The sequence below is a fragment of the Asparagus officinalis genome, chromosome 4 (genome assembly GCF_001876935.1).
Source record: "Asparagus officinalis chromosome 4, Aspof.V1, whole genome shotgun sequence".
Lineage (NCBI taxonomy): Eukaryota > Viridiplantae > Streptophyta > Magnoliopsida > Asparagales > Asparagaceae > Asparagus > Asparagus officinalis.
In genome coordinates this window covers 63,150,336-63,222,424 of record NC_033797.1, presented here as the reverse complement: position 1 = coordinate 63,222,424, position 72,089 = coordinate 63,150,336, and the positions used below count along the sequence as shown (strand labels likewise).

Here is a 72,089-nt window from a genome sequence, read left to right as displayed (position 1 = left end):
TGAACTTCTGTGGAAAGTTTGATGTTTAACTCTGAATGAGTTTAAAAACTCTGAACGAGTTAGAACTCTGTGAATAGAGTTGTTAGAACCAAAAATTCGGTTAATGACAAAGCCGTTATTCTGTTGTTGAAGAATCCTCTCAGATTTGATCTTCTGAGCTTGATTCAAAAATCCTATCTCCAAGGATTTCGCTGCTGCTGTTGAATCGCCAAAACCTGAGTGGTTAAGATCTTCCAAATCTGATCTTTGCTCACTCTTCTGTTTTTTTGAACTGAAAATCTCCAACCGCCAGCCTCATGTGGTCGATCTGAGCCAAGAAAATCGAACCTTTAACTCAGTTGAGTTTGTTGAGTTTTTATAGGGGGGTAGGAGGTTATAACTGACCCCTATATCCGCTCCTACGTGGGCGAAAATCCCTCAGAACGTGGGATAAACGGTTCTGAAACCGTTCGACTCATGTTTGAACGAGTCAAACGCCCAATCTGGCGTTCAGAACCCAACTTCGCCTCTTAGAATTGAGACGCGAGGTTGGGTGTTAGCTGAATATCATTGAACGCGAGGGTCGCTCGCGTTTTGGCTTGTTGCCTGCTTGGAAACGCGGGGGTCGGCGTTGGTTGGACCCCTACGAACGCGAGGGTGACTTGGAAACGACGCGAGGGTCGCTCACGTTTGGCTTGTGCCTTGGAGACGCGGGGGTCGCCTGCCTTCCCATATTTGTAACGCGGGGATGACATCCGTGTTTCAGAAGGAGCTTTTTGACTTGTAACTTCTTCTGTGAAGCGTTGCGAGGACCGTTGTTTAGTAATCCTGGCTTTAGCTGTTGTAGGGTATGAAAGTCGTCAGATTGTAACTTTCACCGTAGATTGTGAAGACTGCTGAATAGAGTTTTCATCAGTCGTCGGAAGTGTCGTTGAATTGTAACTCTTCTCGATCTTATGTGAAAAGTCCACTATTTGCCGCTTTCGATTGTCGACCCGAAAGCTATTTGATTGTAGCTTTCATTATGAGAGCTTGACGGGAATCAACATCCATAGTGTTTTTTAAAGATGAATATTTGCCCACAGCTCTCTACCAAGCAACTCACCGACTTTCGATTATCGGCGCGAAAGCTATTTGATTGTAGCTTTCGTTGTAGGAACTTGACGGGAATCAACATCCATAGTGTCTTTAGATGGATATTTGCCCACAGCTCTCTACCAAGCAACTCACCAACTAAGTCTAACCTTTCATTTCTAAAATCATTACACTGCTCATTAGCATTTCCAATAATTGCTAATATAATATTAGTCGTGTTGTTGTCGCAGTCATCAAGATCAATCATCTCAGAAATGAGGTCGTGTTTGTGGCGATTGCGGAGTTGCGGATGCAGTGATTAGAAAGTCGTCTGACTGTGACTTCCCTTGTCGGAGCTTGATAGGGGTCAGCTATTCATTGTGATTTTTAGACAGCCTACAGAACCCCCTCCAAAGTTTTTGAAAGTTCGCGGTTGACTGGGACGAATTTTCGGAATACTTTGGATCCCAAAATTTTGTGGATTGATTGCTCATCCCGTCTGATCGAGCCAGATGATTTCACCGTTGTTAGTTGTAATCTATCTGTACTCCTCCAATAGACTCCCCAGTGGAGTCGTTGGTTTCTTCCCGGCTTTGGTCGCCTTGACGATTGCTGTTAGCTCTTCTTTTACTCACCTGGGGCTGTGTCGTAGCCTTGGTAGTCAAGAAGCTGCTATCATAGCGGTCCAAACACAGAGATAATTTCTGCCTTTGGGGATTGGAACGCGGGGGTGAGCCCAGCGTTGGGAAATTTGAACGTGAAGGTGGGCATCGCGTTTGGAAGCTCAAACAACTCGAACGCGAGGGTCGAGTTTGGGCGGGCTGATGGCCTCGAATCCTATCCGTTATGATTTGACAGCTCATAGTTGTCTATAAATAGACCGCTAGAGGTCAAATCAAGAGTCATTCGACTCTTCTTGAAATTTTAACGAAAAAATTTTCGTTCTCACCTCCGGCGAAACGCTGTACACCTCCTCCGATGAGATTCAATGGCACCCAAGAAATCAGTCGCTTCTAAGTCCGATGCCGCTGCGGCTCGAGGGTCGGCATCGTCAGCGTCGGCTGGCGGCGCTGCTGCTCAGGCGGATGTGCCGCCCCAGCTTCCTTTGATTGGTGGTGAGTATGACCTCCGTGGCCATTAAACTTGCTTCGGCAAGTTCTGATCTTGAGATCAACGAGGAAACTCGTTTCAATAACGCGGGGCTGGACTCCGTCGTTTGGTATTTCTGACGCGGGGTTCAACCTCCGCGTCTCAGATTTTTGACGCGGGGGTCGACCTGCGCGTCTGAACTTTTTGACGTGGGGTTCGACCTTCGCGTCTAAACTTATCTGACGCGGGGTTTGACCCTCGCGTCTGAGCTTATCTGACGCGGGGTTCGTCCTTCGTGTCTGAACTTATCTGACGCGGGGTTCGACCCTCGCGTCTGAGTCTTGCTTTTGAGTTATCTAACTTTCTTCTTCCTCTTGCAGTGCACCATACCAGTGAACCCCTTCTTTTTCGCCACCATTTTGGGCATGAAGGTGGTGCGGACATGAACATTGCTTTCAGCTCACGCCAAGAACTCCCCATTTTCCGAATTAGGGAGAAGAGTCGCGTAGAAATAATTACCCAAGCTTCTTCTGACACTCTTAGGACATTGGTTACGGACGCCCGACTTGAAAGCCCAAGCCGTAAGTCAATAGTCAAACCTGGATATCTTTTCGGGGACTTTGTTGACTTCGACGCAAGCACTGCTTATGATGGGGACTATAAGTGGTTGCGGAAAGTTGGGGACCGCAACCTTTTCTTGCCCAATATGGAGAGGATGTTCCCCATATCTTATTTCCAGTGTGCTTCTGTCCCAAGGCATATGGATTGGCCCCTGGTTAAGGATCAAGATGGGGTTGCTCTCGGGACTTTGACTTTTCACGGGGTCCGCACAGTTGGTTATAACCGGCAGGTGACAGCTTTGCGGCCGAGTTTATTTGCTAAGGAGTATCCCCTTGGCGAAGTGCCCAGCCCGGCGAAGACCTTTGTTAAGAGGTTTTTGGAAAAGAAAGGAGAATTCCCCGCACAAGGATTTAGAGCTCCTGGTTGGGTTCATTCTCCAGTGACAGGATGGTGGGCCCAGATGACCAAGTTCGTTTTGGATGAATTGGAAACCCCTCTTACCCAAGCTGGATTACTGGTTCCAGTACGGGCTACTAAGTTCGGGATTATTCAGAGCCACTTTCACTTCTTCTCTATATTGGAGAAGTATAGTCCCGAGACTTGCACTTTCTTCACCCCTGTGGGGGAGTTAGGCTTCGCTCTTCACGAGATGCACGAAGTCTCAGGTCTTATTCTCGGGGATTTACCCTATGAAGAATTTGTTCCGGGATCTGCGGAACTTAAACTTTTGAAGAAGACCAGCCCAGAAATTTACGCCACTCTCTGGGAAGTGATGTGTCACTTCCATATCTGCATGCAGCTGACGGGGGCTCGCGGAAGCGGCATCAAACAAGTGTCTTGGGCGGAATATTTATTCCGAAACTTGACCATTAAAGGAGGCTCTGTGACCCGATTGCCGGTCAGTACTTTGGAAGAGGTTCAGGCTCGTATTGACGACGCTACCTCCCATTACACCAATAAGGCCAAGGAGGATGTTTTCCCGGCACATACAGAGTTTGAAAGCTTCCATTATCAAACTCTGATTCCAATTTCCGACGCGGCGTTGCTGGCTGGATTCTTGATGCTGTGGCTCAAGCGTTGCGTCGTTCCTACCAGGCTGGTCGATGCCCTTGCTATTGAGGTGATCTACCCGGCTGTTCTCTTGGCACATGGGAGACCTGTGAGCCTCCTCAGCGCCATGGTGGGTTGTTTACAGTATGGACTGCGGGAGTTAGCCTCTGACTTCGTTGGTGTTACAGAGGTGGAGTCTGAGGGTCACAAGACTTTCAAAACTCCCAATCCCAGGGTACCAATGCCATATGCCTATTTGATGGCTTGGTACGTGCTTCACTGTCCTCCTTTGATGAGTGCAGCCTCTCCCCCGGAAGACTCATTCATCCTATTTGTGCAGCGACTAGAATCTGCGAAATGGGTGGGGGGTTACATGGTTAGAATTCGCCAAATCCTTGCGCGAGACACCAACTTCCATATCTACAGCTGTTTCCCTGATTTCGAAGGCGGTGTCTATGGAGCAGAATATCAGGATACGGTAGGTCCTAATGGATTCACTCAGCTGAGCGGGGGTGTTTTCCATTGGCTTCTATCCATCAGGCCAGGCTACCTGATCTTTCGGCAAGGCGTCAACTGTTTCGTCGAGCCTTACCAACCCTATAGGTTTGCTCGCCAATTTGGGTATGATCAGTTGTATATTGGGAACCCTCGCCCTCAACTCTCAGTTATAGCTAACTTATATGAAGGAGCTAGGGCCTGGTATTATTCTGTAGCAGGCTGTACCAAAGCCGTCTTCAAGCTTCCCCACAAAACTGCTAACTCCTATACCTCCATCAGCTTCTGTAATTGGTATTAGGCCGCTTCTCAGACTCCCAACTACAACTTGAATACATCTTGCCTTAAAGACATTAGGCATATATATAATTTAAGGAAGGGGTCCAAGACATCCCGCTTGAAAGGGATCGATGAGTTTCTGTCCATCGAGAATCAATCTGCTGGACAAGAAGAGGAACAGACAGCTGAGCCTGCTCCAGGGGAAGAGCAACGAATGGTTGATCTTCCCGTGACAAGAGCAGCGGGGAAAAGAAAACTTTCTGCTGATGAAGCCGGCCAGTATGATAAGCAGATCCGTCGGAAACTACTGGTGGATTCTCCCCCCAAAGGCCAACAAAAATCCAAATTGATGGCTGAGGCCATCAAAGCTGCTAAAGATGACGAACCACAGGAATCATCTGTGGCTGGTCTGCCACATAGAGCGGGACTTCGTTCTCATGGCCCAGCTCTGTCGGGCGAAGTTTCTTCTTATCATCCTCCTGAGGACGAAGAAGATGAATTAATGGCTGCAGATGCAGAGTCTGCTCCGGTGATGGATCTTCCTAGGTCTCCTGCATTGGAACCAGGGGGTCTTGAAGAGAATCCATTCCCTTCTCCTTCAGCCTTAATGTCACAGACTCATGATTCAATTCCTAGTCCTACAACGGGACTCATGAATAAACCAGCTACTGGAACAGATCTTCCGAAACCTTCCGCGGCTCAGGATGATGAGGAGCATGTTGATTATGACGACTCCCCAACTGGTGATGCAGCTGACGGAGATAGAGGCAATGAGGATGCTGATGTTGGCAACATGTCAGGTGGTGGTGAAGGTGACGAAGAGTATGATTCCATAGATGACGTCACCACTTTAGATGATGATGCTCCCAAGGTCCCGTCCGATAAAGCATCTGGTTATACTCCTTTCTATCTTACCGGTAAGCTTGGTTTGTTTCGACTTCTTCCACATGCTTTCTCCGCGTTCCGACCATTTTTTCGTGCAGGTTCACCTTCTCCAGGGACTACTGCTACTGCCGGGTTCACCTACTCCAGGGACCACTGCTGCTACTGCTTCGGGGCAAGAACCTGTAGCGTTACCTGAAACTACTACCGCAACTCCTCCACCGGAACAGCAGCTCGTGCAGGTGCCAGCTTCTATGCAAGAGCAACCCCTGCCTGACTCATCCACCGCAGCTACTTCATCTACAGCATTGATGAAGATCTCGCTTGCGCCCATAGAGGTCGGACCAAGCGAATCTCCGGCGAGGGCAATGATGGCTTTGACTTCAAGCCCTTCGCAATTGAATGTTTCAGTTGCCTCTGCGACTTCTACACCCAAATCACTTGTCAATCCATATTTTGGCGCGTCCACTTCTGGGGTCGTAGAGTCGTCTTCCATTGCTTTTTCTAGTCCAACGGACGCTCCTGACTTCCTCCATATGTCCTTGAGCTACTTAAACAGTCTCGTGCGGAAGGTGATTGAGGTTGTCACAGCTGGTCGAGGCCGCTTTGACTCCTTTAAGTCTCTTTTAGAAGCAGGCTTAAATGGGGTCAAAAGTGTGGGCAATGCTCATTGCTTTGAACGTTGTTCGGAAGCCATTTCCCACTTAGAAGCCCGGCTCAAACATTTGGAAGCCCTCAGCCATGAAGACATTCAGACACAGATCGTGTCTACTTTTGCTGACCTCCAAGTTGAAGAAGTGACTCGCCGTGATTTTTGATTTTAAATACAAGTCACGAGAAATGCCTGAGATGTATTCCTGACTTAGAATATACCTCCACAATGGTTCTGTTGCAGAGAACTCTCTTTATTATCATTTAAGACAACTCTAGAAAGTTTCAAACTGCTGAGGACGAATACTCCCATAATAGGGTTGACTAATAGAATTCTTCCTGTGTTATGTTTTGCTTTAAACACTGAAAGAAGTCTATAAATGCTAGAGGTGTAGTTTTAACTTAGCAAGAGAGATATTGCGATCGGAGCAATTTTGAAGACTTATCGTTCTATTGACGAGAAGCGATAAGTTGATTTTTGTCAGATGTGTGATTTTAACGTGACAACTGGAATATTGCGATCAGGGCAATTTTGAGGACTTATCGCTCTATTGACGAGAATCGATAAGTTGATTTTGTCAGAGGTGTGATTTTAACGTGACAACTGGAATATTGCGATCAGGGTAATTTTGAGGACTTATCGCTCTATTGACGAGAATCGATAAGTTGATTTTGTCAGAGGTGTAATTTTAACGTGACAACTAAAATATTGCGATCAGGGCAATTTTGAGGACTTATCGCTCTATTGACGAGAATCGATAAGTTGATTTTATCAGAGGTGTGATTTTAACGTGACAGTATTAACCCAATGAGAATTTAGATTCTGCTGAAGAGATACAGAGGTTTTGACTAACACTCTGTTGAGAGGGCTCATGACTTTGAGGAAAAAATGTCGTGTTTGAAGACACAAGTGTAAATTCTTTATTTAGAAGAATTGCAACGCTGAGGTGACCTTCGCGTTTGATGTTTGAAACGCGAGGTTCGGGCCTTCGTGGCGCTAGCCTGAGCTTTGCACTTGGGAAATTTGAACGCGGCTATGAACTTCGCGTTTTGGAGATGGTTGGGATTCACTCCTAGAATCCCGTGCCATCTTAACAGCTTGACGGCTGTTATAAATAGACCTGAATGGTCACGTCAAAAGTCAATTGGCTTTCAAGACTTTCGGCTATTTCCAAGAACGAGAACTCTCGTTTGAGTGAGCTTCGCGTTTTGAAAGATGGTTGGGATTCATTCCTAGAATCCTGTGCCATCTTAACAGCTTGGTGGCTGTTATAAATAGACCTGAATGGTCACGTCAAAAGTCAATTGGCTTTCAAGACTTTCGGCTATTTCCAAGAACGAGAACTCTCGTTTGACTACGGCGAGATCTCCGACGAGCTTCGTCTCCCTCGTTCAAGGGATCTTCCTCCGATCAACTGCATCAATGGCGCCTCGGAGAAGGGATTCAAACTCCAAGAAAGTCGCTGAGGCGACTTCCGACATGCCGTCGGCTGAGAACGCTGGCGGTGCTCTTGCTCGTGCGGGAACCTTGCCGTCAACATCGCCGTTGCAGGAGCCTCCTTGTCGTGGTGAGTGCTGACTGAAATAACTTGCCTTGGCAAGTTCTCTGAAAACCCTAAATGGGTTCTTGATAACGAGGAACGACATCGCCGCTGCAGGGGCCTCCCTGTCGTGGTGAGTGCTGACTGAAATAACTTGCCTTGGCAAGTTCTCTGAAAACCCTAGATGGGTTCTTGATAACGAGGAAGATGACTCGTTTTAACTCAATGAAAACGCGGGGTTGGGATCCCATGTGGGTCTCGACCCTCGCGTTCAAGTTTTTCAACACGAGGTTGACTCTCGCGTTTGAGGCTTCTGACGCGAGATTCGACCTTCGCGTTGGAGATTTCTGATTGGAAATTTGGGGACGAGACTTTAACCCTTTGTGTTTCTGACTATGTCTTTATGTCGATAGCTCGCTTCTAGCTGCTAACTTCTGCTTTTGATTGTGCAGTGTTTCTCCCAAACGTGCCGCTTTCACAAGAGCACCATTTCGGATATATTGGTGGACCTGACCCTAATGAATTATTCAGTCTTCAGAACAGGATTCCATTATGTACTTTTTCTGATTCGGAAAGAGCGGAAATGATTAAATTCCCTCAATGCTCTACTCTCAGAATTTTGATAACTGACTTGGACTTGGAGACCCCTGTTGGTCATGCCCAGTTTCCCAAACCAGCATTCATATTTGGAGATCGCGTACCAGTCGATGACCATCTCACATATGTGGAAGATTCGAAGCTGCTGTGGAGAGCTGATAATCGCTCTTTATTTCTCCCAAACATGAAGAGGATGTACCCTCTCTCCTACTTTTTGAATGTGAGCTGCCGTCGGGGTTTGACCTTCGACATAGTAAAGGAGAAGGAGAACGTGTCGCTTGGATTTGGTCGACGAGCTCGTACACAAATCGGAGGACAACTCAAGGGGTTAAGACCTGGTTTGTTTGAGAAGAAGGAGCTGGTTCAGGAGATGCCACGTCCAGCGAACATCTTTATTCGCCAATTCCTTGCAACTCAGGGTGAATTCTCTACCCAGACGTTCAGATCTCCTGGATGGATCTGTTCCGGAGAAGGAGGTTGGTGGACCCGTATGGTTGACTTTGTTCTTGAAGAGCTTAAGGACTCGCTCACTCAATCGGGTCTCACAATTCCGGTGTTAGCTACACGACAGGGAGTCGTGCAGAGTCTTCATAATTTCTTCGCTATGTTGGAGAAATATAACCCTGACAGCTGCACATTCTTTACGCCTGCTGGAGAGTTAGGTTTTGCTCTTCATGAGATGCAGGCAGTGTCGGGGCTGTCGCTTGGAAAAATGCCCTACGAGGAGTTCATTCCCACCACCGAGGAACTTTCTCTACTGAAGGTGGCGCACCCGGAAATTTATGCTACTTTCTGGGAGCTGATGTGCCACTTCCACATATGTGCCCAAGTCTTTGGGATGCGTGGAGGGGGCATTATGCATACCACGTGGGCAGACTACCTCTTTCAGAATTTAAACCGGAAAGATATAGCCGTATCTCGGGTTGCTGTGATCTCTCGTAAGGATGCCAAAGCTCGAATTACAGCTTCCAGTGCTACCTATAAGACAGAGCATGCAGAGGATGATTTTGAAGCTGGTGCCGAGTTTGAAAGTTTTCACTACCAAGCCACAGTTCCTATCTCTGACACGGCTCTGCTTGCAGGCTTCTTCATGATTTGGTTGAAGCGGTGTGTAGTACCGTCAAGACCGATAGAGGCAATATTAGCTGAGGTAGTGTACCCAGCTGTTTTGCTAGCGCATCCTCAACCACGTGTACCTATGCCATATACATATTTAGTGGCCTGGTTCGTGTTGCATTGCCCTTCCTTGATGACGGGAGTGCATGAAGGGGATGATGCTTATACTCCCTTCGTACAAAGATTGGAGTCGGCCACGTGGACTAGTTCTTATATATTCAGGGCTCGACAGCTTCTATCCCGGGAAGATAATTACCGGGTTTTTTGTTGTGCTCCTAGCTTTGACGGAGCTGATGTGGAGGATGCCCGTTTCATGGACTTGCTTTTTGAAGGCTCATCTTCTTTGGAAGAGGGTACATTCAGCTGGCTTCTTATGATCAGGTTGGGCTACCTGGTCTATCGCTCGCGGGAGAAGTGCATAATCGAGCCTTACATGCCTTCACGGTTCGCCAGACAGTTTGGATATGACCAACTCTATGTTGGTAATCCTAACCCGGCGTTAGCTCAGATTGGGAATTTGTATGAATGAGCTCGTGCATGATACTTCTTCTCCGCCGGGGGAACCCATGCGCAATTCACTTCACTCAACTCACCACCCGGCTGTTCTGCTGTTATGGATTTCCGCCAGTGGTTTGCCGAAGCTTCTCATATCTCGGAATATGACGTTTATACCTCATGTATAAACAAGATTCAGGAATTGTATCGTTCACGGAGCGGTTCTGCGAGTACTCGTCTACCAGGGATGGAAGAGTACCTATCTTGTGAACAGGAAGCGACCGAAGCTGTTGAAGCTCCTAAGGACTTGTCTACCGTAGAACCTTCTGAAGAAGAGGTTCCTATGGGAATTGAAGAGGGAAAGCCAATTGATGATTCTCCCGAAGAAAAGACAACTGAGGAGATTCCTGCAGAAGAGCCCGTTCCTACACCTCGTTCTCTAAGATCGGGTAAGAAAGCTCTTTCTGCTGCTGAGCAAGGTGAGTATGACAGGAGAATTCGCAAGCGGATACCTGTCATGGCCAAAAATTCCAAAAAGGCCAAATTAATGGGGGACTCGATGAAGTCTGCACTCGTTGAGCGTTTAGTTGACAAAGAGGACGAAATGCCCCAATCGATTCCTTCGATTCCAGGGGACGATAGAGCTGGAGAGGGCCCTTCTTCTGAAATTGCTCCAACACCTGTTCAGGACGAACATACGGGTTTAATCTATCCAACCCTTCCTCCTCCACGCTCGCGGGCTCTGAAGAAATCGATTGATGAACTGGAACGTTGGATGCAAACAATTATTAATATTGTCAGTGTTGAGGAGGCTTCTCTTGAAGACTGTGCGTCTATCTTGGGCCAATGTTTGGACGACATCAAGGCTAAAGGGGATGCATCCTGGACTGAGCACTGCCAAGGGGGAATCACTCTTTTGATGACAGAATTAGCAATTTTTAGGGAGCTACAGCGCACCAATCGAGATTCTGAAGTGGAGCCGGCTCTTTCCTTGGCGATAATCTCAAGGCCGCATCACCCAGGGAATCTTCGCAAGGAACTGTCTGATAAAAAGGCCTGCATATCAGCTTTAAGGAAGCGGCACTCTGCAACATATGCTAAAATCAAAGGTGTTGCTTCTGATATCCGTGGTATCGAAAAGACTATCGCTCGATTGGAGGCCGAGTTGGACCAGAAGAAAGCCCAATTGGCCCACTATGAGGATGTCAGAAAAGAGCTTGAGCATCAAAGTGGCCAAATTTATACGAAATTTTGCCGTACACTCCATGCGGCTGAGCGAACTCGTAAGGACATTGTTGCTACCCTTCCTATTGAAGCAGAACTCAGAAAGGAGATCGAGGGACAAGTCCAAGCGGCTCACCGGGAGAAACTTTCTGCCTTCAAGTCTAGGCTAAAAAACCTCAAGTTAATGAAGCCTGATGTTTAGCCCTTGACTTGTTCTTGGCTAAAGAATTTCGTATCATTTTCACTTTGTTTGTCATTATTTTGTGTTTAGATTAACAACATTAAATGAAAATGATATCATTTTGCCCTGTATTGTCTTCTTTTGCTGAAATCTGGCTCAAAACAATAGAGAATAATGCTAATACTATCGAAATTCTCTTTTACATTTATTAGAATAATTCTAGCAAATTACAGTCGTCAGAGGTGTAGTGTTAACATGACGAAATATAAAACAGAATTACACTATAAATGGGCCACCCCCAGCCTGATTTAACTGGGGTTTAGGGGGCCACATGATTTACGGGAAGTATCTTCTAAGGAACTTCCCATTAATTGGCATCATGAGCCTATCTCCTTCTTGGTTGATGAGGCGATATGCTCCGTTCGAATAGACTGATTCTATTACGAAGGGCCCCTCCCATTTAGGATTGAACTTCCCTTTGGTTTTGCTTGTCGTTACCATGGGTCGTCTGTTGGCTAAAACTAAATCGCCTTTCTTGAAAATCCGTTCCTTAACCTTTTTGTTGTAGGCTTTGGAAATCCGGGCTTGATACAACTCGATCTGTTGCTGAGCTTGAAGTCGTTTGTCGTCTAAGGCTTCAAGTTCTTGCAGACGTCGTTGATGCTTTTCTTCTTCTGTTAGTCCAGTTATGATAGCGACTCTCAGAGAAGGAATCTGGATTTCCAATGGCAATACAGCCTCGCAGTTAGAAACAAACTTTTTGAGAAGCTTCACTATGGTTTTGTTAAAAGCTTCTGCAAGACCATTTGCTGGTGGATAATATGTCGTGGATGCAACACTTTGGATTCTAAATTTGTCACAGAATCTCTGAAACCCAAAGCTGACGAATTGTGTCCCGTTGTCGTGAACTATTCGCCTCGGGACTCCAAAACGGTAGACGACGTGATGTTTGATAAACTTGATACGTGATGCTTGATAAACTTGATTACGTTTGAAGTCTTGACTTCTTTTAACGGGATTGCCTCCGCCCATTTGGAGAAATAGTCGGTTACGGCTAAAATGAACCGGTGTCCCTTGGACGTCGGGGGGGAAATCGGTCCGACGATATCCATACCCCACATTTCGAATGGCCAAGTCGCCGATGTGGGGTGTAAGTTTCCTGGTGCTTGGTGGATGAAATCCCCATGAATTTGGCACGCGTGACAACGTTTAGCATAGTCAACCGCGTCTGAAAACATCTTCGGCCAATAATAGCCGATGCGTCGGAGGCGATCTCCTAATTTAGCTCCAGGCTGATGAGCTCCGCACATTCCGCCATGAGCTTCCTTGAGGGCCTCTTTTGCTTCTTTCCGGGAGAGACATCGAAGCAAAATTCCATCATGCGATTTACGATACAGGACTTGAGAGACTGCATCATAATAAAATCGGAGGGCCTTTCGTTTGATAGAGGCCGCTTCTTTAGGGTCATCTGGCAGAATTCTATATACGGCATAGTCGATATACGGGAATCGCCAATCTCTAGATTCAAACTCCATAGAGGTTGTACAGACTTCTTCTGACGTCGTCTCGTCTGGGTTTTCCTTCATGGGGATCTTGGAAGAGCATAATTTTCGTCCCGCGACTGGAATCGTTGTTTCAACCCCCGGTGGCAATGCTAATGAAGTTGCCAAAGAGGCTAAAGCATCTGCATACGCATTCTGAGCTCGTGGTATATATTCGATAAAGAAACCTTCGAACTTTTGAGCTTACTTTAGCACCGCGAAGTAATCCGGGATTACATCCTCGTGACGTACTTCGTATTCCCCCCGGACTTGGTTAACAATGAGTTGAGAGTCACCGTAGGCCTCAAGATGCTGAATATTAAGTTCTTCAGCTAATTGCATTCCCATTAGCAGAGCATTATACTCGACTACATTGTTGGTGCAAGGTTCGATTAAGGAGAATCCTCTGGGAATTACATGGCCGTTCGGAGAGATTAATACTACTCCTACTCCCGCGGTGATTGCTCCATGAGGATTTGCTCTGGATGCACCGTCGAAGAATAACTTCCACACTTGCGTAGCTTCTTGAGTAGCGCAAGCTTCGGTGACTTCGTCAGGTAACTCTTCATACAACTTAGATGCTCCCGATACTGGATGATCAGCTAAGAAGTCGGCTAGTGCTTGACCCTTGACCGCCTTTTGGGGCATGAACTGCATGTCGTACTGCAACAAGAGAATGACACATTTTGCAAGCCGGCAATTCAGAGATGATGGTTTCGTCATCAGCACTCTCAAGGGATTCACCTTAGAGATGACCTGAATTGTCTGTCCAACTAGGTAATGTCGCATCTTTTGAATGGCGAATACCAAGGCGAGACATTCCTTTTCGACCGGATTGTACCGATGTTAGGCTCCCATCATAGTCCTGCTCAGGTAATAGATGGCTTGTTCTTGACCTTGATCATTGTTCTGGGCTAACAAAGCACCAAGAGAATGATCCATGGCCCTCACATATAACAGGAATGGTTTTCCTGATATCGGGGCCACGAGAACTGGCGGTTGAGTTAGATATCTCTTAATCTCCTCGAATGCTCTTTGACACTCTGCATCCCAAACAAAGGATATTCCTTTCTTCATGAGCTTAGAGAAAGGTTGGCAGCGCCCTGAAAGATTTGATATGAATCTTCGAATGTAGGCCAGTCTGCCTTGCAAACCTCTGAGCTCTTTAAGATTCTTCGGAGGTGGCATGTCTTGGATGGCGCGCACTTTCTCTGGATCAAGAGAGATTCCCCTGGAAGTAACGATAAATCCCAGGAATTTTCCACTTGAAACTCCGAGGAATGATTTTGTCGGGTTCATCTTCAGCTGATGTGCTCGCATGATCTCGAACATTGTCTTCAGATCTGTAAGATGATCACCTTTACATTGGCTCTTTACCGCTATATCATCAACGTAGCATTCGATCTTCTTTCGGAGGTGTTCGTGAAAGATCGTATTCATTGCACGTTGATAAGTTGCACCAGCATTCTTCAGGCCGAAGGGCATCACTGTGTAACAATATACCCCCAGCGGTGTTCTAAAAGCAGTATGCTTTTTGTCGTCCGGGTGCATCTTGATCTGATTGTACCCAGAGAATCCGTCCATGAAAGACATCCTTTCATACCCGCAAGTGTTGTCAATCATAACATCCGTGATGGGGAGTGGGAATTCATCTTTCGGACAGGCGGCATTGAGATCGCGGAAATCGATACATATCCGGACTTTACCGTTCTTCTTAGGAACTGGAACGATGTTGGCCACCCAGTCAGGGTGTTGTTCTTCCCTAACAAAACCTGAGTCTATAAGCTTTTTAACTTCTGACTCAATTGATTCCATGATCTCTGGACGAAACCTGCGTTGTTGTTGTTTAACGGGTTTTGCGTCCGGATCAATATTGAGACGGTGCATGGCAACCTTCGGGTCAATGCCAGACATATCTTCATAGTTCCAAGCGAAGACGTCTATATATTCTCGGATGAGAGATATAAGGTCCTCTTTCTCGGATGATGACAAGTCTTCAGCTATGAATATGGGCTTAGGATCATGTTCATCTTCCATGTTGACCTGGATCACTTTATCTTCAGTGGGTGGTTCGCGTTGTTCGAATCGCATATCCCACAAGATATTGAGACGTTTGATCCAAGGATCATTGGTCGATTCCATCAACTCCTCGTCATCCCCTGCGTCTTCATCTAGATGACTAGTTGAGACCATGTTCACAGTCAGGTTTTTGAAGAAAGGTCCAATACTGACATCGGACTCGTATGAAGATATTCCAGACGAATGATCGTGACGCAGGTAATTACTGATTTTGTTTTCCGAAGCGGGGGGAGGTGTAACGTAACCCATGCCTCTTCCGGTTTTTTGATAATAGTCCGGAGGTTTTCCTTCAGGAGTGAGAGACATTCGGATCGGCGTTCGCCTTCCTTTTCCGAAGTTAAGGCCCTGTTTCTCATTAAAATTATACCCCATTCGTTTCATTAAGTATATAGAATTGGGTTCATGGTAATGGAATTGGGGAACTCCGTCGTCTTCCTCTGAACTTGCTCGTTTGAGTTGTTCGGGTTTGACTTTACCAAAATAGATCGGCTTCTGCCCTTTCTTTTTGGATGGGACTTTGAAGAAAGCCTTCTGTGCGTCCTCCGCTTCTTCATCTGAAGTGAAGGATGACTGAATTGGCAAGGTGAGCGACGCCTCTGTGCACAGTATGTGCCATGGGTTGGTACCTGCACTAGAATCATTCTCTATTTGTTCATTTTTAGGAGAGACATCAGACAAGTACGCTAAAATGAAATCTTCATTAATGCACCACTCGCCCTCACTCGGTACATCATTATTACTCTCACCCTGACCCATTACATCAAAATTTAATTCCCAAGGACAATCTTCATCGGGATCTGGCTCGATGTCAGCCTCATTACCGCTGTCTACATCTTCTTTCTCTTGGGATTCCAAATAGAAGACGGAGTCGGTCTGGAAGTTTTCCACCCCTCGGAAGGGGTATTTTTCTGCAATCAATGTTCGGACTTCGCCCTTGTCATTGGCGTACTTCATAACCTGATGCAAAGTAGATGAGACAATGCGATTCGCATGTATCCATGGTCGTCCTAGCAAAAGATTGTAGGACGTGTCCGCATCTATGATGTAGCACGCTACTTCAGACTTAAGATCTCCGATCTGGCACCTGAGCTTGATCTTTCCCAGGGGTCGGGTGCTGTTTGCATTGAACCCGAAGATAGTAGTCTGGGTGGTGTGCAGTCGGTGCATAGGAATCCCTAAGACCTGCATGACCCTGTAGGGCATGATGCTGAGCGCTGAGCCTGGGTCAACCTGAACACGACTGATTTCAGAGGATCCAATATACCCTGTGTAGTATAGTGGTCGGTCATGTTCGTGTTTGACCTGCATGTCTTCCTGCGTGAATGATATGCATGGTAGACTTCGCGCTGCTTGTAGGCATTGCAGACAAAGTTGATCTTCAGAGGCTTCGGGAGTCGGAGTTACTTGAGTAATGAAGCTCTCCGTATTCTTCAAAGCTTCAATTAGATATTCCTTGGTGGATTTGGATAACCTTAGGAGCTCATATAGAGTAATTCTGGCCGGTATGTTGGCCAGCTGCGCCATGACGTTGAATTGGAAGGGAGCGATCGACTCTCCAGATTCTTGGTGGAGATTTCTGTTGAAACGGAGCTCCTTCTGTTTTCCTTTGTCCACTGGCTTTTTAGGGGTAGAACCCCCAGCGTCTTGGGGCTGCTCTTCAACTTCTGGAGCGTTCTGGCCGTAATCCCTCAAGTAAGTTTTTCCTGACCGAGTGCCAGGGTTGTCTCCTGGGTATGCTGCCAGGGCGATCCTCTCCTCTTCTGAATCAGTAAGAGGTTTGAGGTGGTCATCATTCTCAGTAATGGAGGGGCTAATCATGTTGGAAGACTTAGCCTTGCCTCCCTTCTTTTTGGACGAGGTGCTTGTCCATTGTTGATCTCTTAGCAGATCAGGATGGACCCACATGATTTCCCCTTTTTGGGTAGTGAGAGGCACTAACCCCCTGTCTTTCTGACTATGCGGGTCAACATTCTTTAGGTGCATTTCTCCCTTGTGAATGGAGATGACGCCGTTCGCTGTTACCACCAGGGGAAAGTCACCGAATTGGACCGCTATCATATTAGTTGATACGGTCTTCTGCTCTGGCTTCAAGGTGAGTACATTAGCATTCACCAAATTCTGCAAGATGTCTTTGAAGACATAGCACTTTTTGGTAGGATGTCCAAGGAATCTGTGATAACGATAATAGTTGGGGTCATCCACTTTCCCTGCTTCATCCGGCTTTCTGATCTCAGGTAATTGCAGCTTGTTGTTCTTTCGAAGCAATTAGAATAAGGTATCCACATGCTCCTCTTTGAACGAATACTGCTTGGGCGCTCTTTGCTGATTTGGCGCCTTGCCTTGCTTATTCGGCGGTGGTACTCGCGTGTAGTCGGCTGCCAAAGTCTCCTTTCCCTTAGACCGCTGGGCATTTTGCTGATTACGTTGCTGCAGTGGCTTGGGTTGTGGCACTTCTTCAGCTTTGACCCGCGCCACTATTTCTTCAGCTTGTTCTCCTTGTGAGACTAGTTGTCTCCAGGAGCGACATTCTGCCACCCCCATTTGAGCAAGGAGCTGGGTCTGCAGGTTGTGCCTGCAAGTTTCAACCAGAGTTGATTGGGTCATACCTGAGGGGCATCGCAATGCCATGCTGCGGAATCTCTCCACATAGGTTTTGATGGACTCTCCTTTCCTTTGCTTAGTGGCGAGAAGAGTCGGGACTGAGACCTCCGTATCGTCCTTAAAGAACCTGGCCAAGAATAGCCTTTCCAGGTCTACCCATTTCTGAATAGATCCGGCAGGCAATTTCATGAACCATTCGAAGACGACACCCTTAAGGGTACCAATAAACAGCCTGGTCAGGATGGCATCGTTTGCCACTACATCCCCGGTTTGGGATTTGAAGTAGTAAATGTGCTGATTAGGCGAGCTTCCAGTTCATCCACCTTGGTAGATTGAGGGTGCAGTTCTTTCTCCATCTCTCTCTCACCTTCGGAAGAGGATCCTAGGTGGTGAGTCTCACGATCCGAATGTTCGGTCGCTTTTTGTTTTCCCTTTGAAGTAGTCCTCCGGGAAGATTCAGGTTTTTGGCCTTTTTCGGCAAGGAGCTGGGCCAACATATCCTTTAACTGGAGAAGTGTCTCCTGCTGCGCCTGGAGCATGACATGATGTTCGTCTACTCTTTTGGCTATATCTTCATGGTTCCCTGTTGTGTAAACGGAGACCCCGCGTGCGACAACGGAACTTGAAGATTGGGATTCGGCGACTGCCGAATGTTCATCGTCGGAAACAACACCCTTGGCCAACTTTTGATAGTTAACCGGACGAATAGCTCCTGTCCGAGTCCGAGTATTCTGATATACACCTTCGAACTGGTCACAAATTTCTCGGACAGTCGGGGGATGACTCTCTTACGACTCATCGGAGTCAGTATGCGAAGCTTTCCCTCGGCCGATCATATTGATAGTGACCTGAGGGTATTCCGCTTCAGCTGTCTTCTTTCTACAGCGGCATTGTCGTTTGGCAGGCCTAACGACGTTCGTTAACCTGTCGAATACGGACTGTCGTGGTGTGGGTGCACAACAAGAGCATTCTGACAGGACTGCTGAAATCAGTCTCTCACATTGACATGAGTGAGCTGCTTGTATTGTTGGTTTTCCTCTTGACAACAATTCCCGCAGGTCGGAAACTTGGGAGGAAACTTTCCCCGGGCTTGGAGGCGGAGATGGAACCCCCTGCCCTTGGGTAGGTGAAATTGGTTCTCGTTAAACGTGGATTTTGAAACCACGCTGATTCTTCTGAACCTGGCGGACCTCTTGGAGATCGCGTTTTTGAAGGATAACGCGAGGGTCGCGCTTAGCTTTGAAAACATTAGGCCGAGGCCTACGTTTAAATGATGAAACTGACCCCTGAGGGTCATGTTTAGGTTGAACGCGCCCCTGAGCGTCGCGTTTAGGTTGAACGCTCCCCTGAGGGTCGCGTTTAGGTTGAACGCTCCCCTGAGGGTCGCGTTTAGGTTGAACGCTCCCCTGAAGGTCGCGTTTAATTGGTGAAACAGACTCCTGAGAGTCATGTTCTATTGGAACGCGCCCCTGGGGGTCGCGTTTGGTTTTGGCAGCTCCCCTCTGAGGGCTGCGTTTTGAAGAAACAACGCGCCATTCAGGGTCGCGTTTCAGCTGTATGAGACGAGGCTCATAGTTGGGCTCGTTGCCGCGAAGTGAGCGTTCTCCTTTGGGAATGCTAGGCTCGGTTGGATTTTCATAAACGCGATCTTCGCGTTGGGCCAACAGTCGGCTTTCACGTAGATGTGCTCGTCGTATGGATCTTCTCCGTCGGCGAGCGGCGTTCTTCTTGGCTTGTTTCAAAGCCTTAGCAGCAGCGTCGTTGACGCTTATGGAACTCGTTTCCTCCAGAGGCCGTTTGTGGCCCGAAGAACGTCTTGCTGACGCGGATGTGGGATCTTCCGCCAGCAGAGCCAGTTTGAGTTCTTGGCCGAAGGAGAGGGCTTTCTTCGGCACTTCGACAACAGAATTGACCTTCTTGGAGGTCTCGCGGACATCGTGCTTAGCCTTGGGGCTAAGCGATCCTGAGGATAAGGCTTCCTCGTACTTAGCTTGATCAAACTCTACGACAAGAGTTTCTACAGTCGTCCCCATGAGGTGAACATCAGACTACGCCACCACTTCCTCGTCGGAAAAGCTAGTCCCCAGCAGAGTCGCCATCTTTTGTGCTCGCATCGAATTTGCTCTCCGTTGACGATCCGACCGTCTCTTATCTCTTGGGAATAATGAACTTCTGTGGAAAGTTTGATGTTTAACTCTGAATGAGTTTAAGAACTCTGAACGAGTTAGAACTCTGTGAATAGAGTTGTTAGAACCGAAAATTCGGTTAATGATCAAGCCGTTATTCTGTTATTGAAGAATCCTCTCAGATTTGATCTTCTGAGCTTGATTCAAAAATCCTATCTCCAAGGATTTCGTTGCTGCTGTTGAATCGCCAAAACCTGAGTGGTTGAGATCTTCCAAATCCGATCTTTGCTCACTCTTCTATTTTTTTTGAACTGAAAATCTCCAACCGCCAGCCTCCTGTGGTCGATCTGAGCCAAGAAAATCGAACATTTAACTCAGTTGAGTTTGTTGAGTTTTTATAGGGGGATAGGAGGTTATAACTGACCCCTATATCCGCTCCTACGTGGGCGAAAATCCCTCAGAACGTGGGATAAACGGTTCTGAAACCGTTCGACTCATGTTTGAACGAGTCAAACGCCCAATCTGGCGTTCAGAACCCAACTTCGCCTCTTAGAATTGAGACGCGAGGTTGGGTGTTAGCTGAATATCATTGAACGTGAGGATCGCTCGCGTTTTGGCTTGATGCCTGCTTGGAAACGCGGGGGTCGGTGTTGGTTGGACCCCTACGAACGCGAGGGTCACTCACGTTTGGCTTGTATCTTAGAGACGCGGGGGTGGCTTGGAAACGCGGGGGTCGCCTGCACTTCCCAAGTTGTAACGCGGGGATGACATCCGCGTTTCAGAAGGAGCTTTTTGACTTGTAACTTCTTCTGTGAAGCGTTGCGAGGACCGTTGTTTAGTAATCCTGGCTTTAGCTGTTGTAGGGTATGAAAGTCATCAGATTGTAACTTTCACCGTAGATTGTGAAGACTGCTGAATAGAGTTTTCATCAGTCGTCGGAAGTGTCATTGAATTGTAACTCTTCTCGATCTTATGTGAAAAGTCCTCTATTTGCCGCTTTCGATTGTCGACCCGAAAGCTATTTGATTGTAGCTTTCATTGTGAGAGCTTGACGGGAATCAACATCCATAGTGTTTTTTGAAGATGAATATTTGCCCACAGCTCTCTACCAAGCAACTCACCGACTTTCGATTATCGGCGCGAAAGCTATTTGATTGTAGCTTTCGTTGTAGGAACTTGACGGGAATCAACATCCATAGTGTCTTTAGATGGATATTTGCCCACAGCTCTCTACCAAGCAACTCACCAACTAAGTCCAACCTTTCATTTCTAAAATCATTACACTGCTCATCAGCATTTCCAATAATTGCTAATATAATATTAGTCGTGTTGTTGTCGCAGCCATCAAGATCAATCATCTCAGAAATGAGGTCGTGTTTGTGGCGATTGCGGAGTTGCGGATGCAGTGATTAGAAAGTCGTCTGACTGTGACTTCCCTTGTCGGAGCTTGATAGGGGTCAGCTATTCATTGTGATTTTTAGATAGCCTACATGGGCCTAAAACGGGTTCCGGCGTTATGAGGATATATGCTACTTTGCCATAAGTTAGGGTAATTTTAACATTCCTCAATCAGTCTTTGTAATTAGGACCGGTTAACTTGATTTGTTCCAATATGAGTTTTAAGCTAGACATAATGGCCTGAAAGAGAGAGAGAAATATTTTAGCAGATGTTCGATACATAAAATAGATTTGGTTCATTTTATTAGACCCTAGAGGGGGGTGATTAGGGTCTTATGATAATCTAATCCCGATTAAATGCCAATTAAAATTATATTGATTAACTGGTTCTTGCAAGAACTATATGAGATGGATATGAACAAGAACGATATGAATAAGCACAAATAAAATGTACGCTAAGCAAAACACAAACAAACGATATGTTTATGAGGTTCGGTCACCACGACCTACGTCCCCGCTCCTCACCTCGAGGAAATCTCCACTATCACAATCCGGTTTGGAAGCCGGAACTTCTACACACTCGGTTTACAAGTTTACCGAAAACTTCCATACAATAAACACTATGCAATCACACTTTACACACTAAGTGTAGGAACCTAGCCCGTGTCCTCCTCCTCAAGTGCTCGGATGTAACCTCTCCCTAGGTTCGTCAACCAACGCCAATCCTATTGGATTCGACCCCGTCTCACGCCTCACACTTCTCTTGGTGTACAAGTGTATTACAAGTGATACTCACAATAAAGGTTAAATACAATGGTTTGTTCTCGATAACAAATGAGAACGCAATGAAGCTCACTCTCACTAAATCACACACCGCCACCCAGCAATATATAGTATGGAAATATTATAAGCTCAATACAGTGTGTGTGATATCAGTGAATAGAAAATATACAACTCAATAAATATAGCTAAGATATGAAAATGAAATAAAAAACTATATGTAAAATGAGTTAGGAAAACTTCTCAATAGACAAGAAGAACAGTAGATGATGGAATTGAAAGTTTCTTCTTGTTGTAGGAAACTTCTTTTGAAACAGACTCACAGAATCAGCTTAACAGCTCTTAAACAACTCTTAATCTTTTGTTAAAACTTATTGTAAAACAAACTTCTTAGTGGTTGAAAGAGGAAGGCAATGGGGTATTTATACCCACTCAAAATATCAGCCAAAACAAACTTAAAAAGACCAAAATAGCCCCAGAATATCAAATCAGAAAATAGCCGTTGGAAAGCAATTATGAGTTCGGTGGTCGACCGTGAGACATTGGCGGTCGACCGCGAAGCACAAAATACAGTACAAAGGTTTGGAACACAAAAGTCTCTGGATGAGCCACGGTCGATCGTTACGGTCGACCGCCATCCAATAAAAGGCAAAATATGAAAGTTAACTGCTGACGGTCGACCGTGACGGTCGACCGCAAACTGATACATGTCAATTGACAGTTTTTGGGCTGATTTCGAAAATACGTTAAAAATATCAAATTAATTCCAAAAATAGTAAAACTTTGAGGAAAGTTTCTAAATGATAAAATAAACATGTTTGAAAAGAAATTTTTGAAAATGCAATTTTCGATTGAGAAAACTCACTGTTTTTTAAAAGTGTTCATAAAAGCTGTTTTTTCCAGCCAAAATAAACTTGAAAAGACCAAAATAGCCCCAGAAAATCAAATCAAAAAATAGCCATTGGAAAGCAATTATGAGTTCGGCGATCGACCGTGAGAAAATGGCGATCGACCGCGAAGCACAAAAAGGCTGAGAGTGAAATTTAAAAGCTGGCGGCCGACCGTGGCGGTCGATCGTGAAAGTCTCTGGATGAGCCACGATCGACCATTATGGTCGATCGTGATCCAATAAAAGGTAGACTGAGAAGATTAACTACTGGCGGTTGATTGTGGCGGTCGACCGCAAACTGATACATGTCAATTGACAGGTTTTGGGTTGATTTTGAAAATACGTTAAAAATATCAAATTAATTCCAAAAATAGTAAAACTTTGGGGAAAGTTTCTAAATGATAAAATAAACATGTTTGAAAAGGAATTTTTGGAAATGCAATTTTCGTTTGAGAAAACTCACTGTTTTTGAAAAGTGTTCATAAAACCTGTTTTTCGCAAACATGAAAATTGAGATATGACTTGTATGCTCGTATATATATATATTATGCATACATTATATATATTATGAAATATTAAAGAGCTGTAAACATGAAATAAGAGCTATTGTAACAATGTTTAATGAAAAAACATTTATATGATAGAAAACGTCAAATTTGTGTTGTGTTTACATATTGAGCTTAAATATAATCATACGATATATGTAAGCAAACGAAACTTATACCTAGGTGAATGCACACACATGAACTTGAATCTTTAACTCTTGATTGCTGTGTGTTGAATTACTTGTAAAGAGAAAAAACCAAACAACAAAAACTAGAAAATAGATTAGCTATAAATTGTTTGACAAATCATCATCAAAACCAAATGGCCAACAATCTCCTCCTTTTTGATGATGGCAAATAATTTATTTAATGATGTGAAATCCATATGAATAAATCAAATAGATTATGTAGTTACATGTGAATAAACTACATACGACTACATAAATTAAACAACATCACATATCTTTCCATCAACATGAATAAACCAATAAATTAAACCAATAATTCTCCCCCTTTGACAACATCAAAAATGGAAAGAAAAAAATAAAATAGGAGCAACGCTCCCCCTGCATTCATGCACAGATTGAATAATCAATACTCCCCCTGTCAATTTGCATAAATAACGAACAAGAGGAATATATATGGGAGCTATACATCCATAACCATCCACAAACATTCATAAGCATCATAAACATCCATAATCATCATAAACATACATAAACATCCATATCAAGCTACTAAAAACATAAATATAAGAACCAAATTTTTTTTTGCATAACAAACATTCTTAACAGCCTGTTTTTACATTACATGGTGCAGAGGATCTAAAGAAAAACCATAAAACGATAGTCATAACCACAATAACCAGAAATAATTCCACAAAACACATAGTTTTCAAACACAAACCATAAAGTTATTATAACTCCAAAATAAAATATAAGTATCCAATTTTAGTTCAACAAAAACATAAACCCAATATCATCAGGAATCAATCACCACCATCATCAGATGCAGAGCCAGGGCCAGATCCATAACCAGAAGCAGATCCTTGTTCAGAGCCCTCTTCTGAACCAGAGTCAGAGCTGGAAGAGGGATCCGGAATCCCAAGAGACTGACGCTGATAGCTGAGAAGAGTCCTAACATCCTTCTGAATACTTGAGACCTGAGTCTCAAGACGATCCAGTCGGGCACAAACATCAGAAATAGAGATGGTGGAAGCTCTAGACCGAGAACGGGAAGATGATGGATTGGTAGGATCAGATAAGGAGTCTGAAATTTGCATTCGGGAGAGAGAGACCCGATCAAAGTATTCCTTACTAGGATCCACTTTGGGTTCATGAGATAGAGCAACACCGAAGTGTTGTAGAATGAGAGTGATGAAGCAACCAAAGGGTAGAAACTTATAATGCTTACATGCCATATTTTTAAGAAAAACATTTGCCCAATTCACTTTTATCTTGGTAAAAATAGCATATACAACATTGACTTTGTCAGGAGAAAAATGGTCAAAGCTACCGGTCTTAGGAATAAGATTCTGAGCAACAATACGAGCAATGATTTTGGCAGTGGGATTAAGTGATTTGTTGTTCATAGGGTAGGTGCAACCGGGCTTAAACATAGCATCGTTCACATCCTGATCGGTGTGATCAATAAACATAAGCTCAACGTCACTTGACGGGATCTTAAGGATTCCTGCAAGCTCCTCAGCAAAAAAAGACATCTGAATATTCTTGACAGAAGTATTGATGGTTTGGAGATCATCAGCTAAAGATATAACAGATAGGTTTGCATAAAACAGATAAACGAGAAATGGGTAATAAGGAACCTTACGTTCCACATCTAACAGTTTATCCAAACGACCAGCAGATAAAATCTCATGAATGTTATAGATAGCTAATTCCTCATATTTGATATACCTACTAGGCAGGATTTTCAACTTATAAAGTTCCCTATATTTCTTAACTAGGGGTTTGAACAGTAGAAAATCCTCATAGTTAGAGGCAATTGATGATGATGAGGAACCAATATCTGGCTTAGATCTCTTCCTAGGAGGCATTGTATCATATAGGATCAACTAGGGTTTGGCAGATAAAAATTAGACAGAAATTGAAAACCCTAGATAATGAATAATAGAAACCCTAGATAATGAACTCCTAGAACAGAAACAAGAACAAGATTGGAGAAGAGGATTACCCAACAAATTCAGGAGGAATCGATGAAGGAACGAGCCGCGGTCGAACGACGAGAAGGCGACGAGCGACCGTGGGGAAGAATAGGGAATTTGGGAAAAAAATTCAAAATGAGGAAAAAGAAGAGGATTGGATCTATTGAGATGAAGAGGGAATGGTTTGGACCAGCTCAACAATGAAATCTACGGTGACAGAGAAATCGGGTTTAGAAATGATATTAAAAAAAACCGAAACCCGATAAGGAATTAAACAGGAAACAGGGAAAAACTCTTGAAGTCGACCATGACGGTTGACCGCGACAATCTCAGAAACTTTTACGATCGACCGTGACGGTCGACCACGAGAAAAATAAAGGTAAAATCATTGTAAAATCTGGATTTTTGTGAAAATTTCATTTTAGACCTTAGTAAAAATTTGTTTTATGAGATATTATATAAAAAAACATATTAGCTAGTAGTACAAGAAAATATTTTATTTTAACTTAATAAAAACAAAATCAACATCAAAATTCAAAAAACAACTATAAAATAATAAAAAAACAAAACAATAGTTATAAAATAAAACTCATTTTGGTATCCAAACTATTTTGGTACCACTAAAATTTAGGACATGACCCCTATCATGTAAATCCAAGGCCCTAGGGTGATGAACCCGCTTGGGCGTATTTTGTGCACCGATACGGTCAAAACAAAATTCGTAAACATGACTCATACGATTGTAATTTGTGCAATGTAGGGGTTTGAATGGTTTGCGTTGACCAAAATAATTTGCACGTGGTTCATTTACAAAAATAGATTTTTCTTTGTAATTATTTTGCAAGCGAGAATTTCCTTTTAAGTCAAAACAAAACATGGCCAAATGACCAAAACGACCACAATAATTACATTTGTACACATGAGCATGTTTATGATTTACACTATGTGTGTGTACATGTGTATGTGATGAAGAAGCTTGATGGGATGCATAATCATGAATGGGCTTGTTAATTTTTTGTGCATTATGACAAAATTGAGCTAAATGTCCTTTAAGGCCACAAATAGAACATTTGTCAATTTTGTCATACATGTGTGCATAGTGAATAGGTTTCTTAGAAGAATTAATATTGTATTTTGCACATAAGTCCATAAGCTTTTTATTATTAGCAATACAAGTGTTTAGTGTTGAATCTAAGGTTGATATACGTTTTCTCATTTGATTCAACTCATCATTGTGCATACAAGCATTGCTACTAGAAGTAAGATAAACATGATTATTCATCATAGATTTTAATTTATCTACTTCTAACATGGCATCACATTTTTCATGAAGCAAACTAGCATTTTCTAATCTCAAATTTTTATTGCATTCTTTAAGAATTATATTTTCATTTGCAATGAAATTAAACTTAGTGGTTAGAGTTTCATGAGTGGATTTTATATTCACATACTTGCTCTTTACATCAATATAGCAATTGTGTAATTTTTTAAACTCAAGAGCAAGCTCATCAAAAGTAATAATATCATCGTTGTCAAGCTCGCATACCTCACTAGGGTTATCACCTAGTGGTAGTGTACATGAAGATGAGGCTTCTTTAGAACTCAAAGCGGGATTTTCCAACGCTTGTTGAATAGCCTCCAAGTCCCCTTGATGTGCTTCAATAAATTTTCATAGGGTGTAAGCACTATCAAAATGAGCAAATTTGTTAGAAAACGATGAGTGAAAGGCACTAAGCAAATATTCTAACAAAAGCTTGTTCATATTAAACATTCTTTTATCATCTTTATTCCACTTGGATTTTTCCGAAGTGGGAATAATATAAGCATCGTCAATAATTTCCCATAAATCGAATTGTTTAGATTGAACAAAAAGTTTGAATCTAACACGCCATTGAGCATAGGGGAAAATATCCAAATGAGGAGCAATATTAATAGCATAACCTAAACTAGATGCATCATACATATCCATAATGATTATATGCAAGAAGCAAAATGCAATCAGCACTAGATTAGCACAAAAACGATAACTTGGATCTTTAACTCAAGGTGATTAGTCCTCAAATCAAAGAGCACCAAGCTCTGATACCAATTGTTAGACCCTAGATGGGGGGTGATTAGGGTCTTATACTAATCTAATCCCGATTAAATGTCAATTAAAATTATATTGATTAAATGGTTCTTGTAAGAACTATATGAGATGGATGTGAACAAGAATGATATGAATAAGCACAAATAAAATGTACGCTAAGCAAAACACAAACAAACGATATGATTACGAGGTTCGGTCACCACGACCTACGTCCCCGCTCCTCACTTCGAGGAGATCTCCACTATCACAATCCGGTTTGGAAGCCGGAACTTCTACACACTCGGTTTACAAGTTTATCGAAAACTTCCATACAATAAACACTATGCAATCACACTTTACACACTAAGTGTAGGAACCTAGCCCGTGTCCTCCTCCTCAAGTGCTCGGATGCAACCTCTCCCTAGGTTCGTCAACCAACGCCAATCCTATTGGATTCGACCCTGTCTCACGCCTCACACTTCTCTCGGTGTACAAGTGTATTACAAGTGATACTCATAATAAAGGTTAAATACAATAGTTTGTTCTCGATAACAAATGAGAACGCAATGAAGCTCACTCTCACTAAATCACACACCACCAACCAGCAATATATAGTATGGAAATATTATAAGCTCAATACAATGTGTGTGATATCAGTGAATAGAAAATATACAACTCAATAAATATAACTAAGATATGAGAATGAAATAAAAGGCTATATGTAAATGAGTTAGGAAAACTTCTCAATAGACAAGAAGAACAGTAGATGATGGAATTGAAAGCCTGTTCTTGTTGTAGGAAACTTCTTTTGAAACAGACTCACAGAATCAGCTTAACAGCTCTTAAACAACTCTTAATCTTTTGTTAAAACTTATTGTAAAACAAACTCCTTGGTGGTTGAAAGAGGAAGGCAATGGGGTATTTATACCCACTCAAAATATCAGCCAAAACAAATTTGAAAAGACCAAAACAGCCCCAGAAAATTAAATCAAAAAATAACCGTTGGAAAGCAATTATGAGTTCGACGGTTGACCGTGAGAAACTGACGGTCGACCGCGAAGCACAAAAAAGCTGAGAAAAAAATTTAAAAGCTGGCGGTCGACCGCGAAAGTCTCTGGATAAGCCACGATCGATCGTTACGGTTGACCGTCATCCAATAAAAGGCAAAATATAAAAGTTAACTGCTGGCGGTCGACTGATACATGTCAATTGACAGGTTTTAGGCTGATTTTGAAAATACATTAAATGTATCAAATTAATTCTAAAAATAGTAAAACTTTGGAAAAAGTTTCTAAATGATAAAATAAACATGTTTGAAAAGGAATTTTTGAAAATGCAATTTTCGTTTGAGAAAACTCACTGTTTTTTAAAAGTGTTTATAAAACTTGTTTTTCGCGAACATGAAAATTGAGATATGACTTGTATCGTATATATATATCATGCATACATTATATATATATTATGAAATATGAAAGAGATGTAAAAATGAAATAAGAGCTATTGTAACAATGTTTAATGAAAAACATTTATATGATAGAAAACGTCAAATTTGTGTTGTGTTTACATATTAAGCTTAAATATAATCATACGATATATGTAAGCAAACTAAACTTATACCTAGGTGAATGCACATACATAAACTTGAATCTTTAACTCTTGATTGCCGTGTGTTGAATTACCTGTAAAGAGAAAAAACCAAACAACAAAAACTAGAAAATAGATTAGCTATAAATTATTTGACAAATCATCATCAATACCAAAGGGCCAACACATATTTATCTAAGTTATGCCTCCTACTATTTTTTGAGTCCCTCAAAACCTTTATAAGAGGTAATCGGAAAACACCCCCTTGTTTTCAAGTGGGATCAAGATCCAATTATCATTGAATGTATCAACCTTGACGATGACCAACAAATCCATATACTCAATAATTGGTAGATAATTTTTATTTTTTACATTCTTGTAATTCTTGATATGATTTTACCCTAATGTTTTATGATCTTGACGATAGCCAACAAACATAAAATGCTAGTCAATTTTAGACCCATCATTTCTTGACTAGCTTAAATTTAACTTATGCAAACTCTTGACGAAAGCCAACAAAGTCGCATAACCAATTTAAGCTATCATTATATCTTATATACATATGAATACTACTTAGCCATAGAATAGTTTTGCCTTGACGATAGCCAACAAATAAAGTATTTATAAGCTTAGTAGTATTCAACTAAAATGGTAGAGGGCTACGGACGATTTTATAAATCTTTTACTGTAATCAAACTTGATATAGTTTAAAGATGCTCTATATTTATACTTGCGATAATTAAACTAGCCAGGTAAGTACAAAATTGGTGGGAGGGTTCCGAGATATTCACCGGGAATATTCATCGGACCTTAATTAAGTAATCACCGCTCTTTAAGACTATAGCGTGAAAGATTGGGCATCACCCCTAATCTTAAGTTAGGCATCACCTCATTAGCTATATCTCATAATTACTTTCCTTGACACTAGTTAAAAGTTTGTTCTAAATACATTTCTTTTAACTGCTTTAGGTTTATTTATCTTTCACACTAACGCTATGTTAATGTCGGTCTCACCACTCTATGTCTCACAAAATTTAGAATAAGTTTTATAATAAAAAACTATTTCTCTAGTGAGATAGACATATAAACTTTACAGAATATAGCACCCAATTGTCTCACAAAGTTTAGAATAAGTTTTATAATAAAAAAACTATTTCTCTAGTTAGATAGAGATATAAACTTTACAGAATATAGCACTCAATTGTATTGACATCTACAATTGGGGCACAACTAGCATATCAATATATGTAAAAGCAATATGAATGGTAGTGGATAACTAAAGGAATAAAAATATAACTACACTAATTACATTTTAGTAAGCAATTTGCAACCCGTTGCAATGCTAGCTCCCTTGTAACTCCTATATTATTACAATCACATATACATAGGACGTGCAAACCTTATTTATAATGGAAAAAACCATCTCGTAAGATAGATAATAATATTGCATTGGATGTAAAATAAACACTATAAATAAAATAACTAAACTAAACAACCATACCCCCCCCCCCCCCCCACCCCCCCCACACCCGAACAATGGCCTATACCCGTAGGCATAGCCTATGATCGGTGAGCAAGTGCCTAAACCCGTAGGCGTAGCCCATGCTCGGGGAGGAAAGATGTCGTAAATAATATTATATTTCTAGCTATATTACATCAATACAATAAATTTAAGAGAATCGTTGTCCACTATCATCCATAAACATAACATCCACACAAGTTGATATAAAGCATATAGCTTAATCAACATTAAGAAATATGCATCTATCTAGTTATACAATAAATTGGAAAACTAAATAACATAGGGATTATCCTAACTCAAATAGGACTATCATGCTTCTAACATACAACTACACTAGTTGTAAATAAGAGTTTTGCAATTTATACAAGTGTTTTTACTCTTAAAAACTTATGAACCAAAAATAACATTTTTGAATCAACAACTAGTATAACTAATTACAAAACAACTTGTATTAATTAACTAGTTTCATCTATACTTATAATTAGAAGCAAGGAAAAAGTCCTCCATAAGTTAGATGTGCATGTTAAGATTTAATTAGATGGAACCATGACTCTGATACCATGTTGGAAATCCCATGCTTAATTTACATGCAATACACAACAAAAGACTGTATGTATAATAATACTAAGCATGTAGAGAGCATGAAATACAAACTAGGACCATCCTAATTAAAACTAACATGATCCCTATATATAAAGAGAGCAACCAAGAGCTTCGAATGCTTACTTTCGTAGTGTGATTCAATGGTAGATCGAACAACCTCTAGCTCGTTCTCCTTGTTGTTATAAACATCATTGTAGTGGATCTCCAAGTCTTCAAGTGAGCTTGATTAAATTAAAGTCTTCTTGAGACACAAGGCAAGATATCCACCCCGGGGTACTTTAAAGTTCTACTACTTTATCTTACTCAAAGATTACTAGAGTTTAGTAAGAGGTAGAACTCTATTTTATTCTCTTATGGAAAAAACCACTTAGCCAATTTTTCATTAATTTCTCCATAGGAGAGAGAGCTCATATATATATAGTGAGATATGTCATGACTCATCTCATGAGTCATGCCATGAGTCATCTAAATGTAATGATTACTTTCATGAGTCATGCAATGACTCATCTCATGAGTCATGCAAAGAGTCATAAAGAATCAAAAACCATGTGCTAAAACTATGTTCCCAAACCATAACACCTTAATGACTCATCTCATGACTCACTAATCAAGGTATAATGAAGTGTGTATTTTATAAATGAATATACCATATTAATACGATGTTTTATAAATACGGTATTTCATAATTTTCCAATCATTAACTGATAAGTCATCATATGACCAAAAAGTCAATGAGTTGACCAAAAATCAACTGTTGACCAAAAAATCAACCAGTTGACTAAAATTTAATTTTATAGGAAAAATACTAGAATTCTTTTCTTAAGCACATAGAATTCTGATTTTATCGATACATATATTCGTTTATGTGTATACGGTAAAAATCATATATGTGTATCAATCATACACATTAACTCTATAAATTGTATTTCATAGGATTCAATTACATGCTTTGTGTGATTCTAGGGCCCAACTTAAGACTCGGCAGTGGATTATATCCACAAGTACAACAGAGGTGCTAGCTACACATAAAGATCATCCGGGTATAAGTTATGATAAATGTCTGTAAAATGCTTACACAATTTTATCAGAACCACTCCGTGATAATATCGTATAGTCCGGTCTCTTCGTCAAACCATGTCAAACTATAGAGCCTAGGGTATGAAAAACTATCAAACCTTAGTAGCTCGATTAGTATTTGTTGATATTAAACTCATAACCTTTAAGATCAAACTGACACTCAATTTATCTTATTTACCTTGTCCAATAATTTCTAGGCTATAGTTATATCAAACAATCTTATGACATCAACCCCATATACTGGGAGAGACGAATCCTATATTGACATTTTAATATCTACTTATGTCTCGGGATGCACTTAACAAAAATCGTTATGCACAACTCAATGAGAACTGTGGTTAGGTAAAAATCTAAGTACACCATACTGACATGTAAGATATTGTACCATGCCTCAGGTCAAGAGACTACTATGTACTATATCACTTGAGAACTTCTATTTGACAGTGAAGTATAATTACTAACTAGACATTCTCGGTGAGTTGATCAGTCAACTCATTCACTAATAAGTCACCTGTATACTGTATCTTGATGTCTCAGCATCAATGATCTAAGAGATGGATCATCGTCCTTCTAAAGGACAAATAAAGTATACACTAGTGTTTACCAAAGTGATGATGTCCTATCTCAACATTTTATCGACTAGGAACATTTTAGAATATACGTTAGAGACTAATCAGATCTCTTCTTCATTACGATCACTATCGAAATTCTGATAATCTAGTATCATTCTAAGGATTTTATCTGTATTTAAAAAAAATACCAGATAAATACTAACCAAAATAGCATACTATCATTTTGAACAATGATGTTATATTCATATAGGTTATCTTACAATATATAATTATTGCTTGCAGGGCATCTATATCTAACACAAATAGCAACCAAAAACCCAACAACATAGAGCTAAACAAGCTCAAATCAGCATAGTAACATAAAACAACCATGTGAGCTCGACGACGAGCACAAATAGCAACCAAAAACCCAAAAACATAGAGCTAAACAAGCTCGAATCAGCATAGTAACAAAAACAACCACGGGAGCTCGACGACGAGCACAAATAACAACCAAAAATCCAACAACATAGAGCTAAACAAGCTCGAATCAGCATAGTAACAAAAAACAGTCACGGAAGCTCGAAGACGAGCACAAATAGCAACTAAAAACCCAACAATATAGAGCTAAACAAACTCGAATCAACATAGTAATAAAAAACAGCCACAGGAGCTCGATGACGAGTATAAATAGCATCAAAAAACCAAACAACATAGAGCTAAACAAGCTCGAATTGACATAGTAACAAAAAACAGCCACGAGGGCTCGATGTAGATATTTTCAAGAACCATAAATGTGCAGATGTAGACATTTTTAATCTCACAAACGTAAGATTGGTAGCCACTGCCAAATATTTTTCATAGGCCTTTCAGGACTTGAAATGACAATAACTACAAATAATTCTAATACACACTATAGCTTAATTCATATTTCCAAAGTTAGGATTGCTGTCATGATAAACACCATAGCATTTAAATAATTCTAAATCAAGCAAAAATCATGCAAAAATTAGAAAGGCAGTGAAAAAGAAACAAAGCGAATAACATGGCGAAATTATACCTGTAATTGCTGAAATTCAACAAATCAAGCAAAAATCTGACGAAATACCCTCAGAAAGGTAGTGATTTCCCCAAATCCGACAAAAAATCCGACGAAAATTCGACTAAATCCGGCAAAAAACCGACGAAATCCCCAGCTTTCGTAGATCCGATGCGCGAACAGGGAAGGAATGGCGGGACTTGGCGGTAACCCTAGCCAACCAATAAATTTCCCGAAAATATTACAGATCTGACAAAAGGACACAAGAGGAAGGTTTTCCTAGGTTTTCCGCTCGTTTTTAGAGGAAATCGTGACGAGCGATTTGACTGAGGTGGAGGAGTTTTCTGCCGCTGGAAACTTTAGTACCCACTGTGAACCAAACCCGCACAAAGAAACACAAGAAAATGAAATGTCCGAGGTGAACACGGTGTCAGGGGAGGAAAATGAGTTTCAGGGCTTTTTTTTTTACGAACCAAACAGCCCCTACAAAGAAAGCTACTCATGGCGTAACAAGACAAGATACAAAACAAGAAAAAATGCTGAAAGAAGAACTGGTGGAAACCAAGGATCAAAGCGTAAGCCTCCATGTCACACTCAGAGTCCTCCTGTGTTGGGAACTACAGCAGATCCATCAAACCATCTACGTTGCCTCCGTCAGTTCCTGAGATTACATCACACCATAATCTGATATTAGAAATTTACCCTTGAAATATTTGTGAAGATCGGGAGGTCGCACTGTTAAAAATTATGTTATTTCGTTCCTCTTCGCACTTGCATAGTGGGCACATACTAAGGGGCTGTTTGTTTTCTTTATTTTGAGATGGAAAGGGGGTGAAAACCCATCAGATTTTGGCAGGTTTTCACCCCCAAAAAAAAAACAATCAAACAGACCTAAAGACTTGCAGCTGCCGCTTCTGAAGCAATTTATTGAAACAGATTTGATTTTCCCCCCCCCCCCAAAGCTACCAGCAGAATGCTCTCATCTTGACAGGGTGCCCGTCAGTTTTCCAGATATATTTTGCCAAAGGGCATCGAATATTCTCCATAATTACTCCTTCGCCCTCAAAAGAGAACATATAACGAATGGAAAAAGGAGGGAGCACTGACTACTGATTTTAAGTCGCTTCGAGGCGTAAACTGTAATAAAATGTATCAGTAACAGCCCAAGAGGGCCCAGGTGCCGAAATTGCTCTCGGGTCGCTGCCTCTCGTTCTGTTCTCCTCTGCGCAAAACGACCCCAAATTTGTCGGCGCAAAACCACCAAAGCCAAGTACAGAGAGGGGAGAGGTTATTTTTCCTTTCTCTTTAATTAATCTTAGCTCATGGTGATCGGCCTCGTTTTCTGGTGAGCTTATTTCCCTCTCTCTCTCTCTCTCTCTCTCTCTCTCTCTCTCTCTCCCCCCTATGGAAAACTAGTAATCCACCACCTTTCCCCACTAAAATTAAAAAAAATTTATGATTTTTTTTTGAAGGAGTGATTTTGTTGTATCAAGATATGCCTATTTGAAAAATATTGAAAACCCATTTCGGATATTTTGTTAAAATTCTGAATCACTTATTGTAAGGGTTGATTAGTGGAAAGAAAAATGTTTACCTCTTTGATTTAATTTTTAGCATTTTGATCGTGTTGTCCATTTCTGTATTTCTAAGATAGGTAAAATTTTTTTTAGGGATATATCTTCAAATGGGATTCGAACAGAATGTGATGAGATTGAGATCTGATGTGGGTCATCATGGTCTTTGTTCTAGTTTTTCTCTTTGAGCCATGGTGGTTAAAAATTTGTGTTGATGATCTTCTTTTGTAATTCTGGAATTATGTTGGCAGCCTCTTCGCGGAGCCAATTTTGCGATAAAGAGGGGTTTTGTTGTTCAATCCCGGCTGGGATTAATGGGGGGATTCGACCTCCCTGCTATAGTCGAAGAATAAGTTCCGACAACTCTAGTATAAGGTGTGCTCCTTTCTCTCAGCAAACGAATATTCTATTTTTTCTTTTTTTGTTGATTGGCATTTGATCAATCCTCATAACAGTAGAATACTAAATTTAATAGACTCAATGGCAGGGTCGCCAAATTCTGCAAATGGATGGCAATGAAATTGATGCCCTTTCCTGATACTAACTTTCTTACCCTCCTCTAATCGTTTGTGTTATTTGTCATTGACGTTGATATCATATTGTTCCATGAGACTGAAGGAGAGATAAGTTGCAGGTAAGAATGTTATGGGAAGTTTTAGAAAGACTGAAAACTAGTCGGGCAGCTATTATGTATGAAAGGTAAGGTTGGTTATGTTGACAATGATGTCCAAGAAGTACCAAATGACAGTTTTCACTTATCATTGCTCTGAGTCAATCATGGTTCGCGATGCTGATGTTGATGTTTCTCATATTATCGGAGAAGGATGATTAAATTACGGACTATTTAAGTCCTAATTTACTGTTTGACCATAAACATTGGTATAACGGAACAAATGTCTTTTAAAAAATTATAAAACATATAATCATTGGTCTTTGTGTGCCAAAATGTTGCACAAATTCAAAACCGCAGTATTAAAAAAAAAGAAATACAAACAAAGCGTATCTAACTTGAGAATATTCTGATGAATGAATGGGTACATGAAGAAAGAATAAAAGATAATATCATAATGAAGTGCAGTTGAAGTTAGAGATATCTTCTATTACTTCCAATATTTTTTTATTATTTCCATTATTTTTTACGTATGATTGTTAGTTTTGCCTTTTTTTCGTCATGTGCCTGAAACACGACAAGTTAGATTTGAGGGTGCTAATTTAGGAGGTAAAGTGAACAATCTTCAATGGGTTTAGTGTGATAGAACAAGTTCAGGGCCTTCTTTGATAAACCCCTTAAAATTAAGGGGGCTGTGTATGTAATAAAACAGTTAAGGGGGTTTTGTGAAATATACCCTGTAGCTAATTCCATTTAGAAATAATTGATGTTCAACTTGGAGAGTAGGTTACTACACCAAGCAATTATTATCTCTCTCTGCAAGTATGGTATATAATGATTCCAATAAACAGAAGAATTAAACATAGCTAGTACCTCAGGGAGGTAGTGAATGTTGTATAGGAATGGCTTCTGATCCTCTACAATTAGGTGATAATTGGAGAGGGTCCGTTTACCCTTATCCTTAACGTCCACACCAATTTCAATGGAGAATATGATGCCAAGTAGGATTTCCACAATCATGAATAGTATTTTTCACAATAGTAGTTTTTAATCATCCCTTAAAATTGGAATAAACGGTAATGATTAGGGTAATTGGACCTCTCCAATTAACTTCTAATTGGAGAGGATCCAAATCCGGAATGGAAAGGAATATGATAAAGGCTTCTTCTAGAATCCAGCGGACTCTAAAGTCCTACATTTCCCTGTAGAAGTCAAGTTTAACTATCAGATATTAGATTATTTGGGTATTTCATATGGGATAGCAGATATCGGACAACATACTGGGAATGTAAACTTGACGTTCTAATTAATTCAATTAGCTCATTTAACTTGATAATACTTGGAGTTGCATAAATGAACTTGAGGCTATCCATTCAATTTGCAAGTAATCCCAAAGCAAAGTACCATGCGGGCATCAGCTATTAGTTATTTAATTCATCATGTTGTAGAACTAAGTAATCCAAGTAGGTTTGTCCAAGAATTCTGAAATTAGACTTCACAAAAAAGCAGCTGAAATCCTAAGCTAATATCACAATCTACAGTGGAACAACCGTAATATGTAAACGAGGCGGGCATGAATCTTCTTTGTAATAGTTGGTTTTGGTTGTGGTTTGTGTTTCTTTGATTTGTTACTTCTTTATCTTTTTCAGTTAGGGCTGCTTTCTTCTTATCAGCCTGATCTTGTTTCGTCACCAGTATCAATTTTGATTGTTGTCGGCAGTGAGCACAAGGAAGAGAATAGGGAAGAAGAGATAGAATTGGGGTATGGAACAATATGATTGCTGGCTATTGGGTACTTACTTGGGTTAAAATGCGATGATTAATGAATTTCAGGTTTGAGTTAAACTTAAACACAAAAGTAATTTATAAATCAAAACCCAAATGCCGAGCAATATGTAATATGATCCATGATTCCATATCTCGGCATTTTTCAATAGTATTTCAGTCCAGTGTATTGGCTAATATCTGAAATATTGGCCGATATGAAGTCAAGATGAGAGCACCAATTAATTTCATCAATAAATTGCTCCTTTCTCTCTCACACACACATGCATATTCTATTCACACATTAAAGTAACTCATATGTTCTTTAATTTTACTTTTGATGCAAGTAACCTCTCTTTCTCACACCTTTTATTAACACACTCAAGAATCCGTTTGTTTGTTTTAGCTTTCGATGTAGGAATCTCTTTTTTGGGGCTATGCGATCTCACTGGTCGCCCACAGGACAGGATATTCCTCTATCCAATGTTCAGGTCGCTGCTGATGATTATTCGGGATCAACATCTGACTCGTCTAACTTTATGGGGCATCATGGGTACCATCCTCTTGAAGATCTGAAAGGGCACGAAAGGAACATGGATATGCTGCTCACAGATGCTGAGATTGCCAGGACTACTGTTGAGGTATTTGACATATTGATGTGCTAGAAGATTTAATTTAGGGTTAATCGCACATAAAAAATCCCGTGGAATCTTTGTTTTCAACTTATTACCTCTGTAGTTTCATTGTTGCAGATAGACCCTTTAGATTAATTTTTTTCTCTTTTTTTAACTTTTTTTTTCTCTTTTTTTTAACTCTTTTTCCCTTGGTAAAACTTTGGCAGATATTGCCCCATGGTGAAATTAGCGAATCCATCTGAGGGTAAAAGAGAGAGAGAAAAAAAAAAGTTTAACCCAGTGGGTCTATCTGCAAAAATGAAACTAAAGGAAATGCAGGGGGTCTATGTGCCATTAACCTTTTAATTTAATATCTTGAATACTGATGATATCTTTTAATTTACGTGTCTGGTACTTGGTGTTTATGCTGACGTGGATATGTACCTCGTATTGTGCCCAGCCATTTTCATAAGATTGATTCTGTTAGCTTCTTGATTGGCGTACTTCATCTTGATGTTTTATCCATTTTTTCATCTGCAATATATCCTATTCACCACTAATGTGCATTATGGTTTTGTCCCTATGATTGAATGCTTCTACCTGATATGTAGGCCAATAGCAAGGCATTGCTTGTATTTCCTGGAAGTGTACACTGCGAACCTCATGAACATGTCTCATGGGCAGAGTATCAGTATGTCATTGATGATTTCGGAGGTACGAGTTCATAATGTGCTCTATACGACACATTTTCTGTCATTCACCTGATCACTGGTATTTTAATTTTTCAGATGTGTTTTTTGAAATTTTTGATGATGAAAACATCTTACAAGATCGCTACGCAAGTAGTCCTGTGGTTAGAATGTAATCCTAACTTCTCTGTTTACATTATATTTCATGGCTATTGTTAACTCATTGAATTCACTTGCAGGCAGTTCTTATTGGGAAGGATAATTCTCTTGGTGGAGAGAACAGAATGACAAGGAGCAATTATAGTGATAATTTGAGCAGTGACCCTAGTGTTGATATCTGGTTTGAGAATGAATATGATGAGGTTAGTGATTTTTTTCCCCTTCATATTTTCTTCATTTTTCTGCATTAATTGCTGCAACTAAACTGCGACCTGTGCAATCTGTAACCACAACAGATTGTTAACACAGAGGTAACTGATACTCTCATCAAATGGGGAATGCCAGAAACTATGCGCTATGTTCATCCTATGTACTTCTCAAAGTGCTTGACCAAGGTAAGTATTCTCAGCTTATTTACGTACCTGCTTATGTTGGGGGAGGATTTTCATATAATTTTTACATATATTCATAGGTTTACATTGTGCTAGATATTACTTTTTTTCATTATTATCAAATTTGTGAAAATGAAAGTTCTAAAAAGCATTCATCTTTTGGAAGCAGTATATTTAATATATATGTGTGATTGGGTTACATAATACAGGACAAGTTGATTGGTGACATATTTAATATACCATGTTTGTAACAATGCATTTTCCAGCTAGAATAGCATTTTGAGTTACTTGAGTCAAATACCAAATATCTTCAGTAAAGAAACTTTACGATCTTGATTTCAAGGATTTGGCTGTGGCAACAAACAACTTTTATTATTATTATTAAATATTTCTAGTTTCCTTGTGTATTCTAGTCTCCACTTTACTTACCCCCTAGTTATTGGTTGTAGACTTTTTAGGGTGTCAACGGAAGTACAAATTTGTTTGCCCGTTTGCGGAGACTATTTACATAATTTATGGCCATGATATTGACCTATTTAGAACTAATTGACCTTTGATCTTACGCATTGTAGACAAATATGAAAGTATAGGATAGATCCCTCTCAATTCATGAACTAAGTTCAATTAGAGCCAATTGTATCATGCTTCTACTGATGACAGAGTTTTTAAAGAAAACTTTTGACTCCAGTTTTTTAGGCCTCTGATGATACTTATCTATTTTCCTCCATTATGCAGTCAGTGGGTACGGACTATAGGGAAAAGATGGAATTCCCGTCAAATGGAATTTCTATTTTAGGATGCCTAAGACCTGCATTTGTAGATGAAGAATCTTATCTTCGAAGGTTATTTCAACATGAGGATGATGATGGCTATTCATCTGATTGGAGAGGTAATTCTTGTCAGTTGCTATATTGATGTTTTCTTATGGTAGATTACACTAAACCTCCAAGAACTTCCGTGTTTGCATCAAGCCCCCAATAACTTTCGAAATCGCACAAAAACCCCCAATAATTTTTGTGTTTTGCAGAAACTCCCAATAAGTTTTTGCATTTTGCAAATAACTCCCACCAATTAGAACCAAAAAACAACATAAAATGCATTTTGAAAGTGATTGGGCTTTTAGTGTAATTTACCAAAAGATATTGGGGGTTTTATGCTAAAGTTAGTGGGGGTTTAGTGAGATTTTGAAAGTTATTGGGTGTATTACAAAATGCTGAGATGAGGTTTAGCGTAATTTACCCTTAAATCTATTTATGCTTCTATTCTCATAATGATTTATGCTAAGCTTCACTGTCTTACTGAAAATGCAGATGAATCTGAGAAAGAAGAGGAACAGGTTGCTGGAACTTTTGACTTAATTGGTGACTAAATGTTTTTAAGTCTCCTTTCTTTTATCTCCTACTAATTATCTTTCTGTTTTAAGACTCGAATAACTTTATATGCTTATAATGTGTAGATGGAAAAATATTGAGATTTGGTAATAGAGGTTATGCTAGTTCAACTCTCTACAAATTGGAGATTATGTCAGTGGACCTGTTCTCAATCTATGGTGTTCAGGCAAGTGTATTTTCATCTGAAATCAGAATCTGCTTAATGAATGTGAATCAAATTAGTTATGTTTTGTTTATATGTAGTGGAGGGACTATTACTTTTTATCATAACTATTGATTATCTAGTGGGTAGTTATGGTTCATTCTAAATTTCATTCTAAATCTCATACCGCCATGAATTGCACTGCACTCATTCTTAATTTGCACTCAAAAGACTAATCATAGTTTCCACTATATAATCGATGATTGTGATGATGTAGTGGTTGTCATGGCCCGGGCCCGTGAACCCATTAGGGTGCTGGAAGCTGTGAGACCACTAAGTGTAACAGATTGTTTGGCTCAAGTCACTGCCAAAATTGACTAGTCAATGTTACGGTTAACTCTCACAACTTAGCTTATAAAGCCTCTCATTCTCTTCTCTGCACATTTCCTAGTGCGGGACTAAACTTGGGGTATCACAATCACCTCTCCTTTGAGTACACGACGTCTTCATCATGGCATGATAATTGCTCTATTCCACTATCATCACCAGGCGAGGACTCTAGAGGTGACTTCTATAAGCTCTAGGTGTGGCTCCCACCGCGCTCATGCGATGTAGCACTTAGTCGCCTCTTCTCTGCACATTTCCTAGTGCGGGACTAAACTTGGGGTATCACAATCACCTCTCCTTTGAGTACACGACGTCTTCATCATGGCATGATAATTGCTCTATTCCACTATCATCACCAGGCGAGGACTCTAGAGGTGACTTCTATAAGCTCTAGGTGTGGCTCCCACCGCGCACATTTCTTGATAGCTAACTACTCTGGTACCATTTGTCACATCCCGATTGGTGAGCTGGAAACCGTGAGATCCACTGAGTGTAACACATTATTTAGCTTAAGTCTACTAAAATTGACTAGTCAATGTTACACTTGACTCTCACAACTTAGCTTATAAAGCCTCCAACTCTCTACACATCTTCCAATGTGCGATTAAACTTGGGGTATCACAATGTTCCCTCCACTACATTTCTAGTAGGTGAGAGGATCAAAATCCCATGAAGTTTATGGTTAAAAGATAATCCTGTCCTTTTAAGTTATAAAGTTCCTTTGCATTGACTTTTTACTACATAAAAAGGTTCCTTTATTTAAATTTATGTAGTCTTTTAAATGATGCAGAGCACAATTAGTTCACAAGATTTTCAAGATGCTGAACCTGATTTACTTGCGCAATCTGCTTCAGCAATTATAAAACGTTTCAATGAGGGAATGCAATGCAGCACGGCTCTTAAAGCTCTTTGCCGAAGAAGGAAAGGACTAGTAATTGAGGTAAAATTTTCATGTGGTATTCTTAAGTTTTAATGCTGATTTATGCTATATATATTACTGTTTAACTATTTCAATGGAAAATATATTTTTTAAGTATTCAAACATAAATGAGATTTCCATCAATTTCTCTCCCTTCTGTTTTATTTTGTTGTACCAACTAGTAAGCTCCAACATCATTGACATTTAGCCAGTCATTTTGTATAGTGGTGTTCACTATGAAGTAGCTCTTGGAGTCATTTTGAGTACAGGTTATGTTTCTAGTAGATATCATTTAAAGACCTTTAATAAATGGCTATTTCCAATACCTTCATAGATAATTTGTGAAAGATAACTCACTTATAATAATCTATTGCCATTGCCAATGTCCATCCTCAATTGTTCTTAGACACCCACCTATTCGCGCATGGATTCCCATCAAAATTGAAAAATTGGTCAATCAGTTGCCTCTCAGTCTCCTTGGATGCAAAACAATATTTGGATGATTTGAGCTGTTTTCTTATGCATCAACTGTTAACAACATGGACATGTTGAAATTAGCATATTTGAATAAGGATATATTTACAAAGTGCAGAGTTAGGATCCAAATCATTAACCATGACTGGACAATTTGAAACATGCACCAAAAAATTTCTAGGGTTTAAGATATACTGGGACATAGATACTGATAACTTGCTATTGTGAAAACTGAAACTCATTCATTATTTGGTTTCTAGGTAATTTAAGTATTTGATCAACTTTGAACTGAGTAAATTCGAATGAGAATGGTCCATCATTAAATTCAAAGAGAAGGATTTAATTTCTACTGCTCCAAATTGGAGATTATGTCAGTGGACCTGTTCTCAATCTATGGTGTTCAGGCAAGTGTATTTTCATCTGAAATCAGAATCTGCTTAATGAATGTGAATCAAATTAGTTATGTTTTGTTTATATGTAGTGGAGGGACTATTACTTTTTATCATAACTATTGATTATCTAGTGGGTAGTTATGGTTCATTCTAAATTTCATTCTAAATCTCATACCGCCATGAATTGCACTGCACTCATTCTTAATTTGCACTCAAAAGACTAATCATAGTTTCCACTATATAATCGATGATTGTGATGATGTAGTGGTTGTCATGGCCCGGGCCCGTGAACCCATTAGGGTGCTGGAAGCTGTGAGACCACTAAGTGTAACAGATTGTTTGGCTCAAGTCACTGCCAAAATTGACTAGTCAATGTTACGGTTAACTCTCACAACTTAGCTTATAAAGCCTCTCATTCTCTTCTCTGCACATTTCCTAGTGCGGGACTAAACTTGGGGTATCACAATCACCTCTCCTTTGAGTACACGACGTCTTCATCATGGCATGATAATTGCTCTATTCCACTATCATCACCAGGCGAGGACTCTAGAGGTGACTTCTATAAGCTCTAGGTGTGGCTCCCACCGCGCTCATGCGATGTAGCACTTAGTCGCGTACATTTCTTGATAGCTAACTACTCTGGTACCATTTGTCACATCCCGATTGGTGAGCTGGAAACCGTGAGATCCACTGAGTGTAACACATTATTTAGCTTAAGTCTACTAAAATTGACTAGTCAATGTTACACTTGACTCTCACAACTTAGCTTATAAAGCCTCCAACTCTCTACACATCTTCCAATGTGCGATTAAACTTGGGGTATCACAATGTTCCCTCCACTACATTTCTAGTAGGTGAGAGGATCAAAATCCCATGAAGTTTATGGTTAAAAGATAATCCTGTCCTTTTAAGTTATAAAGTTCCTTTGCATTGACTTTTTACTACATAAAAAGGTTCCTTTATTTAAATTTATGTAGTCTTTTAAATGATGCAGAGCACAATTAGTTCACAAGATTTTCAAGATGCTGAACCTGATTTACTTGCGCAATCTGCTTCAGCAATTATAAAACGTTTCAATGAGGGAATGCAATGCAGCACGGCTCTTAAAGCTCTTTGCCGAAGAAGGAAAGGACTAGTAATTGAGGTAAAATTTTCATGTGGTATTCTTAAGTTTTAATGCTGATTTATGCTATATATATTACTGTTTAACTATTTCAATGGAAAATATATTTTTTAAGTATTCAAACATAAATGAGATTTCCATCAATTTCTCTCCCTTCTGTTTTATTTTGTTGTACCAACTAGTAAGCTCCAACATCATTGACATTTAGCCAGTCATTTTGTATAGTGGTGTTCACTATGAAGTAGCTCTTGGAGTCATTTTGAGTACAGGTTATGTTTCTAGTAGATATCATTTAAAGACCTTTAATAAATGGCTATTTCCAATACCTTCATAGATAATTTGTGAAAGATAACTCACTTATAATAATCTATTGCCATTGCCAATGTCCATCCTCAATTGTTCTTAGACACCCACCTATTCGCGCATGGATTCCCATCAAAATTGAAAAATTGGTCAATCAGTTGCCTCTCAGTCTCCTTGGATGCAAAACAATATTTGGATGATTTGAGCTGTTTTCTTATGCATCAACTGTTAACAACATGGACATGTTGAAATTAGCATATTTGAATAAGGATATATTTACAAAGTGCAGAGTTAGGATCCAAATCATTAACCATGACTGGACAATTTGAAACATGCACCAAAAAATTTCTAGGGTTTAAGATATACTGGGACATAGATACTGATAACTTGCTATTGTGAAAACTGAAACTCATTCATTATTTGGTTTCTAGGTAATTTAAGTATTTGATCAACTTTGAACTGAGTAAATTCGAATGAGAATGGTCCATCATTAAATTCAAAGAGAAGGATTTAATTTCTACTGCTCCAATACACAGAGAATAGCTACTTCTGAAGGAATTGGAAGTCAATCCTTCTGATTCAATTCCAGACAGGCCATTCAAATGGGCCCATTCCATTCAAATTTATTTGTATTGTTTAAGTGAATAAAAAACAAAAATCAAATGAATGTGAGTTTTTCATCTAGTGACGACACAAAATGTACACTTAGACTGGAGCCTATGAAAATTTTAATTCGAAACTTTTACCATGATTTAAACACTTGAGGAGCTTAGAAACCAACTTCTTTGGTTTCTTAGACCTAAGATCTGCAAAGTTGGTATTTTTGTTGCCTGTTTCTGTGCTTTCTTGATAAGTTTCCAAGAAAATTTAAAAGCATTTGATTTTTCATATTAATACATCTGATCATTAAACAGAGTGGCTCTTAATTATGGAAATATTTGTTTAACAAATCTGGTCTTTGCTTTTGCAGAGAGCAAATTTAATAGGTGTCGACAGTCTTGGCTTCGATGTAAGAGTTTCCTCCGGGATGGAAGTGCAGACTCTTCGTTTTTCATTTAATGCTCGGGTATGCATTAACTTCCTCTATCTCGGATTTCGGAGTGACACTTTTACTTAATTTTCCTTTGTATTCCAACTCTTTTGAAAATTTTGGTGATATAACAAGATATGAGTAGCTATTTTGACTGCTAAATTCTTTAACTTCTGATCCAATCTTGCTATGTTTTCCAAGGACATCTGTAACAGTAGGTCAACAGGAAATGTAAAACTCCATGCTAAGATGAAACTTTATGACTGAAAAATCTCTATTTTCATTTATTCACCACCCATGGCCATCATTCACTTGCTGAAATGAATTTCAATTCTCAAATTCATCCGAGTTTCCATGTCTGTGCTAAGTAGAGTTATTTATTATTATTAAATTTTGCAGGCTACGTCTGAAAGTGCGGCAGAAAAGAAAATCAAGCGGATGCTTTTTCCACGTCAGCAGCGGAAAAGTTTGAGAACTCATACGGATGGTGTTAAGGACTTGACTTCTCTTTAAGATGACACACTGTTCCCTTCAAATTTTATAATGTTCGTTGTTGAATAAGTGATATCCAAATAGTCACCCATTTCCGTTTTAGTTTGTATATAACTTACCCATGCATGCAAATTAGTGGATATATATATATGGAATACAATAAGAATGTATCACTGTATACCGAAAGGAGCTTCCATCAGTAATCCCTCAAGCGATTTTCTCCGAGCTACCACCCATTGTTCTGATTTATGAAAATTTTCTTTAATAAACACATGCAAGATCAGAAGATGGTTGCGTTATTGTACTGTTAATTTCTTTTAGAGTTTGAACTGGACTACAAATTTTCTACTTACTATTACTCAGCAATTTTTAGATGTATCAGGATTTAGCACTATTGGGTAGCCCTAATAAACCGACTGCCAGTGTTCTTGATCACACAGTTTATATGAATACAGTGAAAGTGAAGAAAAAAAAAGAAAGCGTGAAAGCAGGAATTACATGAACCAAAAATATTGGCAGCAATTATATATTTAGTCCATTGTCTAAAGTTACATAAATTCTGTATCATAAATCAAAATCGCTGAATTGCTAGCAATTACTATAATAGATATCAAACAGGCTATACTTCTTGTTACTGAGGCTGAAAACATTTCCCCATACTCTCTCTTCAAAAATTCTGCCACCGCCTCTGTCATCATTCACCATCAACAAAGCATTATCAAGGTCTTTTACATGATTGTATTCTGTATTTGTCGCGTCGTCTTTATTATTCGGTCCACCTATTTCTCTACTGTAATGGGATATTTACCATTCCCAGTACTTGAGTTTATGTTCTCGACTACCGTAGAGGATCCTCGGGCTGGATCCCTGATGGCTGCCTCCTCATCCATTTCCTTTTCTACTTCATGGCTAATCTCGGATACATGCAGGGTACTCTCACCTTGGTCTTTATCGCCTCTGCATTAAAAAGATGCACATTGTATGAGCAATGTTTCATTGCCATAGATATTGACAGAAATAAAGTAGATGAGTGATCATGAGTACCCAGAATAAACCACAAGCCCCACTGCAACAGCCCCAAAAGCGATGAAGTACATCCAGTCGACCTGGAAGGATGTAAACCAAATTGGCTCAAAGTTCATGATATTTTTGTAATAATATTGGCGATAATTAAGGATATAGAGGAAATCATTCAGGACCTTTTCGTGATATGCGAATATGCGAATTAGGACAGCCCACATGTCAGAAGTTAGAAGTGAAAGATTGAGCATGGTTGATCCACTTATCTGCACGATTGAGAAAAAAATAAAATTGATGAACAATTTATCTTGCAAAAAAAAATAGAAAAAAGAAAAAAGAATATACTAGTGTTAAAATGTGATTGATAAGAACAATATTATTGGCAATATACTCGACATTGTAAGTGCAGGATACTCAAATGGAAGTAAAGATATGCATATATCCATAAATCGCCATTGGCAATGTACTGAAACCTAAGGTGGAAAGGCTCTAAAGAAAGAAATGAAAGAGGAATATAAATATTTTCTTTAAAAAAAATATTTATCAAGATTCAAGAAGCAGGTACATGAATCAAATTTTGTTTGCTCACAGGACAAACATGTAGATCGGCTTCTTAAATGATTAAATTTCTTTCCCATCCTCTCCGGTATCCAAACAAATTTTAATATGTTATCATTAAGAAAGCTCTAAAGAAGACATCCAGCTGAACTTTGAAACCATTTGTCACAGAATTAAATCATGGAACTGTTAGAGGAACACACCTTTAGTATGACGGGAACCGTAGAGTAGAACAGAAACATTGCGAGTGCAAATCCAACAAATGGTAGCACCTGTTGAAAGTAACAAGATTATGAACCATAAGAAGAGCCACCACAAAATTATAGCGCATAAAAGAAAGAAGCGAAAGGAAAGACCAAGTGCAATAAAAAGAAAGATGTTGCGTAGCATGAGTGGCTTACCGCACCAGTTGTCCAGTGGACAGATCTAAGCTCATTTCTCTCAAGAAAGCTTCTGAGGACTAATTAAGGTTGCTATAATACAAATATTACAATGACGGGATGAGTTTATATGGGTTCACCTGGATAATCATGTCAAAGAGAATAATCACGAAGAATGGAATATTGCACTTTGAATCAGCAGTTGAAATTTCATCCACCAAATTGGATAACAATTTCACTTTGAAAAAGAGGCTTTGAGAATTAATTTACTTTATTTTACTGTAAGAGCCATGTTTTCCATTTATGACTGTTTATGAACCATAAGTTTATGTAAGAAGCTAAATATGAACGCTCAACAGGTAAGTTCTACCTTTAAAAAAATCACCTTATTAACAGCAGATGACAAGTTATCTAAGATTAGCCATATGTAAATGATATCAAGAAATATATAGACGCTCAAGACATATTCTACAATGGTAAAAATTATCAATGAAACATGGATTCTAATCATATATTTTTCATCGCATATTGGAATGTTCTACTTGATTATGAAATTCCGATTAAATGTCTCCTATAGAGTACTCAATCAGTAGGGCAATGCTGACCATTCAATAATTGTAATAGAAAAGGATACATTTGACAACCACTAACAACAGCTCCAAATATGCCAAGCATTGCCATTAACTCGACCCTATCCCCGTTCTTCACCAGGAATTCCTAAAGAAAATAGCACAAGTAGATTTGAGTTCTGCTAGCAGCATTAAAGACAAAATAGTAATACAGAGCAGCTTCATGTTATTATTAATGAATTAAGATCCCCTGAACATGTGCAGCGAAGACAGAAAAGCAAAAGTAAGAGAGTTTTGATTCCAAATGTGATAAGGATTACATATAAAACAAAGTTACCAGAATTTCTAGAAAACGACTATGCAAGCTTTTTAGTGATCTCTCATATATAAGTGGTAATTGTAATACCCAAGGGACATAAGGAATTTTAAATTCAACCCACTTGTCTGGAATGAGACTAAATAGTTCTGGTTTGTGATTTTTACATAGAAAGTGAAGAAAACGCAGGAGATCAAATTATAGCTCTTTAAAACGAAGCATACCTCACTAACATTACTAATTGCATAAAGCATCGATCCACCAATCACGAGCATATCTCCTTTCAAGGGCTTGGGACCTCCTGATCAGGAAAGCAACCAAAATATGAGGAAAAAAAACTCTTTTTATCTTTTTTATAACAAAAGTTTCTACTGAACATAGAATTGTTATCTTAGGTCAATAAATATCTGATCCGTATATTAGACATAACATTAAACCTGACAAAGATCGAGGCCACCAGATTCTAAAAAACATGTCCTATACCAAACTCCACTATTTCACTGAGGATTGAGAGATGTATTGTATTGTTTAATATAACATACAGTTAATTCAAATGACAAAAGGCCTTTAAATTAGCAGTTGCATGATAAAAGCATACACAACAAATTTTGAATAGCAAATATACAGTTGAAATAGGCAGAGTGAACAACTAAGAAAACTTGAATCAAGAGTGAGAAAGCGTTTAGCTACCTCCACGGTCATTTGAATGTACATCAGAAAATACAACTAAAACAAGTCCAGCAACGCAGATGGCTACACCAGCAAACTTCCTCAGTCTGTATTTTGTCTTCAAGAAGAGCCATGTCAGGAATATCACAGATGGAATCGACCAACAGTCCAGAAGCATGACACTTGTCAAAGATGTGTACTGATAAGCCTTCACCACTGTGGAAAGAATGCAAATTTAGACATCTTGATCATTGTACAAAAGAAAACATCAGTTTGAAGAACACCACTGTGGAAAGAATGCAAATTTAGACATCTTGATCATTGTACAAAAGAAAACATCAGTTTGAAGAACAGTAATTATAAGCTTAATGCCTGGATTACATCTTGATCATTGTACAAAAGAAAACATCAGTTTGAAGAACAGTAATTATAAGCTTAATGCCTGGATTGAACATAAAAGATCAGATTGGATTAAAGTAGAGAGAATATAATCTTTTACAATCACAGAGGACAAGAAATTATAGTTTTCACAACATATTAGACCCAATCTCGTTGTCATAAATCTATACTATTTGGTGAAAGCAAAACAATAATTCATCAGAAACATATAGTAAGATATCCTATGACATGCTTTAATCATATTGATTAATCCATTAGAATGTAGGTACTCACCAAGAAAATTGGCCTCGACATCAACAACAGAAAGCAAAAGGTAGTAATACCAACGCATCTGCACATAAATCAGACTAGTTAAAATGTTAAAGTAAAAGAACGGAATAACTACATATGATTGAAGGTCAAGGAGGTAATTCTGAATGACAATGAAAATATCCTGATATTAATGTGTTTAAGCCTACTTGTTCAGTGTCCGTGTCGTCTTCATCAAGCATATTTCCATTAAGATTAGGTCAGATGTGCAGTAGATTATATGACGATAAAAATGGCTCAACAACAACCTCAAGTATCAATCATAAAACATCACCAATTTGCTGATTGCGTAATAAATAATGGAACAATTGAACTTGTATATGCCCATTTTTCACGAGATTGATGGTGGCAGGAACATTAATTTACAAAAATATAAATTTAAAAGACATTAAGAAGAGAAGAAGCATATGCAAGGAATAACTATCTTCTTGAAGAATCAATTCTGAGGGGGGAAGAAAGTCTCTTGTAGGAGGATAAAGTCTTCATTATTCTGTTTGGTTGTCTGGTAGGAGACAGTAAACAAAAGGATAGATTCCAGAAGATGTAAATTATTCCTCATTTGTCAGTACTGTGACCTGGAAGGAAATAAGGAATCAAAATTTAACAATGAATATGTGAACAAGTTTTACCCCTTTCCCCATTTGAACAAAGTACTTACACACGTCAAAAGTTTATGGCGAAGGAAAAGTGCTCCTATATTGCATCCCTCTGATATAAGCAAATAAACTGCCTCCAATTCTACCAGAACTACAAATAAATGCCTAGTGCTATATTTAAAATGTCATCAAGGTACTACCTCCAACTGCACATAAATACTAGTACTCATTTATCTTTCATCAACATAATCTCCAGAAAAGTATCTATGGCTCTCAAATAATGCTTTGTGTAATGCTAAACAATGTTAGATTATTTCTTTCGATTCATACACAGATGTTGGAACTCAATATTTATCTAAAGGGAAACAATGTTAGGTTATTTCTTCATACACAGACGTCGAAACTCTGAGTGTTTATCTAAGAAAAAAGGTCAAAAGGTGCCTCAAGTTGGAAATAGTAGAGTAGTAAAATCAATTAGTCAGTTTCTGCAGTTTAGCCCTGATTCTGAAATAATCAATAACAACTGCACTTTTTAACGCCTCCCTTGAGATGACCAAATTTCTCTGTTCTGCTGAAACACCTACTTTCAGGAATTGAACTGTCCTAGAATAGAAGAATAATATCATTTATTATTGTAGGACATAATACATAGAAATTTAAAAATAAATACCTGCAGAGGTTTCCTCCTGTAGATCAAAAAACCGCCATAAAATAGCGCCAGCAGCAAATAGTTCAAGAAGGACTGAGACGTAGGAGCATTGATACCTGAAACCAAGCAATACCCATTTCAACAAAATCAAAAATTTTCAACTTGGGTATTAAAAAAAACCTCATTTTAAAGATAAATGTACAGAATTCACCTCGCCTTGAGAGCTCAGAAGACGAGAAGCCAGTAGAAGTTATCAGAAGGGAAACAAACTGGCCTAAACCCAAGCCAGCCCAAGTCTTCTTCGACCACAAAAACCTATCCAAATTGATCATCATCGTCTTCCTTCAAGACCACTGAGGAACTCAAACTCTGCTTTTGTTTTGGCAAATTTGAGCAGCTCTGCATTATGATTTATATAATATAAATAAGTCTTTGTTTGGGTTTTTTTTTCACGCTGGGCTCCAACTTCTTTCTTAATTTTATTGTAGCCCTTGAAGTCCTTTTTTTTATTTACATCCCAAATAACGGGATATGTAGGTTTATCTGCAATAGTCAATTCTTTAAATAACTTCATAGATTTTGGGTGTAAATTAGAAATATGAAGATTTAGGCCTAACATAAAATTAACAAATAATTAAGGGCTGGGGATTTTAGAAAAAGCAAGTTAATAGATTTGGAGGTATGAATTAGAAACATGCAAGAGTTACGGTGCTTAATAAATAATTAATAGAGATGTTAGGATCTTTTATGACAAACATCCCCCTTGTTTTCTGTTTGTTTTCTGGTTGTTGTCGTTGAAAAGGACTGGGAATGGCGTTGGGATAATCGGACGGATGAGGAGAGAGCCTGCGTCTGAAAAGGAGTAATGGGACCCGTAAGTTAAAAAGCTAAAGGCTAAAAGTTTTGTGGGAGGCAGAGTCTTGATTTTTGTAGCGTTTTCTGCTTATGTACACCCGAAGGCTTACTCCCATTTACAAGAAAACCCACATGGTTATGTGTTCCAACAAACCCAAAATACAAAGTTTATTTATCTGGCAACCCAAAATATTGAATACAAAGGGTGACACTACAGGCACATCACCAACCACACCTTGGGGCACACCTTGAAGGAATTTCAGCATCAGCAGCAGAATCAGGAAAAACAGGCGGCGGTCGACCGGTCCGGTCGACCGGATTCGTGCACAAGGGTTCCTGTGCGTCTGGAAGGAGGTCGGTCGACCGGCCCGGTCGACCGCAGATGTTTCGGTCGACCGGTGCGGACGACCGACGGCTCTCTGGATTTTTGGGGCTTCTGCTGGATGGTGATCGGTCGACCGGGCCGGTCGACCGGAATTGATCGCGGTCGACCGGTCCGGTCGACCGTGAGAGAGCTTTGAGAGATCTAGAGCTTTGTTTTAGGGTTTGGTCTGAGAGATTTGTAACCCTATTTGTATTCTCTTGATTTCTAGTAGAAAGAACTCCCTCCTCCTTGCCCCGTGGACGTAGGCAACTTGCCGAACCACGTAAATTGTGTGTTCTTTCTGTGATTGTGGTTTGCATATTGTTTGTGGTTTAGTTCGAATTATTGTTCGTGTTGCCCTAGAAAGCTTCCACCGCGCACAACAATTGGTATCAGAGCTAGATCGACAACATGGGAGATGCAAGCACGTCAGGTTCGTCTCTAACAAAGGCGATACAGAGTCTGAGCATCAATAACACGAAGATTGATGTTCCGAAGTTCGATGGCAAGATCAATTTTGGATTGTGGAGGTGTCAGGTGATGGATGCTTTGGATGCACAGAATTTGGAGGAGACTCTTGAGTTAAAAGAGAAACCCGCTGAGTTGGAGGATAAGGTTTGGAGAAAGATGAACAGTAGAGCTTGTGGTGTTATTAGGTCATGCTTGACGCCGGATCTTATTTATGATGTTATGAACGAGACGTCGGCGAAGAAGATGTGGGAAACACTCAATGAGAAATACCTTACGAAGAGCATTGAGAATCGGCTTCACTTGAAGAAGAGATTTTACCAGTTCAAGATGAAGAGAGGGGTTTCCATCAGGGAGCATGTCAACAATTTCACTAAGCTACTTTCAGATATGGCCAATGTTGATATTATAGTTGAGGATGAAGACAAGGCGATGCTACTTCTGTGTTCGTTGCCCGAAGATGATTATGGTACGTTCGTTCTCACTATGATCAATGGAAGAACTACAGTTAGCTACAAGGAGGTGACCTCAGCTTTGGTGAACTATGAGTTGAGGAAGAGTGATGGTGAACCCTCCGAGAAGGCATCGGGAGATGCGTTAGCAGTTCGAGGCCGAGATCCAAACCGTCGTCAGTTCAACCGCTCAAAGTCAAAGAATAGGAGTGCCTATAAGAGTGTTGGTAGAAATCAATGTCGGTATTGTAAAGAAGAAGGACATTGGAAGATTGACTGCCCAAAGTGGAAAGAAAAAGCCGGAAAGAATAAGGGGAAAGCTGCACAAGCTTCAGAAGTGAATGTTGCAAAAGCTATTGGTGAGCATTCAGATTCAGATTCTTCAGGCTATTCATGCCCTGCTTTACCGTCGGTTTGCTATGCGGATTCCACGGAGTGGATGATGGATTCGGGAGCTACATATCACATCTGCCCTAAGAGGGAGTGGTTTTCTAGCTTTGAGGAGCTGGAAAGAGGGGATGTCGTGCTTATGGGTAATGATCACGTATGCCCTATTGGTGGTATTGGTTCAGTCCGGATCAGGATGCATGATGGTGTAGTGAGGGAATTGAAGGAAGTGAGGTTCGTGCCGCAGTTGACGAAGAACATCATTTCTCTTGGGACTTTGGAGGCAGCAGGATATCGAGTGATCTTAGAGGATGCTACAGTGAAGGTCACGAAGGGTTCTATGGTGGTGATGCGAGGTGTCAGGGAAAACTACCTATACTACTTGAAGGGCAAGACAGTTACAGGGGGTCTGGCAGCTTCTATCACTACAGAGGAGGACACTACCACCTTATGGCACATGAGACTTGGACACACAGGAGATAAGTCCCTACAGTCATTGGCTAAACAGGGGCTATTGAAAGGTGCTAAGACCTGCAAGATGGAATTGTGTGAGCATTGTGTACTTGGGAAGAAGACTAGAGTGAAGTTCGGCACCGCTGTTCATAACACCCAAGGTACATTGGATTATATTCACACGGATGTTTGGGGTCCTTCCAAGAACACATCTCTTGGTGGGGCCAACTATTTTGTCACTTTCATTGATGATTATTCCAGGAGGAATTGGGTATACCCGATGAAGCATAAACATCAGGTCCTGGATATTTTTGTGGAGTGGAAAAAGAAAGTGGAGCTGCAGACAGGTAGAAAGGTGAAGACTCTACGTTCAGATAACGGTGGAGAGTACAAGAGTGATCCGTTTCTGCAGTTTTGCCGGGATCACGGCATTAGAAGACACTTCACAGTTCGAGAGACACCGCAACAGAACGGGGTGGCTGAGAGATTGAACCGTACCTTGCTGGAGAAGGTGCGGTGTATGATGACGCAGAGTGGATTGCCTAGATCTTTTTGGGCCGAGGCGTTGGTTTATGCGAGCCATCTTGTGAACAGGTTGCCGTGCACTGCGATAGACGGGAAGACTCCTTTGGAGCGTTGGTTTGGTTCGGAGGCTAGTGACTATGAGTCGCTTCGGATATTCGGGTGTCCAGCTTATTATCATGTCAGTGATGGTAAATTAAATCCGAGAGCGAGGAAAGCAGTCTTTGTGGGATTTAGAGATGGAGTCAAAGGCTTCAAGTTATGGGATCCACAGGACAAGAAGATAGTTATTAGCAGAGATGTCACATTTGACGAGGCGTACATGATGAGGCCTCGAACCCCTCAGCAGGTGGAGGGAGACCAGACAGGAGAGATATCGCAGCAGGTGGAGGATGATGTGACTCCACCCACTCCAGAGAACACTGTATCCATTGAGGCTCCTACAGAGGTGACACTGGGAGGAGATGAGATGACAGATGGGCAGATACAGGATACAGTAGATCATGGGACTCAGGAACAGGGTCATGTTCAGAGGACCATTGCAGCAGATAGACCGAGGAGAGAGATTCGTCGGCCAGCTAGGTATAATGATGTCATGGTCGCATATGCATTATCAGTGGAGGTCGTTGATGATATGGTTCCAGCCACATTCAGGGAGGCAGAGTCTAGCCCCGATTCGATCAGGTGGAGGGAAGCTATGGAGGAGGAGATGCGGTCTCTTCAGAAGAACGACACTTGGACACTTGCACATCTACCTAAGGGTAAGAAAGCTATTGGTTGCAAGTGGGTATATGCGAAGAAGGAGGGATCTTCTATTGGGGACATTCGGTTCAAAGCCAGATTAGTTGCCAAGGGATATGCACAGCTTGAGGGCATTGATTACAACGAGGTATTTTCACCCGTTGTGAAGCATTCGTCGATTCGGATTTTATTGGCGTTGGTGGCACAGTTGGATTTGGATTTGGTCCAGATGGATGTGAAGACAGCCTTTCTACACGGTGATTTAGATGAGGAGATCTACATGACACAACCACAGGGTTTCAAAGCTGCAGGAAAGGAAAATTTGGTTTGTAAGCTGAAGAAGTCTCTTTATGGTTTGAAGCAGTCACCAAGACAGTGGTATAAGAGATTCGACGGCTTTATGATTGGCCGAGGGTACACAAGGAGCCCATATGACCCATGTGTTTATATGCACAAGCTACAGGATGGTGAGCTCATATATTTGCTTTTATATGTTGATGATATGCTTATTGCTTCCAGGAATTCTTCGGCTATTCGAAAGCTGAAAGAGGAGTTATCATCCGAGTTTGAGATGAAGGATCTTGGAGAGGCAAAGAAGATATTGGGTATGGAGATCGAGCGAGACAGGGTGAAGGGGAAATTGAAGCTTACACAGAAGAGCTACTTGCAGAAGATGTTGAAGAAATTCAGCTTTGATGGCAATGCAAAAGCAGTTAGCACACCATTGGCTCCCCACTTCAAGCTTTCAGCGTTGATGTCACCTGTTTCAGTTGAGGACAGAGATTATATGTCGAAGGTCCCATATGCTAGTGCAGTAGGTAGCTTGATGTATGCGATGGTGTGTACGAGGCCAGATTTGTCACAGGCCGTGAGCATGGTATCGAGATACATGCATGACCCCGGGAAGGGTCACTGGGAGGCCGTGAAGTGGATTCTACGGTATGTTCGAGGCACCGTGGATGTTGGTTTAGTGTTTCAGAAGGATGAGAAGGACGGGCAGGCTTGTATTGGTTATGTGGATTCAGATTATGCTGGAGATCTTGACAAACGCCGGTCTACGTCAGGTTATGCTTTTACATTGGCAGGTGCACCTGTATGTTGGCGTTGCACGCTTCAGTCCACAGTGGCTCTCTCTACTACAGAGGCAGAGTATATGGCAGTTACTGAAGCTATTAAGGAGGCTTTATGGTTGCGTGGATTATTGGAGGACTTGGGGATTGCACAGGAGACTATTCGGATATATTGTGATAGTATGTCGGCTATCTATTTGGCGAAGAACCAGGTTTATCATGCGCGCACGAAGCACATCGACGTCAGATTCCACTTTGTACGGGACGTCTTGGATGATGGAGATGTCATATTGGAGAAGGTCCACACAAATGACAACCCTGCAGATATGTTGACCAAAGTTGTTTCAGGAGTGAAATTTGGTCATTGTTTGAAGCTTTTGAACATCCTTCAGTGCTGAGGCCGTTGGCGGCCATTTGGGTGAACTACGTTCGGCTTGATTCCTTGGGCAAGAGGATACGTAGGCAGTCTTTAGATGCAGCCGGTTTGATCAGTTGATCAAGATGAGGGGAGATCGTGTTTCAGCTCGAGTATTGTTCCCGGACCTGTTGAGGAACTATTGGATGGTTTGGTGTCGGCTCAGTTTTGGTGGAAACATTCGCCGAGGTGGAGAATTGAAGGAATTTCAGCATCAGCAGCAGAATCAGGAAAAACAGGCGGCGGTCGACCGGTCCGGTCGACCGGATTCGTGCACAAGGGTTCCTGTGCGTCTGGAAGGAGGTCGGTCGACCGGCTGGATGGTGATCGGTCGACAGAGAGGTCGACCGGGAATTGATCCGCTGGTGCACGGTACCCGGTCGACGACGAACGCGGAATATCAGTTTTTCAGGTTTTTCGACGCCGTTCGTTTGTGTAGTCTCTATTATATACCTAAACCGTTTGTTTAGTGGTAGAGTTGGACGAATTTGAGGCAGCCAAAGAAAGGAGAATCATGCATCCGAACTTGGGAGAGAGCTTTGGAGAGATCTAGAGTTTTGTTTTAGGGTTTGGTCTGAGAGATTTGTAACCCTATTTGTATTCTCTTGATTTCTAGTAGGAAAAGAACTCCCCTCCTTGCCCCCAATGGACGTAAGGCAACTTGCCGAACGCACGTAATTGGGTGTGTCTTGCTGTTGATTGTGGTTTGCATATTGTTTGTGGTTTACGTTCGAATATTGATTCGTTGTTGCCCTAGGAAAGTTCCGCCGCCGGCACAAACACACCTCTCTCTTAGCTACAGTTGCATGGGGTCCACATGAATTTTTTAAAAAAATTCAATGTGGGCCCCGTGCACTGTAGCTGAGAGAGGGGGGAGTGTGTCCAAAGGTGTGTTTAATGTGTGCCTTTACCATTTCCCGAACAAATATATGAGCTACGCAGAATATAGTATGATAGCTATAACATATTAAATGTACGTTAGGGTGTATCTTCACATCCTAGAGTATGGGTCCATTACACCGGAAAACATCTTCTCTGCATAACTACATTATATAAGGGCTTCACAAATTTTATCAACCCCCCCCCCCCCCACCCACCCCCGAACCACCCCCCCCCTTTTTTTTTGTTTTGCACCAAATGCCCAGTATTTGTTATATGCCAATACCTATGTACCTATCTGAGCTCATTTGCATTAAAAGCCAATTCCATTTGAGTTTAGCCCATAATTATATAATCAATAATTGCATTTTCATTTTTAGGTAGTAAGTACTTGTCGTTTGCCCTCCTAAGAAAATTTTTCTGAATCCACCACTGTGTGCAGCTATACATCTAACTAGATACCCTATTTCACGCATCAATACAGTTTATTTTATATATTTTGGGTTTAAAGGTAAGCAAATTTTATATCAGGACTATTGTAACATTTAGAAAGTAAGTGGGGGGGTTTTTGCTACGTGGAAGTAAACCTTTAGGTTTATAAATAAAAACCCCTTGTTATATTTAAATATTTTAAAAATCAATAAAAATTTCAGTCAAGAAACTCTCGCTGGATCAAGAACGGCTTAACCTTTTCAATTTCCACTTTAGTTTATATATGTATCCCTGTGTGAACTTTAGGTCCCACACATAAACAGTATAAGTTTAACATTAGCCCTCTGACTAACGACTCGCTGACTTTATGATCCAATCATAATAATATAAATTTCCATTTGATTTTTGAACAGTTTAGATTTTGTTAAATAAAATCCAACAGTATTTAGTGTATCTAAATATTCAACAAGCTTACACATTTCTTTGTTTTTTAATGGTCTATTTGTTTGCACGAAAAGAGCTATGAAGTAGATGAAATAGGAGAAGTAGATACTACTTTTCTGTAAAAACTGCTTCTGCTATTTCACACCTCTATTTCCTTGATATTTTTTCCGTCATCGCCAGAAATACAGCAGAAGTAGATGCAGGGGGTCCACAAGAAAATATTAAATCTCAAAATTATAATTAAGGATCTCTTCTGAGAAGTGATCAGATTCCTTTGGCCATATCCTCACCACCTACTCTCTAGCGTGAAAAGTTTCCCTAATAGCTCATGACAAATTTTCTATTCGCCGCCATCTTCAAGGTAAAAAGCTTCCTTTATTCATCCTAGTTCTTTTTCTTGGTTGCACCAAAAGGGTATTATAGTAAAGATTAAAATTTTAATCTTTTATCGTAAATTCATGCAACATTTCTATATTATTTGTAGAAATCATTCATAAAGCTTGATCCTTTAGTTATTGTTCCTTTGAGACATAATAGTAAAAAAAACTTTGGGTTTTTTTGGTTCATGTAGAAATTAATCAGTTTTTTTTAACTTGCGGCATATTTCTTTACGTTTTAAATTGAGGAATTCACATTAAAAACCAATTTTATGAATTAAATTAACTAGTTTTTTTCTCAATTAAGTTGATGGGTTGTAAATTATGAGATGAATCTTATAAAAAAATTTATTTTAGATTTGAGATCATTTGAGAACTGGTATTCATTGAAGAATTTCGTGTATGTAAGTTTATGATGGATTCTGTAAGGTTATATAGAATACTAAGGGATCAATCATTGAATGGGGATACCAGGATCAATCATTGAATGAGGAAATCATTGTCTTTTTAACTAGTTTTTTTATTATATTCTTTGATAAGAGCAGAGGGAATATTCTTCAATTTGAAAAAATATTGATTTTTGGGGAAATTAATGTACAGGCGTGTTTATGCTTTTCAACTAGTTTCTAGGCTCTGCACTTTCAAATGCTATTGTGCTTATGCATTAGTTTCATATCATTCTTCTTAATTGTACTAGTTTTCTTAGGGTTGTTTGCTCTTCCTGGTATGCTTATTCATGGTCTTTCTTTTCACCTGTTGGTTACTCCTAAACTAGTTATAATAAAATATATGTGATTTGTTGGATTTAATCTAATAAATCTATTTGTGGGCATATATGATTAATCAATGTGTATTACTATCCTTCAGGATAACCCACTAAAGTGATCAATTAATTTGGGTTAATGGGTATTTAAATAAGTCATGGGGTTATATGTGCAGATACCAGGTTGTAATTATGATTTGATGAGGGGCCAAATTACAAATGTACAACATCTATAAATAAGGGGTTATGGTCCCTAATTTAGGGTTACATTCTCTAATTCTCTTCACCCCCATCTAGAGAGAAATTCGGCTATAGAGAAACCCTAAGGTTAGAAGATCCAAAACCCATCTCAAGGTTCATCTATGGATTCAGGTATAAGCTTCCGCTCTTTTGATTCTTGGTAATCTCTTCGAATTAATTATGGCTTTATGATTTAGATCTCAAGTTTTATTTAGATCTAACAAGTGGTATCAGAACTACCTTTGATTAATTCTTAGGGATTTAAGTTTTAAAATTGGGTTTTTGATCTTAAATCTGTGGTTTTTGGGTTAAGATTTGTTCTCGGATGAACAGTAATGTTCGGATGAACAATAACAACGGCTGAAAATTTTTCCCGGGTGAACAGTAATGTGTTTTTCCGGATGAACAGTAACGTGTTTTTTCGGATGAATAGTGACTAAAAAATCGCCGGTGAACAATAAAGTTTTGGAATTTTTTAGATTTTTTTTCTTCGATTTTTTCTTCGGTTGGAATTTTTTGGATTTTTTTTCTTCGATTTTTTCTTCGATTTTTCTTGGATCTGGATCAAGAAAATTCATTGTTTTCGATTCTGGATCTGATTTTGAAAATAAAATCGAGGATTTTTTTGGATTTTTTGGGTTTGATCTTCGGTCTCATGCTCCTCGCCGGCGAACTTTCGCTAGCGGCCTCGCTCTCAACTCCGACGGCGACGGCGGCGTCAGGAAACCCTAGGGTTTCGACCTCTTGGGTGCCGGAGCAATGGCGGTGGTGGTTTCAGTTTGAAACCTTAACGCCTCGTTTGGTACATGGGAATGAAGTCAAGTGAGAATGGAATGAAAGAAGGAATGGAATGGAATGTATGTGAGAATGGAATGATCATTCTCATTCTCTTGTTTGGGTGCGTTTGTAGAATGAAGCTAGAATGAAAATCTAATTCTCATTCCCATGTTTGGTATCACTAGTTCACAAGTGAGAATGGAATTTCATTTTCTAATAATGCCCTTATAACAACATAGATTTTTAATAAGATAAAAATAAACATTAATGATAATAATTAAAAAAAATATTTATGCATATGTTATATTAATCTAGGTATGTGTTATACTAATGCGCATGTTATCGATCAGGTGTATGTTTCGTTTATATTTTTTAAATAATTATCACTATTTCTCAGTCTTAAAAAATTAAATAAAAATAAATAAAAGATTATTGCATCTTTCATAGGTCCAAAAAAATATAAAGAATGAGAATACGTCGATTTCAGGGGCGATGAATAGAAAGGAGGTTTTTTTTGTTTTGGTGGAGCCTAAAAAAACAGAGAGAAAATGAGAATACGTAGTCAAAAGTCATGATTTTTAAATTAATTCTTATTATTAATAGGGGTATAATTGAAAAAATCTAACTAATTTGATTCTCCCCTTGAATGGGAATGATCATTCCCTATCTTCTCACTTGGAATGCTCATTCCCACAAAAAGTGGGAATGACCATTCCATGGGAATGGTCATTCCAACATCTAAAAACTAGTTTTGTTTGGTAAGAGGGAATGAGAAGTGAGAATGTCATTCCATTCCACCCCATTACCGCGTACCAAACGGGGCCTAAGGGTTCGTGGCAAAAATTAAGGAGGTGGTTACCTCAACCGAACTTCGCGTTCGTTATAAGGTGAGCGTCACACTCAATTTAAACGAACTTCACGTTCGTTCTCATGTGAGCCTCGCGCTCAACTCAGGTGAGCCTCGCGCTCAATTTAAACGAACTTCGCGTTCGTTCTCATGTGACCCTTGCGCTCAACTCAGGTGAGCCTCGCGCTCAACTCTAACGAACTTAGCGTTCGTTCTCAGGTGAGCCTTGCGCTTAATTTTAAAACGAACTTAGCGTTCGTTCGCAGGTGAGCCTCGCGCTCAATTTTAAAACGAACTTAGCGTTCGTTCTCAGGTGAGCCTCGCGCTCAATTTTAAAACGAACTTAGCGTTTGTTCTTAAGTTGAGCCTCGCGCTCAGATCTCAGGTGAGCCTCGCGCTCAATTCAAGTTGAGCCTCGTGCTCAGATCTAAGGTGAGCCTCGCGCTCAATTCAAGTCGAACCTCGCGTTCATTTTTTCAAACGAACCTCGCGTTCGTTCTGTGTTCATTTTTCAAACGAACCTCGCGTTCGTTCTGTGTTCATTTTTTAACGAACCTCGCGTTCGTTCTCAAGTTGAACCTTGCGTTCATTTTCAGACGAACCTCGCGTTCGTGCTTAAGTGAGTCTTGTACTCAATAAAGTCAAACCTTGTGTTCGAAGTCAAGCGAACTTCGTGTTCACTATGGTTAAGCCTCAGCTTTTCATGGGTCCACTTTGGTATACTTAATTTATTAAGTTAAGTGCCCTAATTAAGCTATGAGACCCCAATTAAGTTTTTTGGAAATTCAGTTGATTTAAATTAAAATTTTTTAATTTAAATCTAATTTGGTTTTTAATCAATTATTTAATTCAAATATTATGACACTAAGGTATTAAGGTTGTCTCTCACTCCAATTGATTAATTGAAACAAGAAGTTGCCAAAGTAACCTCTCTTGTGTAGATTGTTCATGAGGAATGTGAGATGTTTGTGTGTATGCTTTCGTGTAAATATTTAATCGGCCCAAAGGAAGGTTAATATTTATTTAGACTGTATACACATCTGCGATGATAAGCGTGTGACAATTATAAGGTTTACATGTGAATAATGAATCGATCCAAAGATAGTTTCATTATTTGACATGAGTTATTGTCAATGTTTGATCATTGCAACAAGGTATCACTTACAAGTTAATATTACTGTCCAAAGACTTGATATTAATGTTGTGCCGGTATCTTGGATGGGGATTGTCATTATTTGAATTTTATTGATTATGGTTATTGATGTGAGCATTCTTTTGTTTTATTTCAGCTAATGCATCTGCTGCAACAATTTCTGCTAACATCAACTCAATTCCCATGCTAAATGGGACAAACTTCAAGGTTTGGAAAGAGAACATATTAATTGTTCTTGGCTGCATGGATCTTGACTATGCATTAAGAACTGAACAACCCCAACCTCTCAATGCGGATAGCACTCCTGATGCAAAGAAGGAGCATGAGAAGTGGGAGCGTTCAAATCGCATGAGTCTTATGATCATTAAGCACGGCGTTCCGGAAGCCTTCAGGGGCATAGAATCCGAAGGGATCACTAAGGCTAAAGATTTCCTTGCCGAAATTGAGAAGCATTTTGCGAAAAATGATAAGGTAGAAACAAGCACGCTCTTAGCTCGCTTGATTTCAATGAAGTATAAGGGCAAAGGAAATATCAGGAAGTACATTATGGAAATGTCTCATATTGCTTCAAAGCTTAAGGCACTTAAACTCGATCTTTGTGATGAGTTATTGGTGCATTTGGTTTTGTTGTCTCTTCTTGCACAATTTAATCAGTTTAAGGTCAGTTATAACTGCCAAAAGGAGAAATGGACTCTAAGTGAGCTCATTTCATACTGTGTGCAAGAAGAAGACAGATTGAAGCAAGATAAGACAGAAAGTGCTCATTTGACCTATGCCTCTAACGATAAGGGCAAGAAAAGGAAGAATGATAATGAAGCTGCTAAGGATCTAGTTCAGAAGAAATAACATAAGGATAATCAGGATTGTTTTTTTTGTAACAAACCTGGACACGTAAAGAAGGATTGTACAAAATATCACGCCTGGCGTGATAATAAGGGTACATTCCTTACTTTGGTCTGTTCTGAGGTTAATTTAGCTTCAGTACCTAGAAACACTTGGTGGTTAGACTCTGGTGCTACTACTCACATAAGTGTTTCTATGCAGGGTTGCCTGAGCTACCGAAAGCCAAGTGATGTTGAAAGACACATCTTTGTGGGCGACGGACAATCGGTAGATGTGGAAGCAATTGGGTACTTTAGGTTGTTGTTAGGAACTGGTTTTTATTTGGATTTGAAAGATACTTTTGTAGTACCGTCTTTTAGACAGAATTTAATTTCTGTTTCTGTATTGGACAAATCAGGTTATTCTTGTTCATTTGGAAACAGTCAATTCAGTTTATCTTTTAATTCAAATGTTATGGGAACCGGTTACTTGAGTACTTATGACAACCTATATTTGCTTGATACAATTGCTTCTTATAATGAATCATTGCATGTGGAATCACGTGGTACTAAGCGTAAATAAATAAGAAAAATTCGGCGACATTATGCCATAAGCGCTTGGGTCATATCTCAAAAGGTAGAGTTGAGCGTCTTGTGTCTGATGGTATTTTGGATTCCCTTGATTTTTTGGACTTCGACGTATGTGTTGAAAGTATCAAGGGAAAACAAACCAAAGTTAAGAGATTAGGTGCCAACAGATCTTCGGATGTCTTAGAATTGATACATACGGATATTTGTGGGTCATTCCCTACGGAATCCTGGAATGGTCAATAATATTTTATATCATTCATAGACGATTACTCACGTTATGGGTACCTATATCTTATTCATAAAAAATCTGAGTCTCTGGACATGTTCAAAACCTATAAAGCTGAAGTTGAGAATCAACTCAACAGAAGAATTAAAACCGTTAGATCTGATCGTGGTGGTGAGTACTACGGCAGATATGATGGTTCAGGTGAACAACGTCTAGGACCATTTGCTAGATACCTAGAGGAAGGCGGTATCGTCCCACAGTACACTATGTCAGGTTCACCTAGCATGAATGGTGTAGCTAAAAGACGAAACAGGACTCTTAAGGATATGGTAAGAAGTATGATTGCTCATTCTTCTTTAACAGAATCACTCTAGGGAGAAACACTTAAGACAACAGCTTACATTCTGAACAGAGTATATAGTAAAGCAGTTGCTAAAACACCTTATGAGCTTTAGACTGGTCGAAAGCACAGTTTAAATCACTTACATATTTAGGGATGTCCAGCTGAGGCAATGCCTTATAGGCCAAATGAAAAGAAATTAGACTCCAAAACAGTTAGCAGCTACTTTATTGGGTACTCTGAACGCTCTAGGGGCTATAAGTTTTATGATCCCACACTAAGAAATATTTTTGAGACGGGAACAACAACATTCTTTGAGGATGTTGAGTTTGGGGGGAGAAATAAGGTTAGAGACATTGCTTTTGAGGAGGAATTGGCTTCAGACCCAATCCATTCAGTTACTTTTGACAATATTCAGGTTCCTATACATGTTGTTGCTCAAGAAGTAAATCCGGAACCTCAAGATGACAATGTTGAACAACTCACTGTTCTAGAAGAACAAACTCAACAACCTCAAGAACCAGTGCCATTAAGGAGATCCACGAGAGAAAGGAGAAATGCTATTCCGGATGATTATATTGTATTTCTCCAAGAACATGAGGAAAGTAATGGAATGTTGGAAGATGATCCAATCAACTTCTCTCAGGCCATGAAAAGTTCTAACTCTCAACAGTGGATTGATGCCATGAATGAAGAGTACAAGTCTATGCAAGACAATAAGGTTTGAGAACTTGTCCCATTACCAGAAGGTGCAAAACCAATTGGTTGTAAATGGATTTTTAAAACCAAGCGGGATGCAAACGGTAATGTGGAGAGGTATAAGGCACGTCTTGTGGCTAAAGGCTATGCTCAAAAGGAAGGGATTGATTATACAGAGACTTTCTCTCCAGTTTCATCGAAAGACTCTTTCGGAACAATCATGACACTTGTTGCTCATTATGATCTTGAGTTACATCAGATGGATGTTAAGACTGTATTTCTCAATGGAGACATTGATGAGATGATCTATATGGTGCAACCAGAAAACTTTGTGTCGGGAGACCCAAAGAATATGGTCTGCAAATTAAGGAAATCCATCTATGGACTCAAGCAAGCTCCTCGTCAATGGTATCATAAGTTTCAACAAATAATTATCTCGTTCGGTTTTGAGATGAACATTGTTGATGACTGTGTATATCACAAGTTCAGTGGGAGTAAGTATATTTTTCTGGTTCTGTATGTGGATGACATCTTGCTTGCCACTAATGATATAGGCATGTTGCACGAAACCAAGAGATTTCTATCAAAGAATTTTGAGATGAAAGATCTTGGGGACGCCTCTTTTATATTAGGAATCCAGATACATCGAGATCGCTCTTAGGGTATTCTTGGATTATCACAAAAGAGCTATATCGATAAGGTACTTAAAAGGTTTGGCATGCAAGAGTACAGACCAGGAGATACCCCTGTTGCTAAAGGAGACAAGTTTAGTCTCAATCAGTGCCCTAAAGGTAACCTTGAAATTCAGGAAATGCAGAAGATTCCTTATGCTTCGGCTGTAGGAAGTCTAATGTATGCTCAGGTATGTACGCGTCCGGATATTGCGTACATTGTTGGGATGTTAGGCAGATACTTAAGCAACCCTGGTATGGATCATTGGATAGCAGTCAAAAGGGTTATGAGGTATCTTCAGAAAACAAAAGATTACATGCTCACAGAGGTCATTGGGTACTCTGATTCTGATTTTGCTGGATGCCAAGATAGCAGAAAGTCTACATCAGGCTACTTTTATATGTTAGCAGGAGGAGCTAATCATGGAAAAGTGTCAAACAAACACTTGTAGCTTCCTCCACTATGGCAACAGAATTTGTAGCTTGCTATGAGGCATCAAATCAGGGAATATGGCTACGAAATTTTGTCACGGGACTGCGCATTCTGCAAAATATGGAAAGACCACTAATGTTATATTGTGACAATAAATCTACAGTAATGTATTCCAATAACAACAGGAGCTCAACTAAGTCAAAACATATTGACATTAAGTTCCTAGTTGTGAAAGAAATGGTACAAAGTGGATAGATATATATAGAGCACATTGGGACAAACTCCATGATAGCTGATCCTCTTACTAATGGATTGCCACCCAGGGTTTTTCATGAGCATACTGCTCATATGGGTGTGGTATTATTTGAGGATATCATGATTTAGTGGGAGTTTATAATTGTGGTGCTTTATGTTTGGTTGTATTGTCTGATCAGAATAAAGTATTCAGTTAAGACACTCTGTTACATTATGTTTGGTTTTGACCTCACTTAAGTAGGACCAGTTGAAAATAGACATGTACTGATCACATTGCATGTAATTTTCATGCTGCATATCCATGATTGATCTATGTCGTTTGATTGTGTTGGTATATGTGATCATTGATGGGTCGAGTCACGATAAATGTGACGAAGGACGCTTTGATCCTATATTGATATAGTAAATGGACGAGATTGTTCGGAAATACCTTTTCAGTGATAGCAATTTTTGAGCTCATAAGGTTATACACAATTTAAGGAATCATATGGTGCCCAAGTGGGAGATTGTTGGATTTAATATAATAAATCTATTTGTGGGCACATATGATTAATCAATGTGTATTGCTATCCTTCAGGATAACCCACTAAAGTGATCAATTAATTTGAGTTAATGGGTATTTAAATAAGTCATAGGGTTATATGTGCAGATACCAGGTTGTAATTGTGATTTGATGAGGGGCCAAATTACAAATGTACAACATCTATAAATAAGGGGTTATGGTCCCTAATTTAGGGTTACATTCTCTAATTCTCTTCACCCCCATCTAGAGAGAAATTCGGCTATAGAGAAACCCTAAGGTTAGAAGATCCAAAACCCATCTCAAGGTTCATCTATGGATTCAGGTATAAGCTTCCGCTCTTTTGATTCTTGTTAATCTCTTCGAATTAATCATGGCTTTATGATTTAGATCTCAAGTTTTATTTAGATCTAACATGATTTTCTTATACCGGTGAAATATATAGCATCTACAAGTGAAATGTAATTTTTATGAGTTTACTGATATATTGATTTTGCGAGAACTGGCCTTTCTTAATGTAAAGTGAATTTATTGAAAGAAAGAGTCATTCTTTACTTGTAGCATGAGAAAATAGATTTTAGAGATAACAACACTACTAGGATGTGAGAATCATATTATTTTTTGTTAATGTGAGAAATAAATTGGCTATTTTTATAATAACCACATGCAATGACTTTTTTAATTTTATAACATTGTTTTATTTGTTTTATGTAAAATATGGAACCTTCAAAAACTAGAGATGCTACACTAAGTTGCTTTGCTGCATATATGTTTTGTATAGTGTGTGCTTGCTTTATATTGTTTGAGAATAAAAGAGAAGTAACTCCTAGAGAACCAATAGAGTTGAGAGATTCACTGAGAAATGCTTATATGGACCCATTGTTCTATGGCGGCAGAACATTTGCATATGACTACTTAAAAATAGATAGAGGTTCATTTTTTAACCTTGTCCGCATGTTACAAAAGTCTAGACTTCTTAAAGATACCATATATGTTTCCATTAAGGAGCAAGTTGTTATGTTTTTACACATAGTTGGGCATAATGCAAAAAATAGGGTTGTTGGTATAAACTTCATGCATTCAGGTGAAACTGTTAGTAGGTACTTCAATGTAGTCCTCGTGGTAATATTAAAATTGGGACCATTACTAATGAAGCAAGCGAGTGGTGAGGTATCCAATGAGATTCGTCGTAGATCAAATTGGTACCCTTGGTTTGAGGTAAAGTGGATTATTTTTCAATCCATTAAATCTAAACTTCATCATGTAATATGTAATATAAAAAGGTGAATATGTACGTCATGTATGTTTAATGGTCAGGACTGTGTTGGTATGATTGATGGAACACACATTGATGGGTCTGTCCCTAACAATATTACCCGGGTACTTCTATAATGAAGCCGTACCCGTATTGGACACATACTCGACACTTTCCCGTACCCAAACTTCATGGACACTTCTTGAATATATGCATGTATTTATTACAACATGTACTCAATTATACGATATTTGTGTTAATTTAAAACACTTGTCAAAGACTTCTTGGACGTAGAGCTTACACTTCACATCCGTCTTTTGAAACTAATCAGATACGGGTCGGATTCGTTTCAGTCCATACCCAAGTTTAAAATTATATAGTTAATGGGTTGTTTAGATGTCTAGTAAAAAATGAGTAGTTTATAATTCACGATAATCAATATGATAAAAGAAACTCAAAAATGTGATCGGGATTTTAATTCTAATGACACATGGAGGGGAAAAAATTATCTTATGTACAGTATTAATTCAATATATATATGTAGTCGTGTCCCTGTATCCTACATTTTATAGTTTTACCGTGTCCCATACCCGCACCCGTATCCGTACCAGTACCCGTGCCCGTTTCCATGCAACTTAGGTCCCTAATAATATAGTTGCTCAATTTTATGGTCGCAAAGATGGTCCCACACAAAATATGATTGCAGTTGTTACACCTAATAAGCTATTTTGTTATATCATGGCTGGATGAGAAAGGTCAGCTAATGACTTTATAGTTTTAAGGCATGCAGTGTCCATGCCTCCTCCAAATTTATTGCGTTTGGTAAAAGGTGATAAAATCTAAAGTAAATTATAAACTACTTTATTAGTTAAAAAAATTAGTTAATAATTTGGTTTTGTGTTAATATTGTAGATAAATATTATCTCTGCGATGCTAGATATACAACAATGCCCAATTTTATTATACCTTATCGTGGTGTGCGCTACCTTCTTAAAGAGCAAGACAGTAGAGAACCATTGAACCATCGTGAACTTTTTAATCTCTGTCATTCATCACTTCGATCAAAGATAGAGAGTGTATTTGGAATTTGAAATTTTGCCCGATTTTCACTGAAGGCTATTAATTATGGATACGCTTTGCGCAATGAGAGTTGCTAGTACTAATAACTGTATATTTGTGATTTTGGCATGAGAACCACGCGAGCCTGTTTATTTTCATGTGCTTTGACATGAATTTGATGTGTTACCAATTGAAAGGAAAAGATTATAGGAAGAGGGTTCGTTTGTGATACCCTCATGGCGCGAAAGGAAAAGATTATAGAAAGAGGGTTCGTTTGTGATACCCTCATGGCTGCCATATATTGTGTATGGGAGCAAAAGATAATAGAAAGTTATATATGTAGTAGAGTAGAAGTGCTAGAGCAATTGTGGATTTTTCGTCCTATACTTTCATTCTCAATGGTAATGAACATTTTGTTTATTTGCCAAAAATAATCTCCAAAAAAATTTAATAGTTGAAGTTTCGATGTTTGTATCAATTATATTAGAACTCTTCAATGATAAACATAATGTGCATGTGTGATTTGTATTAGAGTTAAAATTGTTTTTTCTAAACTGCATCCACAATTTTGGTTTGTTCCAGAACATACTCATCAACTATGTGATGATTTCATGATTGAAATCATAGAGGGATGGAGAGACTCTTCAAAGAAATTGTATAATGATAATTTTCTTTGTATTTTTGAGCAAAATGATATTCAAACAATATGGGCAGCCTATAAGCTAATGGTGAGAAAGGGAGGTAAACTCACCATGGTGTACATATCAACTACATCCTCTACTTAAATGACAATCCAAATAAGAATAAAATGAAAGCAACATGTATTAATTACTTCCTAGTAATATTTTCAACTGCTATCCAAACTAAAAAAAATGAAGGAAGAAGTTTTGCTTCCATTACTTCTAAAAATATATGAAACAAACAAAAAAGTACTATTTCCACTACTTCCTACTTTATAGTAAATCATTCATTAAAGTATAGAGATTAACAAGAGAAAAGCCAAGATTCAGAGTAAATAAATATCAAACAATTCATACTTGTGAACATGGAGCGAAACATGTTAGTCACCTGTTACATAAATCATAGATGTTTGATATAAGAGAAAATTGTGTCCAGGCCAAAAAAAAAAAACTAAAGGGAATGTGACTCAGCCCCTCAATATTTTTTCCTTATTCTTTAACCCAAAAAACCCAAAACCTATGTGTTCAGCCCCCTTTTCACACTCTCCAAGATATTAATCCAAACGATTCCAAAAATACCACTTCCCTTTTCTCCCTCTTCTTCTCCTCCTCCTCTTCTGTGGCTATCTCCTCCTCTTCTCAATCTCCTCCCCCTCCTCCCCTCCTCTATGGCTTCATCTTCTGGCCACCGACGCTGACGCCGATCTACTCTTCCTCAGCCTCCTCAAGCACGAAGAACTCCCGACGATCACCAGCGTTCGTTCCGGTCGGATCTCAAGTGGAGGCAGGGTTAGGATTTGTTCGCATCAAATTAGGTCGATGGCCTCTCTTAAACCAACAAATCATCGTCTTTGATAACAAATTATCGAGACGACGTGAAGCAGGTGATTGACAGTTTGAAAGTTATTATTTGTTTGGGTGGGAGACTGAATGCATATGACATTGAACAGATGGGCAATCTAACAAAGGAGGAGTTTGTGCACGTGCTTCGACGCCAGAGCACGGGGTTTCCCAGAGGAAGCTCGAAGTTTAGAGGGGTTACTTTGCATAAATGTGGAAGATGATTAGCTAGAATAGGCCTATTCTTGGGGAAGAAGTATGTTTGTCATTGAGCTACAAACCGTTTTTATTCATTTTAGGTTTAACTTACTCATCTTTAATGTTTGAAATGCTAGGTACGTTTATTTAGGGCTTTTCGA

At 39.7% G+C, this 72,089-nt stretch overlaps 2 protein-coding genes across 6 annotated transcripts; one reads left to right on the top strand and one right to left on the bottom strand.

Annotated features, from left to right (window-relative positions):
* Window positions 34,926-46,414, top strand: LOC109837584 (uncharacterized protein At3g49140). The gene is made up of 13 exons (XM_020405896.1): window positions 34,926-35,125; window positions 35,604-35,730; window positions 38,136-38,370; window positions 38,955-39,057; window positions 39,132-39,196; window positions 39,272-39,394; window positions 39,488-39,586; window positions 40,319-40,472; window positions 40,894-40,944; window positions 41,040-41,140; window positions 42,294-42,443; window positions 45,685-45,780; window positions 46,144-46,414. Exons 1-13 carry the CDS (start codon window positions 35,104-35,106, stop codon window positions 46,255-46,257), a joined length of 1,440 nt encoding a protein of 479 aa, XP_020261485.1. The 5' UTR covers window positions 34,926-35,103; the 3' UTR covers window positions 46,258-46,414.
* On the bottom strand, window positions 46,731-52,105 carry LOC109837582 (solute carrier family 35 member F1-like). Of its 5 annotated transcripts, none has more exons than XM_020405891.1 (11): window positions 51,913-52,105; window positions 51,723-51,817; window positions 50,421-50,478; window positions 49,770-49,964; window positions 49,304-49,380; window positions 48,829-48,911; window positions 48,216-48,267; window positions 48,018-48,086; window positions 47,436-47,522; window positions 47,281-47,342; window positions 46,731-47,193 (listed from the first exon to the last, which is right to left on the bottom strand). In XM_020405891.1, the coding sequence occupies exons 1-11, from the start codon at window positions 52,034-52,036 to the stop codon at window positions 47,016-47,018; spliced, it is 1,080 nt and encodes a 359-aa protein (XP_020261480.1). In that variant the 5' UTR covers window positions 52,037-52,105; the 3' UTR covers window positions 46,731-47,015. The 5 variants fall into 5 exon arrangements, with proteins under 5 accessions (XP_020261480.1, XP_020261484.1, XP_020261482.1 ...); XM_020405895.1 differs by lacking the exon at window positions 51,913-52,105 and adding an exon at window positions 50,606-50,662; XM_020405893.1 differs by lacking the exon at window positions 51,913-52,105 and adding an exon at window positions 50,606-51,655 and having other exon boundaries at window positions 51,723-51,815.

What these genes read in the sequence shown, in the direction of transcription:
- LOC109837584 (XM_020405896.1), top strand. Translation starts at nt 35,104, where the DNA reads ATGGTGATCGGCCTCGTTTTCT. An exon ending in TCCGACAACTCTAGTATAAG is followed by an intron (nt 35,731 to 38,135) that starts GTGTGCTCCTTT and finishes TGTTTGTTTTAG; the next exon opens with CTTTCGATGTAGGAATCTCT. An exon ending in GCTACGCAAGTAGTCCTGTG is followed by an intron (nt 39,197 to 39,271) that starts GTTAGAATGTAA and finishes ATTCACTTGCAG; the next exon opens with GCAGTTCTTATTGGGAAGGA.
- LOC109837582 (XM_020405891.1), bottom strand. Translation starts at nt 52,036, where the DNA reads ATGATGATCAATTTGGATAGGTTTTTGTGGTCGAAGAAGACTTGGGCT. An exon ending in GTTGTTAGTGGTTGTCAAAT is followed by an intron (nt 48,268 to 48,828) that starts GTATCCTTTTCT and finishes ATTAGTCCTCAG; the next exon opens with AAGCTTTCTTGAGAGAAATG. An exon ending in GGGCTTGTGGTTTATTCTGG is followed by an intron (nt 47,194 to 47,280) that starts GTACTCATGATC and finishes TTTTTAATGCAG; the next exon opens with AGGCGATAAAGACCAAGGTG.